The sequence below is a fragment of the Lithobates pipiens genome, unplaced genomic scaffold (genome assembly GCF_037356315.1).
Source record: "Lithobates pipiens isolate NorthernLeopardFrog02 unplaced genomic scaffold, aLitPip1_a1.2 Scaffold_13, whole genome shotgun sequence".
In the NCBI taxonomy this organism is placed as follows: Eukaryota; Metazoa; Chordata; class Amphibia; order Anura; family Ranidae; genus Lithobates; species Lithobates pipiens.
Window position 1 is genome coordinate 247,481,540 of NW_027507718.1, and position 72,089 is coordinate 247,553,628.

The window sequence follows — 72,089 nt, forward strand, 5'->3', positions numbered from 1 at the left end:
ATGCCTAGCATGATGTCTTCTTTTTTCTATACACGTTTAAAAGAAATTATAAGAAAATAAAGAAACAAATAAGTGTTAGTTGTGAAAAAGTGCTTCCTTAAAATAGTTCTGGGGGGAATGTTAGATGAAAGGCTTTTCAGTGCATTCTGCTATACTCTGCAACATCATTATATGTTGGCATGAGTGACCAAACCCTTCCAGTAAACTTAGACCTTCAATTATAGTCGGCGAAACAAACATGTTGGCATTGCAGGGACATTTTTGTAAACTGTGTGGCCATAGTAAGTGTTGACATTACAGGTTCTTATGGTGAGAATACGCTTAGTGATGTCACCCATGTGGTCTGATTGGCTGGAGAAGAACAAGGAGGGAGTTTATATTGCAACATTTTTCACAAATTGAGTAGACTAAATCTGTGCTCTTCACTCTAAACTTGAGAACTCACTGAAAAAAGGTAAGAAGAGCCTTGATTCTGTTACACTGTGCTTTTTGCGCTTTTCTATCTCCTTCCATTTAGTGTTTTATTGGGCTATGGTCAATAAAAGTTATGTATGGCCTAAGAATATAAAATTCAGATTTGAAAAGATATTGCAAGGACTGTGGAGATGAGTTTCTTATGCAGTGATTTTAATTTTGTGCTTGTCTCAAACAACCTGACTCGGATTGAATAACTGAAGTAATACAGGCCACGAAACTAAATCAAAACTGCTCCCTTGGTAAAGCAGCTCTGGAAGGTACCTATGCACAATTAATTTAGGTGTAGTTTTACAAATGATTTAACCCATCAAATATTTATTTTTTTACTAGACTATAACTGTAAGCATTTGCTTTCTCTGGAGTCAGCATGTAGAACATCAAATAGGGGTTGATTTACTAAAGGCAAAAATACTGTGTACTTTGGAAAGTGCAGTTGCATTCTGCAAGAGCAGTTTCTCCAGAGATTATTAAATCAGCAGAAACTCTGCTGACTTTCATCAACCAATCATGTGCAAGAAAAAAATGCTGTTTTTTTTATTTTCCTTGCATGTGATTGGATGTTCTTTGCCAAGTGAAGCTTTACCTCACTTACTAAGCTCTGGAACAAATGCACTTGCAACTGCACGTTCCAAGGGGCACAGTCTATTAGACTTTAGTAAATCAACCCCACAACCTGCCAAAAACTTGTTAATTTGATTGGTCTGCCTGTTCAATTTGTTGCTTTGAGCTAAGATAATCTGGTTTATCACACTATTTATCAGGCAGGGCCTTATTTAATTAAGGGTTCTTATTGTTATTTCTTAAGTACTGTAACCCAGTGCAATCAGAATGATGAATCACTGCAGAAGATACACCAGTAGAAAGTAGATTCTGTTTGGTTGCTGTAAATTTAAGGACTTATAATTAGCACATGGGATTAAGAATTTTGTATTGAATAAGGCTGCTCATATAGTAAAGCAAGTTCTAACATGTATCTCAGTTGTTCATGTATGGGTACCCTTACACAGTCTATGGCTTGTAAAACTACAGTAAACTCTTTTGTTGGAAGTGCATAATGGGCTTGTAGTTCTTCAACAACCAGTAAGTCACCAGTCTTCCAAGCCTAATTGCATTCTTAGAAAAAGCATGGTCAAACGTAGTCAGATATGAAGTTCAGATTTACAATTCTTAAAAAAGGCATTGAGAGTACTTAAAGGTATTATGGGTATCAGTGAAATCAGTGGGCTTACATTTCATAAACAGGACTCATCAAATGCCAAAAGAAAATGTAATAAAATCATACTTAGATTGTTTAATATTGTTTGAACTGAATTCACTTAAAGGGATATTTTACTTTTACCTATGTTCACTTAAATATCCAATCAGGTTTAGGGTCATTTAAACAAAATATATGTTTTTTCCTGATTGGGCATTTGAAGTGTATGCACACAAAGATAAAAAATATTCCTTTATCAAATTATATGCTTTGGTGAACGGCTGTGAAATACTTAAACTTACAGGGAAAAAGCAAGTAAGACTTCATTTTTGACATGTGGACTAATGCAGATATAGTCCTGATCTAGAATGTTATATTTAATAAGCACTAATTACTAAGGCCCTAAGCTTGCTGACATTAGGCCATAAGCCCAACATTATTGTTTGATACAGCAGGCATAGCTTGCTAATGATTTGCTAAAACTAATTATAAGGTGAAAACAGTGGGCCATTTTAATTTTACGGTTAAATTTTTTTTTAGATAGCGTCAGGAGGGTATTCAACGCCTGTCAGGGGTTTTTATTGCTGTCTCTGTCCCCACTATGGAGAATCACTCTTTCAATTTGTCCTGGTCACCATTGCCAGCAGGACTGAAAGTTGGAAAAAAAAAATTTTGACACCAGAACAGGAATAAAAGGGAAATCTCCAATTAAGACACTTATTCTGGTGACAACTGTTCTAGAGGGACTTTCAATCATATTAAATAAATTTCTTCTCACTTCCTGTTGTATTTATGGGACAGGAAGTGAAAGGAAATCTCCCCAATGTAACAAAGCTAGCAACAAAGGACAAAAAAAAAACAGAAGAGGGTTTTACCTATACCATACTCTATCCAAAATAAAAAAAGTTTGGCTTTAGGTATACTACAAGTGAAATTGTTTTAAATGCTTAAGTTTATTGAAATATTGAAATTAATATTATTAGTACTATTTTTTTATGAAAATATACTGTAAATTTGTTGTTCAACATTGAAGAAAATTTTCTTCAGTCATAAGATTGACAATTTTGATTTTGATCTGATAGATAAAATCAGATTTTATTACAATCCATCCATACCAATGCTTTTATTATATTTCTATTTACCTTAAAACAATAAAAAAAAATTTTAATTTTCTTTGTTGTCAATTAGTCACTTGAAGCCCATTCCAAAGATCTTTAACTGTTGCTTGTGTATTTATCAAAAATACTCCTTAAATTGTATAATTTTATTGACAGTCTACATTAAATATATTTTTCAAATAAACCCAAATATTTGACTGTGTGCTTAAAAACTGTACTAAGTTTGGTTTACTGGGTATACAATGGACATGACCCTGGCAGAATCAAAGTAGTTGTAACCTCTCATGCCTCATACACACGGTCGGACATTCCAACCACAAAATCCATTGGATTTTTTCCGACGGATTTTGGCCAAAACTTGTGTTGCATACACACTGTTACACAAAGTTGTTGGAAAATCCAATCGTTCTGAACGAGGTGATGTCAAACTCGCACGTCGGGACTGTAAACGGGCCAGTAGCCAACAGCTTTTGTCTCTTAGTTTATTCTGAGCATGCGTGGCACTTTGTCCGTCTGAATTGTCTACACACGATCGGAATTTATGCAATCGGATTTTGTTGTCGGAAAATTTTAGATCCTGTCCTCAAACTTTATGCGTTGGAAAATCCGACGGAAAAAGTCCAATGGAGCCCACACATGGCCGGATTTTGCGACAACATGATCCGATCTCACATTTTCCGTTGGAAAATACGACCGTGTGTATGGGGCATTGTTTTGAATGGGCCCCGACAACTTCCTTGTATGCCCCAAAGGCTAAAAAAATCACAGTTTTTATTCCTTTTTTTGTAGTATTTCTCCCCATCACGAGACTGCAATGCCCCTGCACTGGGAAACAGAGGGCGGCCAGTGGGTGCATACATTCTCTTCTAGTGCTGCCATTCATGACGGAGCAGGGAGAACAGGGACCCTCGTTCATAAGAAAGCATGTGACATGCATGCATCACAAAAAAAGGGAAATGAGAGGCAGGGCTGAATGGGGAAGCGCATAGTTGACGGGATGGGTAGAACAGGGACATAGAACTGCCAGTGAACAGCCAAATTCAGCTGTGTAAATCATTCATCGTTGAGAGAGAAGGGCTCCTGAATGACTTTTCTAATAAGCTATTTATAAAACTAAAAAGTGGATAATACAAAAGTTGATGTCAGAAATCATAGAAATCTAAGGGAGATCATCATTTTTTTGCCTGGAATTCCACATTAACCCTAGGAAATAAATATATTATATAGCCAAATGTGATCTATAGTGAATATATTTTACACAGTAATGAACAAATTATGGTTTGTAATTCAAAGTGTTCCAAATATATTTTATATTTGACTTTGTATATTGCATCAGCCATGAACACTCTCCACAAACACAAATAGCAGGGGTGACATCTTGGAAAATATGTTTCTAAATCATTTACACTGAACCAGAAAAGGAAAACAAGCATTCTGTGTAATTATTATATCAAACACTTCTAAAACAGGCATACATGAATTAATTTATTAAAACTGGAGAGTGCAGAATCTGGTGCAGCTCTGCATAGAAACCAATCGGCTTCCAGGCTGTTTGCCAAAGCTTAGTTGAACAAGCTGAAGTTAGAAGCTGATTGGCTATCATGCACAGCTGCACCAGATTTAGCACTCTCCAGTTTTAGTAAATCAACCCCACTGTGTTAAAATTATTAGATTGCCGTTTCTGTTTGTTTTTTTTATACCAATGCATATCATAATTAAACACATGAGTGTAGGTTCTGATCCACCCTTTCAGAGTCAAGTCTAAGCTCCAACTAGTTAACTCTTAACCAAAACCTTGCTTTAATTTTACCTCTACTGTTTGTAACTAAAGTGAAGGGTGATGTAATATTTCAGCTATAGATGGAACCTGGTAAGCCAAGCCAGTCCCTTGCTTCATATATGTTTTAGACACTCCATCAGTGAGATATATATCATAATGGGGGTTATTTTTTAAGAAAGGCAAATCCACTTTGCACTGCAAGTTCACTTAAAAGTGCACTGAAAGTGCACTTGGAAGTGCAGTCACTCTAAATCTAAGGGGTAGATCTGAAATGAGGGGAAGCTCTGCTGATGTTATCATCCAATCACGTGCAAGCTAAAATGCTGGTTTTTATTTTCCTTGCATGTCTCCCTCGGATCTACAGCGACTTTACTTCCATGTGCACTTTCAGTGCGAAGTGGAGTTTCCTTTAGTAAATAACCCCCTATGTCTGCACTTTCCACTTGGGAGATTTGGGTGTTTGTGCCTACCTTTTGTTCAAGCTCCTCCAGCCACATTCTCCATATAAGATACATTTTAAAAAATCCACAAGAACAGGGAGAGTAGGAACCCCTCATAACCCACATGCATACATCTCAGCTAGAATACCAAAGAGATGTAAGAAATAGCCAGGGGATTTAGAATTTAGAATTTCCACAATTTACCAAAAACTGAAACATCAGTTTTGAGTGGATTGACCTTTTAACACATTAACCGCATCCCTTTAAAGTAAAAAAAAATAAAACCCTGTCAGTACATTTTCAGCTAAACTGACTGTTAAAGAGGAGGGTAAATACATACATTTTTGGCAGTCTATGTTGGTCACATTCCTGATCTTTAACTGTGGCAAGTATCTGACATATCCGGGTGTGTCAAATACCTGTTCCTCCACCGGACACTGTGGTTTCTTATACTGGCTCCTATGTCCTGTCCATAAGTGACATCTCCCTGTTGCATTTAGTCACTAGATGCTAAGCCTAACATTAACTCCTCATCTCTTTTGCTTAAACACCTTATCCTCACCCTTTGCATGCAGGTCCCAAACCAAAACCTCATTAACCCTCTACAGCCAGAACAAACTGACCCATTTTCCTTTTTCAAACAGCTTCTTTTAGTATATTTTAAGCAGAATGAGTTTAGCTGAGCTTGGTTGGTCCTTGTTTTAAATATGAACAATGGCCATTATAAGAACTGCCCATATGCACATACTCCTCAAACAGTATATCAAACTCTGCATGAAAGCTTCTTCCATCTAACAGGTATAACATAATGAGCTTTCTGTGGGTGCAACATAGGGGTAAGAATGTGTCACACAATCCTGGCACAGATACATATAGTTCGAAGACACACAATTTGAAGGCTATACCGTAATGACACCATTACTATCACAACAATACCAAAAAAGTTGTCTCCAAAAAGGATACATCAGTTACAAAGGTAATTCTATGAATATAAAATCAAAGAATGATATAAATTTAATTAGAAGTGTGTTGTGTGATTATGCCCATGTACAGTCCAATAAGCATACAGGTGACACAGGAAGATGCACATTTACGGCAAATAAACTAGTGTTGTCATCCTACTTGCTGTATCAGGAGTGTGTCTGGAAATCCACGTATAGATGTAACCCCATATTATATGCTCTCATTCTAGCATTTCTACTATTCTCTAGACATTTGTATATCTATAATGTGTTAAATAAAAACAAGAAAATGATTTATGATGCATTAAAAAAACAACCTAAACATTATTAAATTAATGACATTTTATTAATATACATTTTCATCAGGAAAATGAAGACAGCCCTTATATTCATCGTTCTTTGGAGTTTGAGCAGTGCATTTTATGTAAGTATGACATAAAATGTTATATTTGTAACATTTCACAATTTATTTATTTTTTGGACTTTCTCAGTTAATATTTTTATATATCATAATACCGCCTTTAGCAATTTTAATCTATGTGTCTTGGCAACCATTGTCACTGGAATGTAAAGTGAGGAAAAATACAAAATTTTGAGTTGTTACCAGAACAGGAATAAACTGGAATAAACTGGAAATATCCCCATTGGTATACACAGTGAAAACAGTGAAAGGCTGCATTCACACCTATGCATTTTTAGTGCTTTTTGTATTTTGCAGATTGCACTACAGAATGTGTTCCATAGGAAATCATGTTAAATGGCCTGTAGTGAAAATCTGAAAAATGCAAAAAAGCACTAAAAATGCATAGGTGTGAATCCAGCCTAAGGCCGCGTACACACGGGCGGATTGTCTGGCCAACTAAGTTCGTCAGACAATCCGACAGACAGTCCGTCCTACTTTTGAATGAACGGACTTGACCACACACGATGAACAGACAGTCCGTTGAAAGCTTGCGCGATGACGTGTACAGCACGTACGACGGGACTAGAAATACGAGGTCCAATACACTGCAATGCAACCTTCGGCCGTGTAAATCCTTTCTGAGCATGCGCCATACTTAGTCCGTCCAACTTGCCTACTCACAAGCGGACTGTCCACTGAAACCAAGTTTGGACGGACTGTATTACGGAAATTCCGAAAGACTTAGTCAGCCAGACTGTCCGCTGAAAAAGTCCGCTGAAGCCCACACACGAGCGGATTGTCCGCTGAAACACGGTTCAGCAGACTAAGTTGGACAGACAGTCCGCCCGTGTGTACGCGGCCTAAGAGGATTTGTCTTGCTTTGGAGAGATTTCTTGGCAATTCCTGTTGTGTCTAGAGAGACAGCAAGTAATGAGAAAACTTCTCAGTAGTACACAGACACAAAAAAAAGAAACATGCCTGGCATGGGTTTGAATTCTTATCCATTGTACCCAAAGCAATTCAATAAAATGTTGGCATTATTTATACATAAAAAACTTAAAATATGATAAGGCAGTTTAAATCTATTCAACTCAATCAAATAATAGTAATTGGCACTTGACATTGCAGTAGTTTTACAACCCAACTATAGAAAATATTATCACATCTATGTTGACCAAATTTTTTTTTTTTTTTTACAAAAAATGTTGTGTTGTGTATTGTGTATCTGTCTTGCTCCTTTTTAAAGTGTTCCACTGTTATATTTATAATTTGTGTTTGTCAGATCATAAATAGAATTTCTTAAAACATTGTAATTTTTCTTTATTCAATTTAGTTATAACAAGTTGTATATAAAATGTATAGCCAATGTTCAGATCCCTATATTATTTCTCATACTGTATATTTTTGTTTTATACTGTGTCTGTGTACTGTGTATATAAATATTTCATCCCTCCATTATCCAACATTGAGACATACTTATATAAATGGAATTAATGCTGTGGTCTTTTTATAAACCATATAGAAATTCATATTTTTTTCTATATACTTCTGGTAGCGAACACTTTAAAGTGGTTGTAAAGGCATTTTTTTTATTACATCAATAAACATGTTAAATACTTACCTGCTCTGTGCAATGCTACTGCACAGAGCAGCCCTGATCCTGTCTGCTTTTCCTATTCTCTGAATGCCCCTATAGTAAGCTGCTTGCTATGAAGGCTCTCAAGCAGGCTTGTTTCTGAGCAAGGCTATGCATGTCAATAGACACACAGAGCGGCTCAGCACCGCCCCCCCCCGAGCTCCCCCCTTACAGGATTTGATTGACAGCAGCGGCAGCCACTGGCTGCTTCTATGTCCTATGAATACAGGAAGAGAGAGCCGCACTACTACAGATGAGCATAGTGCTGGATCAAAGGATTAGCCAGGTAAGTAATTAAGAAAGGGGCTTAGGGGAGCTAATCCTGGAAGGTTTTTTTACCTTAATGCAGAGAATACATTAAAGTAAAAAAACGTATGTCTTTAGAACCACTTTAATCTCTAGTTGGATTAATCTAAAGCCATCAATACATATTTGCTCATTTAAGAAGAAACTCTGTGCTAACCCTAAAAACCCTTTAACCTCCCTAGCGGTAATCCCGAGTCTGGCTCGGGTTGGGATTTTACTAACACAAGCGTTAACCCCGAGCCAGACTCGGGATCGCATCGCTGGATGCAGGGAGGACACGGAGAAGTTACTTACCTTATCCCCTGGATCCAGCGATGTCCTCTGTGCTGTGTGATCGAGCTGTCCTCCGCTCAATTCACACAGTGCCGAATGCCGCCGAGCTCCGTTTCCTACGACGTTACGGCGCACGGGAGCGGAGATCGGCGCCAAATTCAAAAAAGTAAAAGTACACAAAACACACACAGCACTGTAATCTTACAGATTACAGTACTGTATAAAAAAATACACACCCCCCTTTGTCCCTAGTGGTCTGTGCAGTGCCCTGCATGCACTTTTATATTATAAATACAGTTTTTTCTGCCTGAAATTTGGAGATTGTCCATAGCAACCAGAACGTGTCCCTTTTTCAGTGTTTTAGGATTTGATTACATTATTGAATAATTTTTATTATTATTTATTATATTATAAACTTTATCATACCTGGGATGTCTGCTAGACTCTGGTTTGAACAGATTTAAGAGAGTTATTCCTAAGAATTACAGGACTACAATACAATACTACAATATAAAATATAAAAAATTTCCATGCAAAATAATAATGCTTTCAGCACCTAAAACCAGAATGAATCATACTGCCAGGGAGGTTAATGAACCCCTCTAAAACTGCTGAGATCATCTTTTGTAAACAGAAAAAGTGTTTCTCCTGCTCCTACTGTGCAGGCAGTATTATTGTAAAATAGTAGTGATTTCAAATGGTAAGTAGTATAGGACGATCAAGCGTGTCCCACTGCCTAAACTGACAAGGGGTGGTCCAAAAGAGGCTGAGTGGAAAAAAGGGGATGGAAGGCGCGTGATCTAACGCATGAATGAAAGTGATATAGTTTATTCATAAACAAAGTAGAAGAAATTACTACAAACGCGTAGTCATTTCTTTGTACTCATCTACTTTGTTTATGAATAAACTATATCACTTTGATTCATGCCTTAGATCACGCGCCTTCCATCCCTTTTTTCCACTGAGATCATCTTTTCCCTGGGATAATTAAATAATAACATACAAAAATAACTAGTGCTAATTAACAGTTGAATCCAAAGACAAATGTGCATTTACAATTTGGTAAAGACAAATGGTGATCAAACATGTGGCAGATACCAACCAGAAGCAATAACATAAAGTCCACACACAGCATATAGGAGAACTGTGAATGATCATGTAGAGGTACTCCATTGTAAGCTTAATTCTTCTTCAGTGCAGTACAGTACACTTTGATGCAAGTGCTTCAAACACAAACAGATTTCAATGACCTCATATTACTAAATAAGTCTAAATATGCTCCCTATAGATACATCTCTATATGTACTGTCCCAATTCTGATGTTCAGTTCCACTTTACAATCAAATACACAGCATGAGAAAAAAGTCCATAGTGTTTAAATATGATAAAAACTCTTGTATTAAACAAACTAAAACCATTCACATTTGCAGGTATACCACTCGAATTTACTGTTGTACCATGCTTGTAAAATGCTGCTGAGGAGTCCCAGCAGAGCAGCCTGGATTGCCTAGTAGTTTCTGCTGTAACACATGCCTGCCCAATCAATGCATTTCATCCAATGGACTTCCTCAGCAGTGCTCCTAAGGAAGACCATTGGACTTGGTACAGTGCAGGCAAATGGGAGTGTTTTTATTTTCTTTATTAAAAGAGTTTAACAGATTTATACTATGGGAATTTTTCTTCCGTATTTGGGTGTACAACGGAACTGGACATAATGAAACTGGGACAGTACATGTAGAGCTGTATCTATGGGGGAAAATGCACTTTGCACTGCAAGTGCACTTGGAAGTAAAGTTGCTGTAGATCCGAGGGGGACATGCAAGGAAAATAAAAAATAGCATTTTAGCTTGCACTAGATTGGATGATAAAATGAGCAGAGCTTCCACTCATCTCAGATCTACTCCTTAGATTTAGAGCGACTGCACTTCCAAGTGCACTTTCAGTGCAAAGTGGATTTTCCTTTTGTAAATAACCCCCTATATGAAGCATTTTTAGATCTGCTAAGCAATAAGTAATGTCAATCTGGTGAGTGAGCTGTGTTTCTGGCACTTGCATTGAGGTGTACTGCATTTTGACGAAGCACTGAGCACTTTTGACTGAGCACGCAACACAACTATTCATAGTAGAAATTCATTTTAGAGTGGGCTTTTTTTCACATGTAAGTAGTATGGAGCTTATGTTATAGTATCTGACATATATCACTCATTTGATTGCTATTTACAAAAGTATTAATACCGTAATTCACATTTGTCTTTGGAAGTCTAACTGTTAATTAGCACTGTATTTTTGGAGAAGTTATTACATTTATATTTGCTTCTACCCATGCTGAGCTTCTGAAAGCTGAATTTTGATTAGTATAAACAGCTCCTTCTGTAAAGCTTCTGTGCAGGAAAGTAACTGATGGGATGATGAAGTTCTCTAAAATCAACAAATATATATTTTTCCTGGATCGTTGTCCACGGCCTTTAATCATAGGCTTGTTTAAAAAATAGCTACAATTCCTACCTTCAATTCTTGAATATTCTACTAAAATGAGCAGAACTAGCAATGCAAGAAATAAGGAAAAGCCAATGTTTAGTCAAGTGAAGAAAACTTAGTAATAATATTTTAAAATCCTAAAATGTATGAACAGGGCAGCCTAAAATATATATAAAACCATGTATTTTTCCTTATTAAATTCTGTTATTTAGATTTATGCTAGTCAGGTAAGTTAAGAGATTTTTTTTTCTGAGTGGTTTATAGAAATTGATTTGCAATTATTGTTCAAATCTAACAGTTTAGTCACACTGAATGATCCATTGAATTATCATATTGAAATGTGTGTGGTCACAATAAAGATTGATATATGTTAAAACTGTTGTCAATAATTACTTGAAAGAGAACAAAGGACTGAAAAGGTTGCTTCTCTTTTTTTCTGAAGGCCTTACAGGTAAATGTCAGTTGAAATACAAGTTTTTCTTGCAAAAAATTAAGTATAGTTTCAACAAAAGACATCTAATTTCAAAAGAGAGGATATACCTACTTGTCCAACCGGGTTCACCTCTTATTTGTTGCTATTGATTACCGCACTTACTGTTCTATCAATTATATTACTAAATAAACTCAAAAATATAAGGTTGGCTGTTGGGGAGTGGGGGTAGCACTAAAGCTGGTTCCGTTTTTTTTTTCCTTCAGCCAGCAGGTGAACGGAAAAAAAAATGAACCGATTTCCTCACACATTTGAGATGGATACAGGAATCCTTCCTGCTATGTATTCCGATAGCAGGACTCCCCCAGCCACTTGAATAAACTGATCATCGCTGCAACCAATTGATCGAAGAAAAAATTTCCATCAAGCCCGTTCATGAAAAGTCAACCGTTAGATCAACTTAAAAAAGAGGGTAATATCCATGCTTGGTAAAAACCAGCATGCAGCAGCTGAACACTATAACCCATATATAAAGTATAAAATAAACATGTAAAGTGCAGCGCTAAAATATATGAAGAAAATGCTAAATACTGCCAAAAACTTTCATAAATCGCATCTAAAGTCGCATAAAAATCAAGAAAATGCTAAATATTGGCAATAAATAAAACTTGCATAAATCAAGCAAAAACTGAGGAATATACAAGACCAAAAGATCATATATATATATGGAAAGTGCTACAATAAAGTGCAAAAAATTGTGAAAAAAATATATATAGTTAATATAAAAAAAGGTGTTAGATCAACTTGCCAGGAACGGCCATAGATGGATCGAAATTCAGCCAGGTTTTGCTGACCAATGATATTGTAAAAAACTGATGGAAAATAATTGTATAGTTGATCGTTTCCTATAGATGCCACTCTCCCCTTTCCTCATATTTTTTATAAAAAAAAAAAAAAAAGAAATTATAAAGGGCAAAGAAAAATAAATTATAAGAACAAAATCAGATCAATCTTTTAACAAATATTATCTTTGTTTTTACTTTCTCAATTTTTAATATCTACCAGATAAATAATACACTGATTTTTTTTTTTTCTCAAGATTAATCATTTTCGTAAGTGGAAAAGAGATGATTCAGATGAAAAAGGGGTAAGTAACATATTCTAGTGGTAGCTGTAAACATTTGTTTAGGCTATATGCACATGTAGGCATGCTGTAGGTTGCGGTATGTCAGACATGGCTCTCTACAACACAGATACAGCATCCAGTTTACTTTTCTGTACAGGCTGCAGGGATTAGGAGAAAAAGGATCTGTAATGAAACTGCAATAATTTAACCCTTTAACATTAACCAGTTTAGTAAAAGTGTGCCCTGTTTTCACTTGCATTGTTGGTGTTTTAACCTATTTATTTTGAAGAGGCTGCTTCATGCAATGCAATGGGCAAACACATGTGACAATGTGTTTATTGCAGCTTACAGCATGTGTTGTGAAGGGGCCATAAATATTGTAAGCTTCAAATTAATTGTTAAGTAGAAGTTCAGCTCCTCATAGTATAAAGAGATGCTTAACCTTGATTCTTTTTCGGCACTTTAAACATATTGCCACTTTGCCAGTTGTATATAAATGCAATTTCCGAATAAATAAAAACACATCTCAAGAAAAATCTGCAAAAAGTACTTGGCTGGTAAGTATATTCTGAGTTATTTTAACTCATGTGGAAAATATGCTGTAAATGTGTGGGATCATGTTTGTGTGTTTTGGCAGCATGCAACTACAATTACATAATTATAGAGGAGCACCATACACACCTCCTGTACTTTGGAAGAAGGATAAAAATGAATAACAGTCATTAGAATGAAAATGCTGCCCAGTAAAAACGTGATGGTGCTTATTTTACTGACATGTGCTATTCATTTTCAAAGTTTGGTTGTTGGATATGAATGAGACCTTTCCTTGAACTTGTGCTATAGATGGATCTGTCGCCAGGCCACCACTTTGGCTATTATATAACTTGTGTATGATGAAATGTGGTCAGATAAATGCTCCTTTCTCTCCACTGTCCACATGTCCTTGGTTTCTTTATAGTTATCTCATGGTTGAGGTTAAGAAAAATATTTTTTTTAAATAGATACAAAAGGTATCAAATTAAATTAAAACAATAAAATGTGTGGTCTTTTACATATGCCTGCCTCCAGAAGAAAAGCACTGAAAGTCTGCAGGTGAGCTGTATTGGCTTTTGCAGTGGAAATGCGCACGCAGTAGAAGATATTTTGCAGGCTTTGTTCCTCTGCATAAACTAAAGCTGGGTATACACGTGCCAAAAGAAGCCAGTCTAACACCCGGTCCTTAAAGATTCTAAAAGCTTTCACTCAAATACATTGTTTAGTGGAATCTTCATTTACTTCCTAAAGGAGACCTGTAACTGAAACATTCCAAACATTCCAAACTAAGCTCTGGAGCAACTGCACCTGCAGAGTGCAACTGCATTTTGCCAAGTGCACTGTCTATTTGCCTCTAATAAATCAACCCCTAGATGTCACATAAGGGGAATAAAAGATTTTGCAAAATTTTTCAAGATCTCACAGTGTATACACAAGCTGGAAGGCACTGGTGACATAACCTTCCCAGGAGGCAGCTGTGAGTCGTTGGCTACCTCCCTAGTGCCTAGAAAGACTTTATTTTCACCATACACACTAAGATTGTTAAATATTACCTACAGAGCTGGATTCAAGAAGGGGAAGGTTTAGACAAATCCTCTTCTAAATGTTTTCTTACGATTATATTTTATTATAATGGAACCATTTCTGTTAAACCGTGGTATGGTCTTGGCCACCATTCTGCAGCTCAGTTTCAGGGTCTTGGTAATCTTCTTATAGCCTAGGCCATGTTTATGTTATATAGAGCAACAATTCTTTTTTTCAGATCCTCAGATAGTTTGTTTGCCATGAGGTGCATTGTTGAACTTCTAGTGACCAGTATGAGAGAGTGATAACATCAAATTTAACACACCTGCTCCCCATTCACACCTGAGACCTTGTAACACTAACGAGTCACATGACATCGGGGAGGGAAAATGGCTAATTGGGCCCAATTTGGACACCTTCACTTAGGAGTGTACTCACTTTTGTTGCCAGAGGTTTAGACATTAATGGCTGTGTGTTGAGTTATTTTGAGGGTACAGCAAATTTACACTGTTATACAAGCTGTATTCCATGTGGTAGGAAGTAGAAAGGAGACATTGTTGGAAGTGGCAGCAGAGGAGGAGTTACATGAATGGAAGGTTAACACATGGATAGCATGGATGTGTTCGCATTTCCAATCCTGTAAAGTTGGATTCGCACACTTCTTTTTTTTTCAACTCAGCGGGCTAAACGAAAAGAAAAATGGACAGATTGCTGGACCACAACAAGCAATGTTGGTGCAGCAATCTCTATTCTGTGCCTATGTGTTCTTCCCTTGCTAGAACACACTGATCAGCGCTCTCAGCATTTGTTTGCAAGTGCTGATCTTTGCTGGACTTACGAACAAGTCGAACTTACAAACAAGCTCCTGGGACAGAACTTGTTTGTAAGTAGGGTACTTATTGTATCCACTTACTACTCTATACAAAACATGACCTTTTAATAGGCTGCTAAGAACATTGGTTGCACTGTTTCAATTTTAACCTAAAAGATGTTTATACTGTTTTATCAAGCTTTGTACACTGTACTCTGAACTGAGTCTTTTTTTCTTTGCCTCGACTAGTTTTAATCCTGGTCAGACGATTTGCTATGATATATATATATATATATATATATATATATATATATATACTCTTTTCACTCCTTTCATGCTCTCACATAAACCCACCCTCAACCACTCAACCTTTCAAATGTCTCTGTTGTCCCCTTTCTACATCCAATCTAGATTTTAAAAATGATTCACACACTTAGAGGCTGAACTAAGCAAGTTGAGAATCTTTACACAATATGTGAATGTGAATTTTTACTCTAATTATCCAATTGTGTAAATTGCAAATTTCCCTCTCTTCTTCTCACACAATTGGGTATTCAAAGTGACTTGAAACTTTCCTTTTACATGACTGGATAATACAGCATACGTACTGTACTTACAAGTGACAGTACACATGTCCATCAAGCTCAACCAGATAAAAAGGTTCCTCAGAAGCCTAAACCTACAGTTGATCAAGATCATAAAAAGAAAAACCTAAACGCCAAAGAAAAACAGATATCGTCTTGGATTATAATGCAATGTTTCTTCTTATAAATATTATTCAGCAAGAAGCAGTTCTTTGGGAAGAATAGACTATGATAAATTTTTACAGCTCTTACAGTCAAGAACTCATTCTGTATACAGAGATTACACCCTCAGATGTTCTAGCTCTATTCTATTGTCCATATATCGCGTTATATTATATTTTGTTTAAATCTACAGGTGTGTTCTTGTTTTTACTCTTATTTTTCTTTCACACTTCTAGGCATTGAGGAATAGATATGGCTATTTTTTCAGACGCGTGCATGACCAGACACCTCCTAAATACATAACTTATGCCAGAGTAAGTAACTGCACAGTTAATTTGAATAGATACAGATGTATTTATTAAAGGTTCTTATGCAGAGCTAATTTACACAGGCTTTACACAAATATATTGTACATTCATCTATCACTCTATGGTCCCTAACTCACATTTATACATATACATAGTAGAGCCAATTAACCTACCAGTGTGTCTTTGAAAAATAGGAGGAAACCAGAATACCTGGAGGAAACCCATGCAGGTGTAGGGAGAACATGCAAACTCAAGGCAGGTAGTGCTGTGGTTGGGATTTGAACCAACAACCCTAGTGCTGCTGGGCAGAAGTGCTAATCACTTATCCACTGTGCTGAGTGTTAAATGGTTGATTGAAATATAAAATTTCATTGTGTTTTCATCCATTGCATCAAATGCCTTTTAAGGAAAATTGTACCCAGAAAATTATCACTAAAAGCATGTATATCGTATTGTATACACCTAACATGTCTGCTAATATTATTTAAAAAAAATTTAGATTAGGCTTTTTTTTCATAGTTTGCACCAATAGAATGTTTTATTTTTTTAGCATATGTTATAGTTTGTTCCAGTTTTATGAGGAAGTTTAAAGAGGAAGTAAACTCTGATGAGTTTACTTCCTCTTTCATTCCCTGCAAAGGTAAAGCATAATGGACTACTATGCATCGCATAGTAGTCCATTATGTGTCACTTACCTGACACAGGAGCCAGCAAAGTCACCGCTGTCCCCTGTAGTCCGGCGCATCCATCTTCTCGGTGGGTCTCGCTGCTCCGCCGCTGTCATTCGGCGAAACCGCGATGACGTCACTCCCGCGCATGCGCATGGGAGCTGAGATGCGCGGCATATCGCCGTTGATGGCGGCGTGCTCAGTGCGTCTGTGCGCCGCTGTCTACAGCGCATGCGCCGTAGACAGCTGTGCCTGTCTTTCGGCAAATATCTCCTAAACTCCTTAATCTAGGCTTACCTGTAGGTCAAAGTGTGTTGTAAGGGTTTACAATCACTTTAAATCTACGGTTAAAATGCTACTGATATAATAAATCCTAGGACAATGAGTATACAAACAGTAGTAGTAATAAGTAGTTGAATCCCAACTGACACAGACAAGTTGTGAGAGAGATATACTAGGCTTTTATAGGCTGCACTTGTGATAGAATGGCGCTTTTTCTGACAAAATAGTAAATGCCTTAACAGAATGAAAAATATAATAACCGTAGGCAAATATTCACATGGATAACTGCATTTTGTGTTTTGAATTTAGAATGAGCCATGCAGTTCAAATATTCATGAGAAACATGACCAAGTCAGCATGAATTAAGTCTATAATCACCTGTGGCCTGTTGACATTTCTAGATAAATATAGAGGTTTGCTTTACTACTTTTAGGAGCTGTTTCCTGTTTGCGGAACACAGTGCTCCAAATGCACGTTTTTACTCTAGAGCAAAATTATAATTTTACTGTAAATTCACACCTTTGTTCTAGCAAATGTGTCATGCATATTAAACTTGTTAACCCACAATGGATTTATCTTACATTAAGATTTTTTGATATCATAGAAAACACAAACATACCTTGTTACAATTTCAGCTATATCTTTGTGTACTTGGAAGGATGAGATTTGTAATTTTTTAATAATCCTAATTTGTTGCAAATACAAAATTATCCATAATCAAAAACAGTTGTTACAGTACCCTAACCAAGGTCAGGGGCAGGACCAAATCATTCTGCCTTTGGGTCTCATTGACCTCTGAGATGTCTTCTCCTGTTTTTAACACCATGCTGTGACTCGGCCCTTTTCACTTCAGTATAATTCTTGCTGCACTGCAGCAATTATACACCCAGCCCAGCTCCCTTTGCAGCTTAAAGGGGGGGAGGGTTCAGAGGGGGTCAGTAAACATGCGTTTCAACCTCCTGTTTTTAATATATTTGAGTATATTCACCTGGCCCATACATGGTTTAAAACTCTAAAATTCAAACCATCAATGGTTAGCACTCTAACCTAGCAGTAAGAAGCATCGCTGGTTCACATCCCAACCACAATGCTACCCGCCTGGAGTTTGCATGTTCTCCCTGTGCCTGCGTGGGTTTCCTCCGGGTACTCCGGCTTCCTCCCACACTCCAAAGACATGCAGGTAGGTTAATTGGCTTCTGTCCAAAAATTGGCCCTAGTATATGAATGGGGACTTTGGATTGTGGGCTCCTTGAGGGTAGGGACCAATGTGAGTGTGCAATGTACAGGGATAGGGGTAGACACTCACTCAGGTTGAACTGGATGGACTAGTGTCTTTATTCAACCTTACTAACTATGAAACTATCAACAACCGAGCTTTTAATTTTCTCTTATGTTATCCTGATAGAGCCTTTGTTATGACAGTTGACTGTTATCAGCACTGAACACAGGAGACAGAATTGCTTTATAACCTCATACTCAGCCTGACATTTTTGTTCATAAAGGGAAGAACTGTATTGTCAAAAATACCTTATTTACAGCGCCGCTGGGCGCTCACTTGACCTGCTGGAAATTTTCCCCTCTCCTCCCAGCTGATGTCATCGGCCCTGCTCTTGGCAGTGCTTGGAGCCGGACTGACTTCAGCAGGCATCTGGGCCCTTTCCTCAACAATGCTCAGAGTGGGAGGAATAAAATATTGTCAGCGGGCATCTCAGCCCCTCCCATGGCAGTCCTCGGAGCGGGGAAGAAGAAAGAAAGAGCATTGGCGTATCACGTGAGCACCCAGCGTCGCTTTAAATAAGGTATTAATAAAGTTACAAAGGGAGACTCACTGGACATTATATAATATTTTTACAAAACAGATTACATATTTTTGGGATTAAATATGTCATAATGATGATTCCTGAGCTGATAGGGATAGAGGGGGAGAGAAGACAGGGACATAGATAAGACATCCCTTTAGTGTGTTCTTTGTAGCAGAAATTAATATAAGACTTATTTTCGGAGAAACACAGTAATCCAAGAGAGCAAAATCTGCAGATCAAAAGTCTACATTACTTTAGCAACTAAAAGTGGGAATTTAATTTATTGGAGATAATCATTGGTGATTGTCTCTCTTTGCAGCCAGCTAGATGTCAGTGAACATTTTACTTTGTGACTATTTGTGCTAAAATGTCGTAATTCTTTATTTGTTTCATTATGTAGGCTGGAGGTTCTTCAGAAGAAGAAGATAGCTCTGATGAGGTACTCAAAAAATTGAGAACATATATATATATATATATATATATATATCTTTATTTTTTATGTAGTTCCTAGATACAAATTAACATGTGTAATCATATATACTGTTTTTAAATTGTGTGGCTTCTTGACATATTATATTTCTTTATTCTCCAATGATTACTTCTTCAAAACCACAATGAAGGTTAACCTCAGATTTAACAGACAATAATACAAAATCATATGTATACAGATTCCAGATAATATTAATGGTAGATCATAAAACATCAAATTTAGTCAAATATAATTTACACTATAATTCACCTCTGATATATTACCTTGCAAAATACGTCTATTATTTTAATTAAGTCTTATAGTGTATCTACTGACAGGGGATACAAGTAATGGTTAAAACCTATCCTGTCTTCACTTCCTGTTCCAGAGTTTTGGGGTTGTGCTCAATATGTGCAAAGAGAGATCACACAAATATTTACAAGTATAACATTTATTAAAAATAATGACAGATACAGATAAAGATAAAGAAAATATGACAAGAATACTTAACTAAAGATGCTGTTTAGCCATGGATTCCCCCTGCTCATGCAGCATGGCCAGGAGATCAGATCAGACGCTTGCAATAGTTGCAAGCTCTGGTGCAAGTCTAACTCTACAAGTTTTATTTATGGTATATAGGTCTTATATGTAAGAAATGGTCAAGCCCACCTTCAGAGAAAAATGATCTTCTAAATAAAATGGCAAATTCCTGAAGGAGAGGGGGCAGGCTTGTCCATATAGGTAGTTCTCACTCTAATAAGATGAGTCATCAAAGGTAACCAGAATAACAAGGATATTAGATTCTATATTAGATATTTGTGGCCAACCTTAATAAGTAGACATGTGCGGTTCGTTTCGTTCCGAATTAATATTTGGCCGAATTTTTCGTTATTTGGAGATTCGGATATTACAGTATACACAAAGTTTACAGAATGCTCCAAATATCGAAACGAAATTCTTCAGAATTTCAGAAATTCAAATTGAATTTTACATAGAATTCTATTTGAATTCGAACTGTAAACATATTTCTAAAATCAAAGACTGTGTGTGCTATTAGTGTACCGTTTTGAAATAAAGCTGTTTTTGTTACTCCAGAGGTGATTTAAAGAGTCATCATAATCATTTGAAGAAGATTTTTCTTTTGTTTGTTAACTTTGCCGCATTTTAATTGAAACAAATATAACATTTTTGTTTCAACCGATTTGAAATTTATTGACTTGAATGTTTCAAATCTAAAAAAATCGTCAAATTAGAAGAAAATGCAAATTTTGAATATGAATCCCAAATACGAATTGAACAAATCAACTGAATTTAACTAAACAAAATAACTAGATTAACAGATCAAAACGAAACTAAATGAAACAAATTTTTCATCATGTCTATTAATAATATGACATTTCCTTATCACAGAGACACAATAAGAAATAAAAAGAGACATCTTCTTTTAGACACAAAATAGATTTCCACTTACCTTTAAATAAATCGGCAGCAGTAAAATTTGTGATTTTCTTTGCTTTGCCTTTTAGACCTGGATAAACAGAAAGAAGTGTAAACCTAACTTGAGTCCCAACCCATCTCTAATCTATTAACAAAAAAATAAGTGGTATATTTATAAAAAAAAAATTCCCAGAAGATTCACCAACTTTCCCCCAGAATTTACATATGTTCCCTATTAGAAATTATGTGAGCCTTGAGTGAAAGCTGTGTGAATCTTGGGTAGAAATTTTTGGGTAGAAATGGAGAAAAATTGAATGGAGAAAATGGAGAAATGGAGAAAAAATAGAAAAATTGGGTAGAAATGAAGCACAGAATTTTATATTTACTCTCTGGGCTACCACATTTTCAGCAAGGACTCATCTATTACCATTGAATTGGGCTGGGACCAATGTAACTAAGTTTATACCAAGCCTGGCCAATAGGGATGGGCCGAGCAGACCCCCGTTCGGTTCGCACCAGAACTTCCGAATACCGCAAAAGTTCAGACCCGAATAACGAGCACCATTAAAGTCAATGGGACTCGAACATTAAAAATCAAAAGTGCCCAATTTGAAACTTATATGCAAGTAATTGGGCATACAATGGTTATAGGGGTCTGGGTCCTGTTCTGGGTACAGTTTGTGAAAAACATCATTTTTAAATGAGCAGTGATTTTTTGATTTTTAAAGTGAAAGCCTAAAAATGAAAATTTCCTTCCTTCCTTCCTACCTGGGGTGTCCCCTTAGTCTACCTGTAAAGTGGCAGATCTGTACCATGTCTAGAATTCACTGCAGCAATAATTGTATTTATAAAGCCAAAAAAATGACATTTTGCCTTCAAGCTGCCTTTATTTTTCTCAGCAACAGCTGGGGAGCCAGTGTGTATAATGAGGCCACAATGTAGTGCACTGGGATCAAGATTAGAGATTTTTTGGATACATTCTGGTGTCACTTTGACTTTGTATATAAGTAACGAGTGCGTAAAAATTGGTCTTTGAGTGTCGTGGCGCCTTCCCACCGTAACCCTATAGAGGTAATCTTGATGAAAGCAGGAATTGGCCTTGCTGTAAAAAATTGCAATGATATGCACCTGTCAAACACATTCTTCCAGATGAAATGATTGAACACCCTAAAAGCTAGGCAGCCTCGAAGTCCTGCAGAGATTCCACATCCAAAAAGACTTAATCAGTGACATCAGCATCATGGGGCTTCATAGCTGGTAATCCAGAACTGATTAATTTTTTTTAAAAAATCAAGTGGTCCATGGAGTCTGTGGACAGACGCAATCTATGATCAGTAACGAAACCTCCTCCAGCACTGAATGGCCATTCTGAAAGCATGCTGGATGCAGGGCAGCCCAACAAATCAATAGCACAGTGGGCAAGTTCTGGCCAGTGGTCTATTCTCATGACCCAGTAAGACAGTGGATCGTCAGCTGGAAAGCTCTCCATCTCTGTTTTGGCCCTAAGGTAATCATCCACCATGTGATGCAGACATGGGATGTGGAAGCTGACAGTCCTGGGCGGCGAGGACTAAAAAAAATCCGAAATGCCTCACTTAGGCAGACGTCTTCTCCAACGCACCTCTCTTGACCAGCAGAAGACTCAAAACGCTGTTTTCCACGACACTGTAACCTACTGGACTCAGGAAAAACGTTCAATAAAATACTCTAATGTGTCCTCAAGAGATTTTATCTTCTACACTCTCTGTGGGGACGGGATGAGTTCTGAGACCTTCCCCTTATAATGGTGGTCAAGGAGGGTTGCCAACCAGTAATCATCCTTCTCTTTTATGCCACGTATTCTTGGGTCCTTTCACGGGCTTTAAAGCATGAGGTTGCCCATGCGCCTCAAATTTGCCGAGGCTTGAGAACCAGACTTCTTGGGGTCACTAAGGATGACAGCATCTGGAACTTCCTCCCCAGCCATGTACAGGCAAACCCCACATTTAAGTACACAATGAGGTTTATTTACTAAAGCTGGAAAGTGCAAAATCAGGCTCACTTCTGCATAGCAACCAATCAGCTTCCAGGTTTTATTTCTAAAGCTAAATTGAACACGCTGGGGTTAGAAGCTCTTTGGTTTCTATGCAGAAGTAAGCCTGGTTTTGCACTTTCCAGCTATGGTAAATAAACTCTATTGCATACTTAAAAGTGGGGTATGCCTGTACTAATCCCATGGGTCTTGGGGTTGGAAAGCCATCGCTTACAAATTGACGCATGTTTTCCTCTTCTTCGAAGCCTATGAAAGTGCGAGAATCCTCCTCCTCATCCACCCCCCCCTCCCCCTGTGTGCTCTGTGACATAGGAATGATGGTGTCTGGATAAAGTGGGCCTTGAGAGGAAAGGAAGCCCTCCTCTTCCTCCTGCTGCTCTACCTCCGGTGCACTGTCTATAATGCCATGCAGAGTCTGCTCCAGCAGGAAAACAACAGGCATTGTGTCACTGATGCATTCACTGTCACGGCTCACCATCCTTATGGCCTCCTCAAATGGTGACAATACAGTGCTTGCATCCTTAATGAGCAGCCACTGGCATGGGGAAAAAAAGCAGAGGCGGCCTGAGCCTGTTTTGCCATATTTGCACAGGTATGCATTGACGGCCCTCTGCTGCATGTATAGCCTCTGCAGCAGTGACAAAGTCATGTTCCACCTGGTGGGCATGTCACAAATCCAGAGGTTTATAGGCAGGTGGGTTAACCGCTGAATTACAGCCAACCAAGCAATAGCTGTGTATGACCGCCTAAAATGGCTACAGACTCTTCTGGCCAGCTTTAGCACATTTTGCAACCCTGGTTATGTATTTAGGAAACGCTGCACCACCAAATTGAGGACATGTGCCAGGCAAAGCACATGTGTCAACATTACCTCTCTAAGGGTGGACAGGAGGTTTGAGCCATTATCTCACAACACCATTCCTAGCTCCAGCTGGCATGGTGTGAACCACCTCTGCACAGCTGCAAGAATCTCTGCTCTGGTGTGGCATGGCACCTTTTAGCCTGACTCTAGGAATAGCCCTTTGAACGCTTATGCTTTGAACCTGATGTTCATAGGACAATTCTGCAGAGGAGGGCATGGAGTTGGCGGAGGAGGAGGAGGGGGTAGAGCTCACAGGTCTATTATCCTCACCACCAGCTGTATGGAGATGTGGGGGCACAACAAGCTGCAGCACTGAGCCCTGTCCTGCATCTTTTCGAGTTGCAAGCAGCATTATCCAGTGTACTGTGAACAAAATATATGGTCCCTGTCCATGCTTTCTGGACCACGTGTCAGCAGTAAGGTGGATTTTACAGCTGACTGCCTTGCCCAATGATGCCAGAACATTCCCTTCCATGTGATGTTTTTTATACGGTGGGGTGGGAATGAGCCATGATTGGATAAAGTCATGATGACAGTGTCCAATCACGATTCTGACAGTGCTCTGTGCCCTGATTGGCTGAAGCTTTCACTGCTTCAGCCAGTCAGGGCTTGGAATGCACTGTTCAGTCCCATAATGCATTGCGGTTGATTCGGAGGGCCATACAAACGGTCTGAACTTATGCTCGGGCCAAACCATTCGCCCATCCCTACTGGCCAATGCCAAGCTGAAAATTACAGAAGTAGGCACCGCACCTCCAGTTATCTACACTAGCTTCTGGGTCCTGTGCTGAGCTGCTTCCCTGCTGCATTCTGAACCCAGGAGGTCAGCCTCTTGGCATGGGTGCCATTCAGAGAATGCTTTGTGGTTTCTGAAAGAATGACAAGTATTCTGTGATTGGATGAAGTGGAGAGATGGGGAGGTAATGTCGCTCTCTCCACCTTGTCCAGTCAGAGGACACCTTCCATTCATTCAGAAACCACAAAGTATTCTCTGAATCACGCCTTTGCTTAGGGCCAGTAAGGTAGCTACTTGGCATGGAACCTGAATGCAAGTGAATATCACTGGAGTAGAAGTGTCTACTTCAATAATTTGAATTTGCAGGTTCCAGGGGTATCAGCCAGGTATGTTGTATGCATAGTTACATTGGAGCAAATAATATTCACACCTGGAATTCAACCTTAAAGTTGTGGTCTTTGAAATATTTATTTATTTGTCATCTATGTGATTTAGTATTTATGATTGTACTGTTTAGTGCATTATACAAATTTGGACTAATTGGATTGTATGTATTCAGCAAGAGGATTCAGTGGACGCTGGTAAAAATGGAAAGAATGCTACGTCAGAAGAAGCAGGAACAGAGGGCAAAGGAGCTGAGGAGGAAGAGGCAGATTCTGAAGGCGGTGAGGAAGAAAATGGAGGAACTTCTGCTCCAGAGGTGAGAAAGTACTAACATGAAAACTAATAGATCATCAATGAAAATTAACCTAAGTAGAGCAGATTACAATATGTTTCCCACTATATATATAGATAGATATATCTATCTATATATATGAATCGGATTAAGCTCCGATTTAATATTGCCACTTGCTACAGATCGCAACATCGAACATCATGCCTTTTGAGCGCTGTGCGGGAAACGTGCACCGAACCTGGGTTTTCCACACCACGTTCTGGTATTAACTGACCCTTAGATATACATATAAAATAGTACAGCTTGATAATCTTATTAATGTGGACTAAGGCTTTCAAATGCTTCTTTCTATGCATCATATGCAACTATGTACGTATGCTGAAGCGGCTATTTTTTATTTTTTTGCAAATATCTTTTTATTGTTTTATGCATAACAAAAGCAACAAAATGCCTCACAACGCAAAGTGGGATTTAACAACAGAAAAGCCATCCAAACACCCCCCCCCCCCCCCAATCCAGGCTCACCACCCTACAGACAACTTCATGTTTACAGATGTAAGGCCCCTGGCAATTAATATAATATAATTAAATACAGCGATTAATCACATCTTTGTGTATCTGTTAGACAGTAATCAGGCCCAAATCAAATCCTAGTGTTAAGACAAGAATTCCAGAGGAAGGTGTACTCATATCCTTCACCCCCAACCAGCCTCCGCCTGAGCATTAATACTCTGATAATCTTTAGGTGACAGAAACAGGACTATCTAACCAGATCTTCCAGACTTTGTCAAACTTCTTAGGGCAGCCCCTGCTCAAGTATGTAGCTTTATAGAATGGAATCACTATATTCACAAACCCTTTCCAGTAAGTCAAGGAGGGTGTCATGGGTTTTCCAATAGTGGATCAACACTTTGCAAGCATTATATAGTAACAGGCTGAGCAAAGTGTGCTGAGACCTAGTAGGCACCAGACACTCCACTAAGCCAAGTAAGCAGGCCGCCACTGTCATAGGCACAGCCACAGAGGTAATCTCAGTGATACAGTGCACAATGGCAGACCAATACTCCTGAATCACTGGGCAATGCCAAAAGACATGACCAAAGGTGGCCAGAGAATGTGAGCAGCGCTAACACTCTGCTGAGGTCCCGGGTAAATTTTAGATAACTTTGTTGGAGTATAATATTTCCCATGTAGGGAATTAAAGGGAATTAATCGGTTTCTTGTTGATACTAAGTGAAATGGAAGCTCCACATATTATCCCAGTCTTCTCCTCCCAAATCTGGAACCTTCTCAACTCAGTGCTCCCTACACCTTATTACCGAGGGGGGAGAGACAGGGAAAAGTTCTTTATACAATTCTGATAATGGCTTTTTCATGGACTCGTCCCGTAGGACATTTTTCAAACTTGAGGACCTAATCTCACTATGAGCAGAGCTAAGTTGGGAGATAAATGTGTGTCGCAATTGGAGGTAGCGAGAAAGATAGGAGTTAGGCAGGTTAAGCTTCTGTTTTATGTCTGCTGCCTGAGATAATTTGCCCCCTCTAAAGTGGCCATATTTGTACGTTCCTGTTCCATGAGAGAGATTTAAGCCATCAAGACTCCCTTCTCGTGCTTGAGTACAGGGCCTCGACATCATCTATAGCCACGTGGAGGGAGTCTCGAGGGACCTGAATACCCACAATGTGTCTCAGAAGGTCTGTTGTGTCACGAGTATAGGATGGTAGACTCAATGCATGTGGCATCAAAAAGCTGTCGACAAATTTACTGGATTTATGGATTTTGGCCCAAACTTGTTTTGCATACACACAGTCGCACAAAGTTGTTGGAAAATCTGATCGTTCAGAACGAGGTGATGTAAATCACGTACGATGGGACTATAAAGAGGCCAGTAGCCAATAGCTTTCATTTCGTAATTTATTCTGAGCATGCATGGCACTTGCGTTGGAATTGTATACACACGATCAGAATTCAAACAATTGGATTTTGTTGTCTGAAAATTTTAGATCCAGATCTCAAACTTTGTGTCAGAAATTCCAACAGAAATAAGTCAGATGAAGCCCACACACGATCGGAATTTTGGACAACGCAGACCAATCACACATTTTCCGTCGGAAAGTCCGACCGTGTGTACAGGGCATAAATCTGTGAAGATGGCACAAATGCAAGATTTTCTTATTTACCGTGCTCTCCTCTTGCCATGTATGAAATAATAAATAATAACCCTATAAGGAAAAAAATATATATTAAATATACTTATCTTTCCACCAGCTTCCTAGGCAAGGGTGACGTCACGCTCCTTCTGGCGAGATCCTGCACTATTTTTGAGTGCCATTTTGCAAACTTTTGCCTACTCAGCATTTCCCGAAATCCTGCCAGAAGCAGTGTGACACACTTTGCAATAATCAAGGTGGGTGAAAGGAAAGTATACATTTATTAACTTTATTACCCACATATTTTTGTTTTTTATTTTTTTGAAGTGTGGGCAATGCTAATAAGCAGACCTTGCCTGTAGAGCAAGTTCTGCTTTAAAATCCCAGGTCTAGCATGTTATTGTAATTTCACAAAAAAGTTTCAATATTTTTAAATTGCCAGCTGTTATTACATAATATCTGATGCCTTGTTCAGAAACTTCCTGCTTTAGGGTGCCAACACTTTGAGTCCTAATTGTTCTCATACATGGTCTCCCATTCTTCCAAACAGAATGGCCTTGCTGTCACACATTGCAAGGGTATAATCCACTGTAGTCACCAAAATGAAACTCACCTTGAGAAAAGATGTGCAGCAGTTGCAGGAGTGCGCATAAACATACTGGGGTTGATTTAGTAAAAGAAGCAGAAGGGAAGCGTGGGGTGGCCTGAGGAGGAGAGTGGAGCCTTGGGGTGGTCTGAGGAAAAAAAGAGAGATGTGGGGTGGTCTGAGGAGAGGGGAGGTATGGGGTGGTCTAAGGTGGTCTGAGGAGAAAAAGGGAGGTGTGAGGTTGTGAGGTTGTCTGAGGAGAAAAAGGAAGGCATGGAGTGGTCTGAGGAGGAGAGATGAAGTGTGTGTGTGTGTGTGGGGGGGGGGGGGGTCTGAGGAGGAGAAGGGAGGTGTGGGTTGGTTTGAAGAGGAGAGGGGAGGTGTAGGGTGGTCTGAGGTGGAAAGGGAAATGTGGGGTGGTCTGAGGAGGAGAAGGGAGGTGTGGGGTGGCCTGAGGAGAGGTGTGTGCGTGTGTGTGTGTGGGGGGGGGGGGGGGGTTGGTGCCCACAGCTGGAAGGAGAGAAGTAAATCCAAAATTCTCATCTCTTCTCAGGAGAAGCTGATGGCTCTCCTTGTGACAGGAGTAAATCACTTCTGTCAGTATGGAGAGGCACAAGCAGCTTCACACACAGACTTCCCAGGCTACAATCCTACAGCCGAGCCGCAGATGACAGGTGCCTCGCTGTTGCCTGCACATTCTGAAAGCAGACAGAGGTGGCAGAAGAGCAGCAATGAATCTGCCCTTGGTCACATAAGTCGATCATGGAAAGTGGCCTTTGTATTTACAATATATGAGCAGGGAGAGCCCAGTGAGGAGTATAAAGTGGGGAGGGAGCCGCAAACAAGAAGCGATGGCTGGTGGAGTGGGGGTGAAGTCAGGATTCAGTTCACAAGTGTCTGCAGCCTTGTGCCCCCCCCCCACAGTGGCGGAACCCCAGGGTCTGTTTCCGGAAGTGCAACCTTTGCAACCCTTGTAGTTCCGCCACTGCTAAAACTGTAGAGTGCAAAATCTAGTGCAGCTCTGCATAGAAACCAATCAGCTTCTAGTTTTTATTGTTAAAGTTTAACCACTTCAATATCAGGCACTTTTACCCCCTTCCTGCCCTGGAGAATTTTCAGCTTTCACTGCTGTTCCACTTTGAATGACAACTGTGTGGTCATGCAACACTGTACCCAAACTACATTTTTATAATTTTGTTCACACAACTAGAGCTTTCTTTTGGTGGTATTTAATCACCACTGAGTTTTTTATTTTTTGATAAACGAAAAAAGACTGAAAATTTTGAAAAAAAAAAAGTGTTTTTCTTCATTTCTGTTATAAAATTTTGCTAATAAATAATTGTTTTTCATAAATTTAGCCCAAAATGTATTCTCTATACATTTATTTGGTGAAAATAACTCAAATCAGTGTATATTATTTAGTCTGTAGGAAAGTTATAGAGGAAACAAATTATGGCATACATCTGAAAATGGATCAATCCTGATGTACTGACAGCCTATGTAATTTCTTCAGGCCCTAAAATGCCAGGACAGTACAAATACTCCCCAAATTATCCCTTTTTGGAAAGTGGACAGTCCAAGGTATTTAGTAGGAGGCATGGCAGATTTTTTGAAGTTGTCATTTTTGTCATCATTTTGGGGAAAATTAAGAAATTAAAAAAAAAAATCACACTTTTATTTTTACATACCTGTCACCAGTGCAGTACAGCATCTTCATATAACTGGTGTGGCAGTGATTAAGGACACTAACTGGAGACAGTACATAAAAAAACAAAAAAAACAAAAAATAAATATATATATATATATATATATATATATATATATATATATATATATATATATATAAATTCAAGATTTGTTTTTTTTTTCTTTTTTGCCCATTATGTTTGCTTATAGCAGTGAATTACATTGCTATAAGCAAGCATTTTACTGGATGAAACCGATTCATTCCATTTGTTTTGTTGTGATTAGCTGTGATTGGCATCCACTCAGAATGGTAAAGCCATCGCCTAGCCGCCATTCCACTATAGGCCGGGCGGGAAGGTGTTAATTGACCCAGCTGAAGTTAGAAGCTGTTTGGCTACCATGCGCAGCTGCACCAAATTTCACACTCTCTAGTTTCAGTAAATCAACCCCAAAGTGGCTGCAAAGAAGCTGCAGGAAATCAGCAATGCTGATATTAAACTATAGATAGTCAAATCAGCATTTTATTTTTAACTCCTTTTCCAAAAACACAGCTGGGCCCTTTAGGGGGATCTGAATGCTGAGAGGTGGAGGTGGGCTTCCTCATCATCTGACTTTCACAGTGGTTACATATTCGGAATCTTCCAATCATAAACAATGATCATGAGCGGTCTGTGACAACCTAGTCACTCTGCTGGGACACAGGATAGAAAAGCCATTCCTAGTGGACACATACAGTATATGTGTCAGCTCGGCATTAAGGACCACCAGGCTGTCTCATATATGCATACAGGTAGCAGTTGGTGATATAGCAAACGAAATGTCATTCAACTACGGTTTACATCTACTACCTGCTTGGCTTACAGAGTCATACAGAGCTCTCTCTAGTGTTCAATCTACAAATCTCTATAGAGCCGCTATAAGCAGCTATTTCAGAACTGCTCAGCACTAACAGATGTTTCCGATCAAAAAAAAATGCTTCTATAACAAAAGTTTTTTTTTTTAAATTAATTCCTGGATAACCCCTTGTTAACCCTAACAAGCCATAATTGTCTCCTTCTATCCCTGCCCTCCTTAGCTTTTAGCTTTTTTTTTTATTAAAAGAAAGTGTTTGTGTTTTTATTTATTCCAAGTGTTGTAGCAGAAGAATTAAGAAAAAAACACATCCACAACATATTTCAATAAATGCTTAATTTGTGAAAACCATTTTACTGACTTTTGTTGCAGAAACAAAAATGTTGTCTCATTAAAATGGAATGGAACGATATGCAGAAATCAGTAAACTTCTTTATATATAATAACACTTATTGTTTTAAATTTATTATGTGTGGAAAAAAAAATCTAAATTTTTAGTACTTTTTGCTTTTAATATAATAATAATATATATATATTATATATATATATATAGTTATAGATTATAATATATAGACAGTTAAATAACCCTTGAAAGTCAATACCAGCAAAAGACTGCCATGTTTCCCGAAAGAACTATATATGCTTCACATCACAGGTCCATAGCTGAAATACTAAAATAGCTTTAAAGCTGAAGAAAAGCCTAATGCCGCGTACACACGACTGGACTTTCCGGCAGACTAGGTCCGACGGTCTTCCCGACTGACTTTCGGCGGCGTTCCAACAGACTTTCCGAATGAATGGACTTGGCCAAACACGAAGTCCATCCAAAAGTCCGTTCGTTTTGAATGTGATGACGTAAACGGGAATAAACAAGGAAGTTCAATAGCCAGTAGCCAATAGCTGCCCTTGCATCATATTTGGTCCATCGGACTAGCACACAGACGAACGGTTTTCCCGATTTTTAGTCTGTCTAAATTGAGTCCGTCAGATAGATTTGAAACATGTTCTATTTCTAGGTCCATCAGATTTTTTTCCGGAAAAATGATCAGACCAGTCCACACATGATCGGATTGTCCAACAGACTGATCCCGTCGGACCTAGTCTGCCAAAAAGTCCGGTCGTGTGTAGGCGGCATTACTATATCTATTCTTAAAAGTGCATTTAGATATTTAGATCACACCTGTGCTTTGGACCCAGCAGGTCTTCCCACTACAGGCTGTCTGCAGAAAATTATAGGACCAGTCACCCTGCACAGAGAAAGAGAGTAGTAGTGACTGGTCTTTATTACAGGCAACTCCTGAACAGAGGCAACGTGAAAGAGTTTTTTTCATGCTTGCACAACATTGTTATTATTTTTATTAATATTATTTTTTTACAGGATCTATATAGCGCCAACAGGTTGTTCAGTGCTTTACAGCATGAAGACAGATAGTACAGTTACAATACAATTCAGTACACTGGGAATTGGAGGGCCCCAGTTCATTAGAGCTTACAATCTAAAAGGGTCAAGTGATAAAAAAGGTGTTAACTGTGAGGGGTGGGCTCATGGAGAAGAACAGTTGTTAGGTGGAGGCAGGGTAGTTTTCTCTGAAGATAAGAATTTTCAGGTGGACTGAGTAGGAGATAATCAGACTGGGATAAGAATTTTCAGAGGATGGGAGAAGCTTGGGAGAAGTCCTGGAGGTCAGTATGGAAAGAGGTGACAAATGAGCTAGGGAGCTTGAGTCTTGGAAGAAACAGAGAGAATGGTTTGGTTGGTGTTTTGGGACTAGGTAAGTGATGTAGCTGATGGCAGAGTTGTGGATGAGCCAGGGAGGAAGTGTAGATTGAGAACAGGAGAGATCCAAGAACAGAACCTTGAAGTACGGTGATGGAAAAAGGAAAATGAAAGGAGGATGCAGAATTGTAATGGCGCGTACAAACGATCAGATTATCCGCCTGTGTGTGGGCTCTGGCAGACTTTTTCTTCCCAAAAGTCCGGCGGACTTAGAAAGAAGCCTTGACTCTGCCCATCTGTGTGCTAGTCCGCCGGACTTTTAAAATGAACGGACTTGCCCACACATGGAGTAAAGTCCGTTCATTTTGACCGTGGCTCCAGGTAGATTGAACTAACGAAGGAAGTCAATTTCGCAGCTTCCATTGGCGAGAATGACACCTCGCTAGCCCCGTCACCTGGTATGGATTTAAAGAGGAACCCCTATGCCGAAAAAACGGTGTGGGGGTCCCCCCAAACTCCATACCAGACCCTTATCTGAGCACACAGCCCGGCCGGTCAGGAAAGGGGGTGGGGACGAGCGAGTGCACCCCCTCCTGAGCCGTGCCAGGTCGCATGCCCTCAACATGGGGGGGTGCTTTGGGGGCCCCCAGATTCCGGCCCCTACCCTATGTGAATGAGTATGGGGTACGATGTACCCCTACCCATTCACCTGGGGGAAAAAGTGTAAATAAAAAAACACAACACAGGTTTTTAAAATACTTTATCAGACAGCTCTGGGGGTCTTCTTCCGTCTTCGGGGGTCTTCTCGCTGAACTCCTCCGTTATCTTCTGCTCTTTTGCTAGCTTCTTTACTAGCAGAGGGGTCCAGCTTTCTCCTTCGTCGTCGCCGCCATCCGGGGGTCTTCTTCTGACTTCAGGGGTCTTCTTCTGACTTCGGGGGTCTTGTCCCGCTCTTCGGTTCTTCTTGCTTCCGCTCTCTTCTTCCAGCTCTTTTACTAGCGTTGGTCCGGTCTTCTGCTTCTTCTGCTTCTTCTTCCTTCTTCCGATGTTGTCACGATGCTCTCTCTGGCCGTAATGGCAGGGATGCATTGCGTGGTGACTTATAGAGGGATAAGGGGCGTGGTTACCGGTGATGTCACATGGTGACCCCACCCATTATGGTGTCACATTCCCAGAGGATGCTGGGACTGTGACATCATAAGGGGTGGTGTCACCATGTGCCGTCACCCGGTGACCCCGCCCCTTATCCCTATATAAGTCTCCGCACAACACGTCCCTGCCATTACGGCCAGAGAGAGCGTTGTGTCAATATCGGAAGAAGGAAGAACAAGGAAGAAGAAGAAGCAGAAGGCGGCGACGACAGCGACAGAAGACTGGGCCAACGCTAGTAAAAGAGCTGGAAGAAGAAAGTGGAGGCCCGGCAAGAAGAACCGAAAAGCGGGACAAGACCCCCAAAGTCAGAAGAAGACCACCAAAGTCAGAAGAAGACCCCCGGACGGTGGCTCCTCCGCTAGTAAAAGAGCTAGCAAAAGAGGAGAAGATAGCGGAGGAGAAGATAGCGGAGGAGTCTGGCGAGAAGACCCCCGAAGATGGAAGAAGACCCCCGGAGCTGTCTAATAAAGTATTTTAAAAACCTGTGTTGTGTTTTTTTTTATGTACACTTTTTTCCCCAAGTGAATGGGTAGGAGTACCCCATACTCATTCACATAGGGTAGGGGGCCAGAATCTGGGGCCCCCTTATTAAAGGGGCTCCCCGGATTCTGATAAGCCCCCCGCCTGCAGACACTGACAACCAACGGCCAGGGTTGTCGGGAAGATACCCTTGTCCTCATCAATGGGGACAAGGTGCTTTGGGATGGGAGGGCTGCAGGGCCACCCCTTCCCCAAAGCACCCCCCCATGTTGAGGGGTACGGCTCAGGAGGGGGGGGGGCGCTCGCTCATCCCCACCACCTTTCCTGACCAGCCGGGCTGTGTGCTCGGATAAGGGTCTGGTATGGACTTCGGGGGGGCGTAGGGGTTCCCCTTTAAATCTATACCAGGTGATGGGGCTAGCGAGGTGTCAATCTCGCCGATGGAGGCGGCAACATTGACTTCCTTTGCTAGTTCCGTCTACCTGGAGCCACGTTCAAAATGAACGGATTAACTCCATGTGTGGGCAAGTCCATTCATTTCAAAAGTCCGGTGGACCCCCGCCATGGTCCAGTGGCTTGTCCGTCGGACCTAGTCCACCAGAAAGGTCTAGTTGTGTGTGGGCATGTGTGGGCAGGTCCGCTCCTTTGGAAAGTCCGGCGGACCTCCGCTGCAAAGTCCGGTGGATAGTCTGATCGTGTGTACTCGGCATAAGTGTCACTGGTGGGATAGGTAGGATGTGAACCAACAAAGAGTACAGTCACAAAGACCAAATGAGTGGAGTTTTTTTGAGGAGAAGAGGTGGTCAACCCTATCAAAAACAGCAGCAGAGAGGTCCAGGAGTAGGAGTACAGAATAGTGACCATCTATTTTAAAGGTTAGTAAATCATTTGTGAATTCTAGGAGAATAAATTCTGTGGAGTGTTGAGGCCAAAATCAAGATTGAAGGGAATCAAGAAGGTTATTCTCAAGGAGATGGTAGCTCAGTCAGTTGTAGACCAGGCGTTCAAGCAGCTTGGAGGAACAGGGAAGCTGTATGTAGGTTGTTATGATTGGTGGGATCCAGTAAGGGCTTTTTAAGTATGGGGGTGACTAGTGCATACTTTAGAGAGTTGGGAAGGATGCCAAAAGAGACTGAGAAATTCATAATGTGAGTTAGAGCGTGTAGGATGGAGCCGGACGGTGACCATAGTATTTGTGAATGAGCAAGGTTGTGAATGAGCAAGGTTGTAGCAAGGTTGTCTATAGTAATGGAGTTGAATGAGGTAAGTGTTGAGTGTACCTGTGGACATAGAGTGTTAAGTGGGGGAGATTTCTGTACAGTGGAGATATCATCACAAATTATATCAATCTATTTTATATCAATCTAAGTGATTGGCAATCTCCTGGGCAGTAAGCGAGCTAGTAGGTGGAGGAAGTGGAGGAAGAAGTGTATTAAAGAGTATTAAAGGTAGAGAGGTGCTGACAGAAACTGAGAGTGATAAAATAGGTCTGATTGGCAATGTGGAGGCAGGGATTGTATTTTTTGGAGGGAAGATTTATATCGGTCTTTCTGAGACTTAGTATTACGCCACAGATGCTCAAGAGCATGACTAGGTTTTTTGAGACTTCTGGTATCATCTGTTTGCCAAGGTTGTAGGGGTCAGGGCCTGGTTTTGTGTGTAGTGAGGGGGCAGATATGTCTAGGGAGGATGACAGTGAGCTGTTGTAGACAGAAGTGGCTAGCTTGGGGCAGGACAAGGGTGAGATTTTGTCATATAGGTGGTCAGGAGCAGAATAGAGAAGGGAAGGGTCTGGAAGAAATGCAAAAAGGTACTAAGATTTAAGTAAGAATTCACAGGCCTCTTGTATTTAAACAATATTTATTTAACCCAGATCTCAGCTTTATCTGATTAAAACAGTAATAAGAATATGGAATCGCAAGCATGTACAATTGTGAAAGTAATAATAAATGACCCTAATGTAAATACAGTTCATTGAACATATAGTACACTTTCCCTCTAAGACGCCAAACTGTAATATGTACAGTGCACTAATTACTAGAGTACTTTAACTGTACTATATAAAAGAGCTTTCAGTTCATCTCACTTACACATCTTACCATGTGATTAGGTTGAAGAAAGCACTGCGAGCATGAATGAGACAGGCACTGAACAGACGAGTTCTGCGAGCGAGAGCAGCACAGACGTGCAGCCTACACAAGTCGGCACCATAGAGCCTGCCACTACACAACTTGAGGAGAATGCTGGTGTGCCCACTGAGCTTCCTAGGAGCAGTGACTATGAACATGTAGGCACTGAAGAAGGAAGCAATGGAGGTGTTGCAAGCACCACTGCTCCATATGATCCAGAGTATAATGAGTACCAATATGAAAATGGTTACTATGACCATGAAAATGAAGTTGACCCTAGGAGAGTGAGAGGTGATAATTATGTTAGATACGAGGATGAGTATGATCCTTATGCACACCAGTATTAACATTATCAATAAAGAAAAAAGCTGAAAGGTTGCGCATATATTTTAATGTATTATGTTACTCTGTACTACTTTTTATTTAAATTGGTATAGGATTAAAGCTTTTGTCAGATATTAAAAAGTGAGAATATGCACATCCTCTACTATTCAAAGTTCACTATACACACTCCTCTAATCTGACAAGTTAACTCAGGTATTCACATAATTTAAAGGAGTTATCCACTTTTTAGAGTTTGACCCTGGATTTATGGTGCCTAAAGTAACAGAGAGGGACTTATTCACATGATATTCCTGCTAATGATTGCAATGGCACGACTGACCAAATTTGTCCATACCATTGTACTAGTGTCATTTTATTCATATAGAGTGTCTGCCATGCCAAGTTTGGATTATAGCGGATATCAGACACAAGATGGGGTTCTTAATGCAAACCAAGGCAGTTCATTTCTAAAAAGTGGAAAGGTCTTTTAACAAATACTGCAAGTTATTATAGCACTGAAAGAACATGCTGAAATACCGTGTTAGTGTAATTTCTTTAGAGAAATATAGAGACTTTTTATTGCAGACCTCATCCTGAAACTGCAATCTCCCTAGCTTCATTCTGACCCTTTGGTTTTAATTCTTTCTCATTGACTGAAACAAGTAAGCATAGCGGAGAAATCGGGGTAAAGTAAGATGTACTTAAAGCAGAAGTATCTCAATCAACATTAACTATTTTTAATCCTTATATAGTTACATAGTTAGTAAGGTTGAATAAAGACACCAGTCCATCCAATTCAACCTAAGTGAGTGTGCATGTTTACAATTATCCCTATCCCTGTACATTGCATCTCATGAAGGTACCCATATAGCACCATCAATTTACACATACATTGCACACTCACATTGGTCCCTACCCTCAAGGAGCCCAAAATCCAAGGTTGCCAACCCACATTCATACACTAGGGCCAATTTATGGACAGAAGCCAATTAACCTACCAGCATGTCTTTGGAGTACCCAGAGAAAACCCACGCGGGAACAGGGAGAACATGCAAACTCCAGGCAGGTAGTGTCATGGTTGGGCTTCGAACCAGGCAACCTCTTTTTACTGCTAGGTGAGAGTGCTAACCACTGCACCATTGTGCCGTCCTAACATTCAATGCTCCTAGCTAGTAAAAAAAGAAAGGTATATTATATTTACTTGTTTTAAACTTTTTTTTACATTTCTTCAGTTGATTCTTGGTTTATGGCCTTGGCCAAAATGATGTCATACATCCCAGGAGTCTTCTTGGCCTTTTTTTTTCTTTCTGGAGGGAGGAGGAAAGGATGTTTCCTTTTTTTTCAGCTAAGCACACTCTCCTGCCCTGCATGCCTGAGCTAAGAGTAGATGGATTCTGGGAAGTAAATGCTACATAAATCATCTGCCCTTACTCAAGATGGTTGCCGCTATCAGTGATGTTTTTCAAAGTGATTTCCCAACAAAATAAAGCATGGAGGCATGGATGGATGAGTGAATTTGCTTTGAATATTAAAAATGAATTAATAGTGTTTTCAGTTCGTGGTGCTCAGATAAAGTTTAGTTCTGCTTGAAATACATACTTGTTTTAGGTTAGTGACTCAATGTATTGAAGCCAAAGGGTCAGCATAACTGCCAGTCAAAAGCATTTTCAAAAAGAAAAGGCAACAATGACAGTCACCATGTTCCTCTCTCCATTTGACAGCAACAGATTTAGACATTCAGCCCGGGATGATCCAAAGCAGCAGACATAACAATGTCTTTTTGTATGGCCCATGATATGAATATGAGTATAAACTTACATTTTCAGAATGGGTACTCAGCACGCTCTTTAAATATTTCTCTTACACTGTTTTACAAATACAGTATATACTTATCCGAGGTGCTTTTTTAATGTATCAATATTTATGAAAAAAATCTGGCACTGACATTTCACACAGTTTACAGCTCAATATTGGCATTTTCAGTATCTGTAATGAAAGTAATATCATCTAACATAGCTCTGAAATAAGGCAAATCACCTTTTTTTTTTTTACATGAAACTATAACTTTGTCTGACATGTGAAGTAGCAATTGCATAGTTTTCAGTTCTCTACAAATAACTATATAAACTGCTTTTAACTGCGTTCTGTCACAAAATGTGTTAAAATGTAAAATAAAAAACTAAATGTTTGCTATAGTCTAAGAGTCTTGTGCTTTAATCTATACAGACTAATTTGTTGTCGGATAAATATGTATTGGGTTGTGTTTGTTACAGGGGATTTATTTAAAAAAATGAACATTTGCTGTTAGATTTTGAACCCTCATAGGTCATGGAATACTCCCTAATTCCCACAACATCCTAGCAAACAACAGATGAACAAAGGAGGAGTCCTTCTAAAGTTCAGTGCAGGGGTATCAACAGAAGAAAAATTGTCCAAGAATCCAAGAGAGAATCATGCCACCTGGGTGCAACAAGCAGGAAGCCTACCAGAAATATGTGACCGCTAATGGATAATGGTCAACACACATTTCTCATTTATAATGAAATCCTCCAGACCTTTCTACCATATACGCCAAAGATCAGTCATACAGCCTTGGAAGTATCTCCTAGACTTCTGTTTAACCAAACAGGGCACGGTTCCCAGCCAGGCTAATTGGTCTCTTCAATCATCAGACATATAAATAAAAAACGCTAACCATAGTGAACGCCCATTTTCCCAAATAAAACTTTTATTAAAAGTATTACACTTACAAATATCCAGCAGATATGAAGCATATACAATGCATTAGAGGAAAGCTCTGATCTGCATTTTTCAAAATGGCCATGAGTACATCGCTCATACATAGTGCAACGTATGTACTAGCTCCGCCTTAAGTATTTTGCCACATATGACGTCACCAGGAGCTATGGAAGCACGGCGCCACAACACTGTTTAAATAGGGCAAACCCACAGGGAGGATCTGAAGATCATAGGACAACTCATGTAAACTAGGTGGACCCTGTACACAGCCATAATGTGTTATCACACCATTACGGCACCTTTTAGAAAAACAAGCAGCCAATCTTGTAAGTCTTTTCTAAATCACAATAAAAAGATTATATATATATATATATATATATATATATATATATATATATATATATATATATAATGATAATTTAAAATGTCCATGCGCGATATACTTTTGGAGACTGGCGATCAGAGCTTTTCTCTAGTGCTCTGTAAATGCTTCATATTTGCTGGATATTTGTAAGCGTTATTGTACAAATGGGACTTCACTATGGTTAGAATTTTTGTTCCATTTCTATGTCTGATAATTGCAATAAATGTAGAGCCTAAATAGGTTCCTGTACCTGCGCAAATTAATAATTTGATGATGATGATGATTGATGAGACCGATTAGCCTGGCTGGGAACAGCTGTCCTGTTTGGTTAAACATCCTAAGGCTGTATAATTGATGTTTAGAGGATATGGATCTGGAGGATTGTATTATCAATTAATAACGTGTGTTGACCATTGTTCATTCGCAGTCACATATTTCCATATTTCACATATTTCCAGGAGATACATCCTAAAGCTGTATGACTGATGTTTGAAGTATAGCGGGAGGATCTGGAGGATTGCATTATAAATGGAAAACGTGTGTTGACCACCATTCATTAGTGGTCACATATTTCTGGTAAGCCTCCTGCTTGTTACACCCAGGTGGCGTGATCTTTCTTGGATTCTTGGACAATTTTCTTCTGTTGACCCCCCCTGCACTAAACTTTAGAAGGACTCCTCTTTTGTTACTGTGAACCAATTTCATTCTCTATTTGAAACTGACACACATATCCTACTTTGGTTTCAAGTTTTTATGTACTATAGTTTAACCATTTATATGTATATAATTTTTTAGGTTTATTGCACATGATTTGATGTTTTTGTATGAAGTTCATTTTACACATGCCTATCTTTGGAATACATTTTTTTTATTCACTGTGATACAATTTGCAACGCTGCAAATTGGCCATAGCGCAAAAGATTCACTTACTTTCTATAGTTACAGCACAACTTCAGTTTCTGTCACCCTTTTTCCTCTCACCTTTCTCTCTGAACACCCTAGTTACATGAACTGAAAAAAAAAAATACTGTATACATACCTCAAATCATGCAGTCTATGGTCTGGTCAATTGACATCATTAGTCCTCTTTCTCTAGCGGGCAGTTCCTAAATGCTGCAGACAACAGTGCCATTGTTCTCTGCAGAATTCTCTTGTGATTCCAGGGTGACCTGATGACATGTTCCAGAGTTTAGGTCCTTGACACCCTTTGCTCACAGGAAGCGAGGTAAATGAAGTTGAGTGTTATTCAACCCAGAAGAGAACCAGCACTGGATAGCAGAAAGGCAAGTTTGCAAGTGATAGTAAAAGAGAGAACTGCCGAGAGAGGCCTTTTTTATGGATCTGGCAAACAATATTTATATACAGGACCGCTGCCAGCGGGGTACCGCCGGCCCTCCTGTAGAGGGCCTGACACAAGAGGGCCAGGACAGGGAGGGGGATCGGTGTGGCGGGGGAGGGGTTGTTTACAGAACAATGCCCTGTGCGGTTCTCTGTATCAGCTGAAAACCGGTTTCTCCACCTCTCCCTCCTGCCGGCTTTCAGCTGCTGGGAGGAGAGTCCCCGAGGGCATCGTTCCTGTAATTGCCCTTCTACTGTCTGCAGTGTACCGATAGTTCATGTACAAATTGCGCCAACATTTATATAGAAACCGGGTCGACATTCATATGCAAATCATTCACTATTTATATGTAAATTGCTAGGGAATTTGTATGTAATTTGGGTTGGTATTTAAAAACCTGATGGGATTCATATGCAAGTCACGCCCCCTTCTCTGCATGCTTCCCACCTTTTGGCTGCTACAGGGAGATGGAGAGCATGGGAGGGGTCGGTAAATATTTACCGGACCCTTCCTTTTCTTAATGGACACAGTAGGTGTACCAATCACTCCTGTATCCATTTATAACTAAAGCATTGTAAACTGTGTTTACAATGCTTCCGTTTATGAATGAACAGGAGCTTCTGTCTGTCTTAGTACAGCTGTTGCATCCCCATAGCATAACATAGGCTGCCTGCACACAGTAATAGTCACATAAAAAAAAAACACAAAAAAAAACATTTACACTGTACAGGCCACAGCAGCAATGTGAATGAACCCCAATACCTCATTTACACAGAGAGCTTTATTTATTACCTCAATACAGATTTACAGACTTAAATTTAGCAAGAATGTTATATAAGTTATGTTGTGTTTGTGTCTACTAATAGTGACTTTATTGTATTTTTATTTTTACTGAAAATATGGTTTGATATTTTCTGGGTTGCCCTGTCAGATAAGCTGTACATGGCCCCATGAATTGAGCTCAGACTCAGATTAACATGTCTGCTGAGCTGAGGTCTCCTCCTCTGTGTCTTCATCTCCCCCTCCCTCATCCTGTCAATACAACTAGAAAAAGGATCTCCTACACTCCCCGCCTCACCCCGTCCCTCCCCTCTCTTCCCTCCCGCCCCCCTCTCCACTATGTACACACCTCATTGATTACGGTCAATCACCAGTAACTCCACTCCACCCACAAAATTAGTATTACAGGAATCAAATTATTGTTTTTACAAGACAGATATCATTTGTGCACTATCTGTAATGTTTCTGGTGCATTTAAACATGATTTTGATTTAGTGTTCTGTTTTTAATTATTTATTTTGTCTCAGTCATGTGACCATCGTGGCGCCAATTGGCACTGCAGGGCCACAGGGTGTAAGATCACAGATTCCTCTTCTGATGTATCTTGCATACGTCAAAATCTGTGTCCCTCCTACTCGGCTCCCTTGGCTCGGGAAAAGAGGTTATAGGACACAGGACGGAGCTAAAAAAAGGCTAAAAAATAAGTATTTAGACAAAAAATATTTTTTTATAAAAAGTTGCAGAACCATGTAATGTATCCCTGATTAATTGGGGGAAATTGGGTCAATGACCACTTTAAGCCCTAGGTTTGAAAACATTCTTTATAATTGTTTTTTTTTAACTATCCTCCCAGAGACACAACACATAATAATGGAAATAGATTGTCCCTACCATGTCAAATCTGAGTTCAAATAATTCCCAAAATAGTTTCAAATCAATCTAACTTCTGACTTGTATGTTTAGGCCTATTTTTGATGTAGTTTTATTTTTTTCTGCATACCTAACAGTTAAATTATTAAAATGAAGGCTAAGAAAAATTCCCATTGCAAGTTGTGGATTCTGTACTCAGATTGAAATGTGTTTGTTGTGTTTGTATAGGCAACAGCATAAAATGGAACTACATTGCATCTGAGCAACACAAAACAGAAACGCTATGATATTCATTTTTAATAATCAAAGCAAACTCACCCATCCATGCATGTCTCCATGCTTTATTTTGAGAAATTACTTTGAAAAACACTCCCCTAGCATTTCTGGCCATGGCCATCTTAAATATGGGCAGATGATTTATGTAGCATTTACTTTGTGGAATCCTCTTGTCCTTAGCTCAGGCATGCTGGCAGGAGGATGTGCTTAGCTGAGTAAACCCCTCCTCCCCTCCTGAACTATCCTGACATGTATGACATAATTTGCCTAGGCAAGAAACCAGGAAGTAACTTAGTGTAATGTAAAAAAACAAAAACAGGTAAATATAAAAAATATCAATGTTCATTGAGAGAGGAGTTTTAATTTTGTTTGTGTGATTTTGTATGAACACATTTGTATAAATCGGCTACTTAACCTAAATTAGAAGGTTGTACCTCAAAGCAGGTATCATGCTATCCTGCTTAAAATAAATTGAAAAAAAAAAATTATTAACAGATTTATTAAAACAGCAGCTTTAATAAGATAAAAAAATATACTGGCCCTTCATAGCTATCTCTAAACATGATGCTTGGATAATTGGGAAATACATCAAAATATGGGGGTTTTTTTTCAGGATTTTTATTAGCAAACTCCTTTATCGTATTTTTGTGCAAGGTTTCAAAAAACACAATCTATAAAAAAAAAAAAAACGAAAACTTAAAAAAAACCATTATAGCTTAAATTAAAGTATATGTCCAGGTATTACTCCAAAATTACACTCAACTCTCTTTAACTCCTTTAAAGCATATCCCTGCATTTTGCTTTCCCAGTATCTATGATTTTTCCATCTTGTATACATTTATAAGGACAATGACAGTGGCTTATTGCATTTCATGAATTCTACAATGTTACTTCCCTATAAACAACTTTCTAAATTATGTTAACAAATATTGAAACGCAAGATATTCTAATTTGTTTGAAAACTAGTCAATCCAAAACTGTTTAGTGGATAGTGAAAAGTCCCACTACCTAACAGTGTTGTATATCTTTTTGAAATTCAAGTGAATGAATCTGAGTCTGCACAACAACCATGGTCAGCTTAAGTGGTTCCTCACATGCCTGCTGATTTTTTTAAATTCTATTATGGCTAATGCAGCAGGATAAGTGGGGACAACCAAGATGGATATGAACGGTGAAGACTTCATGGTGAGCAGGAACAGAGCTAGGAACTAAGGCAGACAGGTTTTGCCACCAGAATCTCCAAGATAAATAAAAGCTAGCTGGTTATTCAGCCTACCAGACCTATAACTGAAGTATTACATTGGGGTGCATGGAATTGGCAAGATACTAATTGAAAAAAATAGTTATTGACATAGTTCTTCTTTTAAACAGTTTGATAACAGATATCTAAAAAAAAAATTTCATTGTGAGATCTACTATGGTAAATATATATATACAATGCATAGCCATGTGGTGATTGAAATTCTGTAGGTATAATTAGTTCACCTTACTTGTATTTTTCAACATCATTAGGTTGAAGACAGCACTGCAAGTCAGAATGAGACAGATACTGAGCAGCCAAGCACAGCCAGCGAGAGCAGCACTGAACTTCAGCCAACCCAAGCTGCCACCATTGCTTCTACCACTGAGACACATTATAATAATGGTGGAAACAATGAAATCTTAGGTAATGAGGAGGGAAGCAATGCGGGTGCTGAAAACGTTGCTGCTCCATATTATCCTGATAACAGGTACAATGAGCATTATGACCCTCATGACCCTTATGGAAATGATAAAGGTGACTATTACAGAAGATATGAAGAATACTACAGACAGCAACTCTATGCTCACCACTATCATTACTATCAATAAAAACACCACCAGACCAAGAGAAAAACAAGAAATGTTAAAGGTTAACCCATAATTTATAGATTATTTAACATTCACTCTGGATATTACAATCCTGAGAATGACAATGGAATTACAATAATGCATTCCTGAATTCCCAGGAACTACATTTTAAGTATTAATATAAGAAAAGGTTCCATAACTGTCCTATACATTTACTAAACCAGCTCAGGTATCTTACTACTCCTTGTTAACAAACCTACATCAACAAAGGAGCCTGTAATTAGGTAAAATAAAGCTCCCATTTTGTCACATTTCTGGCACGTTTTTCTGTAAGTACTTTAGAAATTATATCTTACCTAGGCTTTTGAAGTATACATTGCGTCCAGTAGAAGATGTTGAAATGTTCATTGGGAACTATAGAAACAGAAAAACAACTTTATACACTATTGTAGATAACTGTTAAAGTAATGCATGGTAACACAACATAAAAACATTTCCCTCTGGGCATACATTATAATTTTTCTTATTCAGTATGTTTATTGGAACCTTAAAGCTTGAAGATACAGAGGCACATAAACATCATGGTCATTTGACTGCTTACAATATTCAAATTGGGTATAATAATGATTCATGAATGCACACATCAGGTACTGATCAATGCAAAAGGGAAATATTACTATAGTTTGCTGCCTTACACTATTTTTTAAAGGTCGGAATTTTTTTTTACTTTTTTGAGGTTGTCTTTTTCAATTGTCCCTGAAAAAAAGGCCAATGCTACATCCTCTATTAACCATTTTGCTGCTTCATATTAATGTATTTCTTTAAAACATTTGTTCTATTTCTGAAATGTTTGTTGTTTCTGAGTCAAGCTTCACAGGCCAAAATGTATTATTTACAAAGGAAGGATGACAAAGATGCAACTTTCTCAGGATAGCATAATTGTGTTTTTTAATATTTTCAGGCAATTTTTGACTTTTTTTAATGTATTAAATAATGCTTTTTTTGCTCCTTTTTTCTGCTCTTTATGCAATTTTTTTTTTACTTATCATTCTACATTTATATATTAGTAAAAAAAGCCTACAGTAGCAAACGGCAAGTAAATAGTAAATTCAGGCTGGATTAAATGCCAGTTTTGACAGTTTTCTATACATCTAACTTTTTTGTCGCAAATGTTGAATACCATTACAATTTTTAAAGGATATACCGCATGTTAGTATTGCACATGCAGTCTTCATACAGTGCATTTATAGAACAGGCATACTTACCACTGAAAGTGAAAATTTTAATGTGAAAAGTTCACATTTATTGCAAGGATTTTAGCGAAAATCATTGCAGACTTTTACCTCTTCCTGTCCTGTGAATGCCAGCGATCTTCTAAATGCGAGGGTCTAAACAAGTGCAAATGGTATAGAGCAGTTATATTGTTTTGGAGAAGTGGAAAAATTGGAAGGTTAGTTTACTACAATTACATGATTAGTTGCAGTGTTGTTATGGGGATGCTCAGAAGAACACAAACTGCTGTGTATATGAAAGTGACAGATTACAGCATAGAAATTATCTTTTAATTTACTCAGAGTTACATTTTAAATTACAAAATGGTATATGACCTATATATCTTGCATCATATTTTATGTTATTAATGTGGCGGAGAGATTCTACCAGCAATCCATTTGGGTCTACAATGAATCATTTTTTCTTAACTAAAATTAAATTTAATGTGCGGTAAGCAGGTTTTTACTCAAACAGCCTGGAATGACAGCCTTGGATTCTTTGCAGGCAATATGCATTTTTAATGTTTAATTATTGTTGCTTCTCAAAAAATTGTATTAAAATATAGAATAAACTATCTGCTGTATACTTAAGAGTCTGGTGTTCCCATCAATACTTTAAATAAATATATGAAGTTATTAAAACAGAACTATGACCTTTAAAAAAAAAAAACTTTTATACTTACCTAGGTGGATGCAGCATGGATCTACGCTTCATCTTTCCCCCATCAACTCTGCACTGATCGACCAATCACTGCTGATTGCTCAGTTCTCCTCCGCTTTGAGTAGAGAGCTGTGACTGTCAGTCACCAGCTCTCTGCTTTGCCCCTCCAGTGCTCACTGGAGCATTGTGTTGTGGAGGTGGTGGGAGTGGCTAGCTCTTAGTGGATCACTGAAAGTCTGAGCCAGGTGCTGATCCAGGCTTCTGGATGAATCTTAACCATATGGTCCAGATCTTTTCACAGCCTGGACCAGGTCTATGACATCAGTCGACAGTGGGATTTAGCCAAGGAATACAGAACAAACTGAACTTCTGTGATCCCCAGGAGGAGTATAGTCAAAATAGCTTTAGCTATACTTTTCCTTTAAACTACTTCATTCACTTTTTTAAAGTCCAACCAAAACTGACAATAGCATTCAGATTCCTAAATCCTGGACAAGTTAAGAGTTATTGTCATTACTCCATCCCACTATGCTTTGGAGCAATAGATACAAACACAGTTTCTTTCAATTATAGCACTTTAAAGGTACCAAAAATTGTATAAAAATATGTGCTGAATTGTTAAAATTCAACTTTTATTATAAAACAATTAAAACAAATGCAATTTAAACTTAGTACCATACAATTTACACGTATATTACATAATATGGATCCCAAAAAATCGATTTCCAAGTGTTTTACAGTCATTTGCAATGTATTCCCCTCCATTCGGCAGTGAGGCTCCCGGATGGATATTTGGCTCCACTCAGGGGGGGGGGGGGGGGGGAGGAGGAAGTAATACAATTATTATTTGTGGGTATTCATTCCCACTTCTTCAGGTTCTGTAAATTAGTTTTAACTAATTTCTAACTATATAAATAGAAATAGATAATTGTTCTATTACATAGGAATATTCTCAAAGTTGGTATATGGCAGAGCCAATTTTTTGTATTCTACAGATTCAGATTACCTATTACCTAGCAAGTATTTCTACAGTGGATATAAAAAGTCTACACACCCCTGTTGAAATGTGAGGTTTATTTGATGTAAAAAAAATGAGACAAAGATAAATAATTTCAGAACTTTTTCCACCTTTAATGGGACCAATGGCAGCTGGTGCTCAAAATTTTTGGTGGGGTGCATACAAACTGAAAATTTCTGACAAAAAAACCCATCAATTGCAGTATCACTGTACCAAACGCAGCCGCTGTTCCATCAAACTTTGCCACTGTGCCATCAAACGCAGCCATTGTGCCCTTAAAACGTTGCCACAATGCCCATCAAATGCTGCCACTGTGCTATCAAACATAACCACTGTGCCCATCAAACACTGCCACTGTGCCCATCAAACGCTGCCACTGTGCCCCAAATGCTGCCATAGTGCCCCAAATGTTGCCACCATGCCCCAAGTGCTGCCACCGTGCCCCAAGTGCTCCCACCATGCCCCAAATGCTGCCACTGTGCCCCAAATGTTGCCACCGTGCCCCAAGTGCTGCCACCATGCCCCAAGTTCTCCCACCGTGCCCCAAATATTGCCACTGTGCCCCAAATGCTGCCAGTGTGCCCATCAAATGCTACCACTGTGCCCCAAATGTTGTCCCTGTGCCCATTAAATGCTGCCACTGTGCCCCAAATGCTGCAATTGTGCCCCAAATGTTGCCACCAAGCCCCAAGTGCTGCCACCGTGCCCCAAATGTTGCCACTGTGCCCCAAATGTTGTCACTGTGCCCATTAAATGCTACCACTGTGCCCATTAAATGCTGCCACTGTGCCCCAAATGTTGCCACTGTGCCCCAAATATTGCCACTGTGCCCATTAAATGCTGCCACTGTGCCCATTAAATGCTGCCACCATTCCCAAAATGTTGCCACCGTGCCCCAAGTGCTGCCACAGTGCCCCAAGTTCTCCCACCGTGCCCCAAATATTGCCACTGTGCCCGCTTCTCACATTTTTGGGCGCCTATTACAGCCTATGGCTCTAATCAGGTGCTTAAAAAAAACACCCCCGCCAGTGTAATTCAGATCCCCGGTGCCCGAAAATGGGCCAGGCACCTGAATAGGGGGTGTCAGTAGCGACCATAGATAGATTCATGCAATGCATGAATCTATTTATGGTGATTAGAGCGGTGCAGGAGAGGGGGGAGGGAGTAAAAATAAAAAATAAAAATATTGTGATCGCATAAGTGTGCACACCCTCTTATAACTGAGGATGTAGCTGTGTTCAGAATTAAGGAATTACATTCAAAATCATGTTGAATAGGAGTCAGTACACCCCTGCCATCATTTAAAGTGTCTCTGATTAACCCCAAATAAAGTTCAGCTGTTCTAGTTGGTCTTTCCTGACAATTTCTTAGTTGCATCAGCAAAAGCCATGGTCCGCAGAGAGCTTCCAAAGCATCAAAGGGGTCTCATTGTTAAAAGCTATCAGTCAGGAGAAGGGTAGAAAAGAATTTCCAAGGCATTATTATATCATGGAACATAGTGAAGACAGCCATCATCATGCAGAGAAAATATGGCACAACAGTGACATTACCAAGAACTGGACATCCCTCCAAAATTGATGAAAAGACAAGAAGAAGACTGGTCAGGGAGGCACAAAGCCATTAGGCTTCTGTTAGAAAACTGAACAAGAAGAGGAATTTCATCTTTCTGCATGGCAACGACCCAAAGCAAACATCCAAATAAACAAAGGAATGGCTTTACAAGAAGAAGATTAAAGTTTTGGAATGGCCCAGCCAGAGCCCAGACCTGAATCCGATTGAAAATATGTGGGGTGATCTGAAGAGGGCTGTGCACAAGAGATGCCCTTACAATTTGACAGATTTGGAGTGATTTTGCAAAAGAAGAGTGGGAAAATATCACCAATAGGGATGAGCTTCGTGTTCGAGTCGAACATACGTTCGACTCGAACATCGGCTGTTCGCCCGTTTGGCGAATTCCGAACGTTATGGGCCGTTCGCGCCAAATTCGTGTGGCGCTCACGGCCCACAATGCACTGCGTCATCGCAGTGCATTGCTGGCTCATGATTGGCCAAGCATGCACTGTGACCCCGCATGCTTGGCCAATCACAGCGACAGCAGCGAGGAGAGCCACGATTGGCCACAGGCAGGATGCCTGTGGCCAATCATAGCTCAGGCTGTGTAGTACACGCCCCACACTGTATAAGGCCGCCAGCGAGGCAGCCTAGTGTAGTGTGTTGGCGTCTGAAGCAGTTAGTGGGTGTTCTGTGTACCTTCAACACAGTACACACCGATCGTTATCGGATGATTTTCGATCTTGCTCTTCTGTAGTGGTTGTTGTCTGCTTGCCCTGACCGCAGTATACACCGCTATATTCACCTCACCTATATAGTTAGTGATCTATCTTTTATAATAGAGCTTGCAGTCAGTAGTGTTAGGAGCTTGTGCGTGCTGTCTGCGTGCTCTGTACCCAGTACACACCGCTATATCCACCTACATAGCTCTTCTCTATTTGAGCCCACTTGCCATCTGCAGGAGTTATTGGAAGTTGTGTGTGCCTCCAGCACAGCACAGTATACATCTGTATATACCCCTTTATCTCTGGTGTTCTATAAAAAAGGCATCTGCAGGAGTTAGTGGGGTTTTTGTGCCTCCAGCACAATATACACCTGCATCTACCCTTTATTGCTGTTCTCTAATAGAGGCATCTGCAGGGCTTAGTGGGTGTTGTGTGACTCAATTACAGTATACCCCTTTATCTCTGGTGTTCTATAATAAAGGCATCTGCAGGAGTTAGTGGGTGTTGTGTGACTCCAGCACAATATACACCTGTATCTACCGTTTACTGCTGTTCTCTAATAGAGCCATCTGCAGGGCTTAGTGGGTGTTGTGTGACTCCATTACTCTGCTGTTTTACCCAACTCCCTTCAGGCCATTACCATGTCTGGAAGGCCAGCAAGGAGAGGCAGACAGGCGCGAGCCGATAAAAGAGGGCAAGCAGGCTCTGTGTCTAGAGACAACAGTGCTGGTCGTGGACGCTTGTCCTTCTTTTCGGCAGCTGGACATGTTGAACCGCAACATGCCAACGACTTGGTAGAGTGGATGACCAAGCCCTCTTCATCCTCCTCATCCTCTCTCACCCAGTCTCAGGGTACTAGCAAAGCAGCTGCCAACGCATCGTCTTCTCTCCTCTCAATGTCATCATCAGTGACTCCTTCCCTAGACCCACCACGTCCTCCTGAGGAGTCTCCTGAACTCTTTGAGCACAGTGTTGGGTACATGCTCCAGGAGGATGCCCAGTGTTTTGTAGGCTCTGATGATGACACTCAGCCAGAGGAAGGCAGTAGCGTGAGCGCAGAGAGAGGGGATGCTCAAGAAGGACAACAATCTGGCAGTCATGTTCCACAAGCTGCAGCATACTGCCAGGTTTGCTACAGCGATGAAGAGGGAGGGGATGATGAGGGCACTGACTCCACGTGGGTGCCTGGTAGGAGAGAGGAGGAGGAGGAGGAGGAGGCACATGTCCAACGAGGCAGGATGCCCTCCGGGGGCCAGCTTAGGGGCAGCACACCGACTGAATCACACCGCAGAGCTCCGCCTGTTCAGGGCGCTGCCTCTGCGCGTTATTCTAAAAGTTCTTTGGTGTGGGCCTTTATTGAGATGAGTGCATCAGATCGCACCGCTGCTATTTGCAACATATGTCTCAAGCGTATCTCGCGTGGCCAAAATATCAGCCGCTTGGGCACCACATGCTTGACCAGACATATGTTGACCTGCCATGCAGCTCGTTGGCAAGCGTACCTCAAAGACCCACACCAAAGAACAAAGCGGACCTCTCCTTGCTCCTCATCAGCTGGCATCTCCAACCCCACTAGACCTTCAGTCCTCTCTGAAACCTGCTCTGAGAGGAATGAAGGTGTAGAATTAGGTGTGTCACAGCCAAGTGCTTCCGGGCACTCTGCTAGCAGTACACCCACGTCCGATTATAGCAGGCAATGCAAAAGTTCACTCCCAGCCATCCACATGCCCAGCGGTTGAATGCTAGCTTGGCTAAATTGCTAGCAATTCAACTGCTGCCTTTTCAGTTGGTAGAATCGGCCCCCTTCCGTGAGTTTGTAAAATGTGCGGTTCCTCAGTGGCAGGTCCCCAAACGCCACTTTTTCTCACGGAAGGCGATTCCGGCTCTCTACCGGCATGTGGAAGGCAATGTCCTTGCCTCGCTGGACAGGGCGGTCAGCGGTAAGGTGCATATTACCGCTGACTCATGGTCCAGCAGGCATGGACAGGGACGTTACCTGTCTTTCACGACCCATTGGGTCACTCTTCTGGCAGCTGGGAAGGATGCAGGACAAGGTGCAGTAGTGTTGGAGGTTGTTCCGCCACCACGCCTCCAAAATGCTACTATTGGTTGTGACACACCTCTCTCCTCCACCCCCTCCTCTTCTTCTTCCTCCATGGCCACTTCCAGTGCTCTGTCCTCAGAACCAGCGGTGCTCCGTAGGCTTTCCAGGGGCTACGCAAGTACGCAGGCAAAACGATGTCATGCCGTGCTTGCGCTGGTTTGTTTGGGGGGCAGGAGCCACACTGGGGCGGATGTTTTGTCAGCTCTGCAGGGGCAGGCCGAGAGGTGGTTGACGCCACACCAGCTTAAGCCAGGAATGGTGGTTTGTGACAATGGCACCAACCTCCTCTCCGCCCTCCGACAGGGACAACTGACCCATGTGCCCTGTGTAGCTCACGTCCTTAACCTAGTGGTGCAGCGGTTCTTGGGCAGGTACCCCGGCTTACAGGATGTCCTGAAGCAGGCCAGGAAAGTCTGTGTGCATTTCCGTCGATCATTTAATGCCTGTGATCAGCTGGCTGAGCTCCAAAAGGAGTTGAACCTGCCCAAGAACCGCCTTATATGTGACATGCCCACCAGGTGGAACTCAACGTTGGCCATGCTGCAGCGGCTGCACACGCAGCAGAGGGCCATCAATAAGTACCTGTGCGACTACGGCACCAGGACAGGGTCAAGGGAGCTCGGTTTTTTCTCACCACGCCAGTGGGGCATGATCAGGGATGCATGCACTGTCCTGTCACCGTTTGAGAAGGCCACAAGGATGGTGAGCAGTGACAGTGCATGCATCAGTGACACTGTACCTCTTGTCCACCTCTTGGAGCATACGCTGCGTGGAATAATGGACAGGGCACTTGAGGCAGAACAGAGGCAGGAAGAGGAGGACTTCCTTGCCTCTCAAGGCCCCCTTTAGCCAGACAGTGTTCCTGCTGTGCCACCCATCACACAGGAAGAGGATGAGGAGGAGGAAGAGGAGGAGGAGGATGATTGTGTCAGCATGGAGGTGGAGGCTGGCACTCAGCATCAGCAGCAGCAGTCTTGTAGGGATGATTTACACTCCCAAGAAACACGTGGACTTGTACGTGGCTGGGAGGAGGTAGCTGCGGATCATGTTGCCCTTAGTGACCCAGAGGACTCCGGACCGAATGCCTCAGCTAACCTACGCTGCATGGCCTCCCTGATCCTGCAAAGCCTGCAGAAGGATCCTCGTATTCTTCGGATCAAGGAGAGGGACCATTACTGGCTGGCCACTCTCCTTGATCCACGGTACAAGGGTAAGGTTGCCGACCTTATCTTGCCATCGCAGAGGGAGCAGAGGATGAGACATCTCCGGGAGGCCTTGCAGAAAGGTCTGTGCAACGCGTTTCCAGAGACTGGGAGGTTACAAACTCCTGGTCCTGGACAACGTGTTGCTGAGGCATCGGTCAGAAGGAGCGGTGGAGAAGGTGGCCGTCTGACTGATGCTTTCAGACAATTTTTTAGTCCGCAGTCCCAAGGTATGATCGGTTCCAGCAACCATCGCCAGCGTCTGATTTACATGGTGCAGGAATACCTAGGGGCAAGGTCAGACTTGGACACCTTTCCCACCGAAAATCCTCTGGCTTACTGGGTCTTGAGGATGGATCACTGGCCAGAGCTTGCACAGTATGCAATTGAGCTACTGGCCTGTCCTGCATCCAGCGTTCTTTCGGAACGCACCTTCAGTGCTGCTGGTGGCTTTGTTACCGATCACAGGGTGCGCCTGTCCACCGAATCAGTTGATCAACTGACCTTCATCAAGATGAATCAGTCTTGGATCACCCACAGCTACCAAGCACCTGAAGCTGATGTAACCGAATAATTTTTTTGGAAATATCACATCCCTTCAAGACTGTCTATGCTGAGTGACTGTCCTGTTATGTTGATTGTCTATCCTCTTCCTCCTCCGCTGATATGTTGGAAGAACATTTCTGGTTTTGGGTGATGCCATCAGCCCAATTTTTCTGCCCCTGTTTAACAGGGGCGTTTAATTACAATTTTTGATGCAATGCTTTGCAGCAGGGCTAATTCCTGCAATAAAACTAGAGTATATGGGAGAGGTTGCAGTGTGGTGGCACCAGCACCAGTGCCTAAGGCCCAATTTTCTGCCCTTGTTTAACAGGGGCGTTTAATTACAATTTTTGATGCAATGCTTTGCAGCAGGGCTAATTCCTGCAATAAAACTAGAGTATATGGAAGAGGTTGCAGTGTGGTGGCACCAGCACCAGTGCCTAAGGCCCAATTTTTCTGCCCCTGTTTAACAGGGGCATTTAATTACCATTTTTGATGCAATGCTTTGCAGCAGGGCTAATTCCTGCAATAAAACTAGAGTATATGGAAGAGGTTGCAGTGTGGTGGCACCAGCTACAGTGCCGAAGGCCCAATTTTTCTGCCCCTGTTTAACAGGGGCGTTTAATTACAATTTTTGATGCAATGTTTTGCAGCAGGGCTAATTCCTGCAATAAAAGTAGAGTATATGGAAGAGGTTGCAGTGTGGTGGCACCAGCACCAGTGCCTAAGGCCCAATTTTTCTGCCCCTGTTTAACAGGGGCGTTTAATTAAAATTTTTGATGCAATGCTTTGCAGCAGGGCTAATTCCTGCAATAAAACTAGAGTATATGGAAGAGGTTGCAGTGTGGTGGCACCAGCACCAGTGCCTAAGGCCCAATTTTTCTGCCCCTGTTTAACAGGGGCGTTTAATTAAAATTTTTGATGCAATGCTTTGCAGCAGGGCTAATTCCTGCAATAAAACTAGAGTATATGGGAGAGGTTGCAGTGTCGTGGCACCAGCACCAGTGCCTAAGGCCCAATTTTTCTGCCCCTGTTTAACAGGGACTAGTAATTACAATTCTTGATATAATATTTCACAGGAGGGCCCGTTCCTGTGCCCACCCAGAGTAACTGTGAGGACTTATAGTGTTGTGGCACCAGCACCACAACCACCAAAGGTCAATTTTTCTACCACTGTTCAACAATGGCATGTAATTACAATTCTTGATATAATCGTTCACAGCAGGGCACTCCAGCGCCCACCAAGAGTCACTTTGAGGGCTTACAATGTTGTGGCAAAACCAACACCTTGTTCCGCCATTTCTGCAGAGCATATAGGGCAGGCCCCTACTTTCAAACATCCAACTTACAAACATCTCCTACTTGCAAATGGAAGGAGACAACAGCAAGTGAGATGAAAAAAGATGGACGACAAAACAAATTATACAGGGGTGATAACCCTTCCCTATGTTTTCCAAAAAGCTTAAAAATAGTTTTTTTGACTGGAGCTACACTTTAAAAATGTACCAGTTGAAAATTACAAACAGATTCAACTTAACACAATAAACGTACACAGTCCCTGTCTTGTTTGTACCGCCTGTATACTGCTGTTCTGAGTATATAGGGCCTGGGGGCCACACGCATTTCCTTTTTTTATTATGGGTACAGGGTTGCCCTTAATATGCGTACAAGACCCAAATAGGCTGGTAATGGGCAGGGAGGGCTACCCATGCCATTTTTCTCAATGATTTTCAACCATATTGCAGGAACCAGATATAACATTAAAACCGCAAGCAGTTTTAAATGGTGTTATTTCCATTTAATGTCATTTTGTGCAGGGACTGTTCTAAACACGGGAAACACGTGGCACTTCACAGGCATACTACAGACACCCCCCAGGCACCATATTTAAAGGAATATTTCTTTTTTTTCACTTTAATCGTCATTAAAATCAGTGCTCCCGCCAAAACGGCCATTTTTAAAAATATTTTAGGCATTGACCCATGTCCCCTGGGGCAGGAGCCAGGTCCCCAAACCCTTTTTAGGACAGTATCTTGCATATTAGCCGTTAAAATTAGCACTTTTAATTTCGAACGTTCGAGTCCCATAGACTTCAATGGGGTTCTAAAGTTCGTTCGAATTTGGGGTCCGTTCGAAAGTTCTGGTGCGAACCGAACCGGGGGGTGTTCGGCTCATCCCTAATCACCAAGTCAAGATGTGCCATGCTGATAGACTCATACCCAAAAAGACTGGGTTGCTGTAATAAAATTAAAAGGTGCTTCAACAAAGTATTATGCCCCGTACACACGAGCGGACTTTTCGACATCCAAACTCCGACGGACTGAGTCCGGCGGACTATCCGCTCGTGTGTGGGCTGCAACGGACTTTAGCTTCGCAAAAGTCTGACGGACTTTAGAAATGAAGCATGCTTCAAATTTTCCCGACGGAACTCCGCCGGACCCAGGTCCGATGTAGAAGTCCGCTCGTCTGTATGCTGTTCCGACAGTCCTAAAACGACGCATGCTCTGAAGCAAGTACGAGACGGAAGTGCTCGGTCTTGTAAAACTCCAGTTCGTATTGGAAGTAGCACATTCGTCATGCTGCAAATTCTGTGCTCGTTTAAATGTATAGCGCATCTTCTTTATAATGCTAGAAGAACGAAGCCTTTTGATTTATAATGCTAGAAGAACGAAGTTGCTTTGCTGCTCATATTCACTCACAGAGTTCTCACCAAACACATTTCTGTTTTATTTCTCCTCATCTCATGAATGATCTTGTTTTTATTTTAAAGCCCCATCTGAATTTTTTTTTTTTTTTTTTTTTTTTTTTACTAATTTTTTTTACTCCATATTTTTGGTACAATTCTTTACCATGTTTTTCTTGTGATCTCCATATTTAATTATTCTGTCAATTAAAACCCCCCCAAAAAAAAAAGTTGTTAACTTGACCGAATAATTAAATATGGAGATCACAAGAATAAAAATGTTAATGATTTCACCCAAAAATATTGATCAAAAAATTACTCCAAAAAAAAATAAAAAAAAATGAAAAAATGTTGGTGACTAATTTTTGGCCTACATATTTTTGGTACAATTCTTGACCATTTATTTTTTATTGTGATCTCCATATTTAATTGTTCCGTCAAGTTAAAACCAAAAACGTTATTTTTTTTTTTTTTTTTTCATTACCACAATAACCTTTTTATTTTTATTCTGGTGACAAGTTACCACAATAACATTTTTATTTTGTTTATAACCTCAAGGAGGTTAGTGTCCCTTGTTAATTTCACATTGTCTTTTATAGAAAGGTATTTGACCAAAAAACACATAGGCAATTATATTTTCAAACAAAAATATCCATTTATTCTGGTTCTACAAACAAAAAAATGAAGGCAACACTGGAGAAAATTGTGACATTTCTGTAGCCTTTTGGCCCCAGGGCAAACGTGAAACTATGTGGACAAGAAAATTCAAATTTTACAAAATCAAATATGGTCCCAGAATCCCAGACATCAAGAGCAGCATCAGATGGTATATATGTCCCCAGGCTGTGGTTGGTCGGACCAGAGTGAAGCCAGGTCATCACCTTCTTCTCTTCGCTCCACCCTTCACTGCACCCTTCCCTGCAGACTTCCCTGTAGCCTTCCTGGGAGGCTGTGTCTCCGATGGTGGACTCGTGGCAGGAGGAGGAGGAGGAGGAGGAACAGGAGGAATTTGCTCCACAATAGTACTGTTGGCTGATAAATCTCCACTGAACCCCTTCTGTAAGGACAGGAAAATCAGCCTTTCGCAGTGGAGACGTTGGCCCATCTCTAGTTGCTGGAGCCGGCTGGCAATGTAGCAGCCGTAGGCCTCTTCTGCGTCAGGGGGGCTGTTTAAAACATTAGTCGCCTCTCTAATGAGTCGCAGGGATTCCTCCTGTGCCTGTGTATTTTTTTTGGCCCTTTTGGATGGAAGACGGAGGGGAGGCACTTGAGAAGTCGTCATCCTTCTACTAGGCCCGGCCACCTCCTGCCTGACAGAGGGCATGGACTCCTCCTGGCTGAGAGTGGGCATAGCCTCCTCCTGCCTGCCACTTTCCTCACCTTCCTCCTGGCTGAGCTCCTCCTGTGTATAAAAAAGGGACATTGTTTTAGTTTTTTGTTCATCAATCCTAAACATTTTTCAGCTCCTGACTTCAAAATTCGGTTAATACATATAAAAGAGTATCATTATGACACCACTATTTCTTGTTTCTGCTGGTGACAAACATTTGTGGCCACTACTGTAAATTGATATGTCCAAATTTTAACTATTTTTTAACATCAATAATAGCGTACAAATTCGAATAACATCTAGTTAACATCATTAATATTCTGAATCTCACTATTTTTGATAAAAAAATACCTGGCTCCAGCTGGGTGCATCCGCTTCCTCCAGGATGGAAGGCTCATCAGCCTCTGCTGAGGTGGAGGGAATGCTGCAGGGAAGGGTGGAGGGAAGGGTGGAGGGAAGAGTAGAAAGCGACTCCCTGGGTTTATATCGGTCGTCCAGGAACCGTAGCTTTTCAAAGTACCACAGCCTGGGAACATACACATCACCTGGTGCTGCTCCTGATGTTTTGGATTGTTGTATTTTCCTCTTTTCCTTTCGGAACATATTTTGCAATATTTGAATTTTCTTATCCACAAAGTCCACGTCTGCCTCTGGGATCCAAGGCTGCACAAATGTCACAAATCTCTCCAGTGTTGCCCTCCTTACTTGTTTATTAAAATAATCCTTGTTCTTGGTATGCCACAGATTAGACATTTCTTTATACTTGTCTATAAAGAGACTTAAAAATTCTGGATCCCGGAATTTTTGATTCATTTTTCTGCAAGACAATACACAAGCCAAAAAACATAATGTTAGCTCAGACTCTCCTAATCTTAGCCCAAGATAGACTCCAGGATCTGCCACTTATTTGGGGAAATGGTTTAAACTTACCTTCGTTTTTCTTGCTCCCAACTCCTGTTCCTATTTTCGCAAACGAACATACGACATGTGATTTTTGTCGTTATATACAGTGCGTCCGCGTAGAACTACGCCTGCGTTGCCCGCCCCTGACGTTCTTTTAGTCAAGTTCATGGTTTCCCGCCCTTTCTGCGCACTTAACGTCCGTACGACATGTGCATTTTGGCGTAAGACCCAGTGCGTCCGCGTAGAACTACGCCTGCGTTGCCCGCCCCTGACGTTCTTTTAGTCAAGTTCATGGTTTCCCGCCCTTTCTGCGCACTTATTAACGTACGTGTGATTTTGGCGTAAGACCCAGTGCGTCCGCGTAGAACTACGCCTGCGTTGCCCGCCCCTGACGTTCTTTTAGTCAAGTTCATGGTTTCCCGCCCTTTCTGCGCACTTAACGTCCGTACGACATGTGCATTTTGGCGTAAGACCCAGTGCGTCCGCGTAGAACTACGCCTGCGTTGCCCGCCCCTGACGTTCTTTTAGTCAAGTTCATGGTTTCCCGCCCTTTCTGCGCACTTATTAACGTACGTACGACGTGTGATTTTGGCGTAAGACCCAGTGCGTCCGCGTAGAACTACGCCTGCGTTGCCCGCCCATGACGTTCTTTTACAAGAATATTTCCCGCCCCCTTTTCTCAACGGTGCGCAGTAGGAGAAACATGGCGGAAACACAACAGGTGCTTCATATGAACGACTCCAGTAGTCTGGAATCCCCGGAGCCACAAACGTCCCGATCCGGAAAGAGGAGATTTAAGGCCTCAAATATGGCATTTCAAGAAATGGTGGAGATGGTGGGAATCTTGCGAAGTAGGGATTATGATGGCAAGCATGGACCATACACCCATCCGAACTTGCGCAAGGCCAGAATCATGGCCAAAGTAGTAAAGACCCTGCATAAACGTTTTGGGGTACGACGGTCAAAAGACCAATTGAGGAAACGGTGGTCCGACCTGAAATTAAGGGAGCCGGATCAATACAGAAGGATCAAGAAAGTTCTGAAAAAAAGTAAGTACTTGTCGTGTGTTCCTATTTTATGATTATTGCATACAGATCCATATGCTTTACCTTTGTACAATGTAAAAAATTGCTGCTTTCATGTTGGTTACAGTAAAGAATCGTATCGTTTTAACAAACCCTCGTAAATTGTTCGTGGCAAACCTCGTTTATGATACAGGGTTTGAACAGCATTTTTTGGGTGTGTAATTTTTAGGACACAACAAATGATTAGGACATTGTGGTTTAGATGTGTTTCAAAATACAATGACTAGAAAAGAACATTCAGTGTAATTGAAGGAGAGGACACTTGGCAGCTGGGTAAAAACACATCTGCACTCATGAGCAAAGGTGTGGGACACCAGAGAACATTTATTAGGGTAAACCACACGCCACACAGGGTTCCCTGGTATACTTGGGGGGGGTTGGGCATGTGTGAACCTTGGCACAAAAACCTACTTATTAGCTTTTTTGGCAAAGTGAATTGATTTCTCATGTCTTCACATTTTGCATCTCTTCATAAACCGACAATTGTACAACACTTCTAATCAAGGTTTCATCTTCCTAGTTCTGGCCTTAAATATCTGTGTGCTAAAGTATACCTTTTGGTTTGTTAATTTCTCATAGGGGAGAAAAGCCTCACAAAGCAAGATCCCAGGGACCGCCATCCTTGCCAGGAGGAATGTGAGGTTAGCCCCATCCCCCCCGTGGATGTGCATGTGGAGGAAGGAGAGGTGGAAGAAGGAGAGGAGATGGGCACCCCACCAGGTGAGTGTCTGACACCACAGCTTCAGGTAATCGATGTATACCTGCATATTTCCAAACACATGTTTTTACATCTATTTTAGGTGATGTTGTGGTTGTGGAAAGCGACACATTTCCAAGCACCAGTGCCCCCCCCGAGGATGTCGAGGAAGGAGAGGTTGAGGAAGGAGAGGTGGAGGAAGTAGGGGAGCTGGGCACCCCACCAGGTGAGTGTCTGACACCCCAGCTTGTTGAAATCCATGTATGACTGCCTAATTTTTGACCCAATTTTTCACATCTATTGTAGGTGATGTTCTGTTTGTGGAAAGGGCCCCATTTTCCAGTGACAGCGCACAAAGGCTGATTGGCCAGATAATGGGCTGGAATGGGGAACTAGATGACATGCGAACTAGCCTGGATCTCATGAAGACTCAGATTGACAATATGCAGCTGGAAATGAAGAACATGATCGATATTTTGGGGAGAATATAATCCGTTTCTCCAGAATATCGATCATGTTCTTCATTTCCCTTGTTTTAAAGCAAAGATTGTTTTACTTCACCAATTTTTACGATTGTGGCTGATTGTTGTTTTATACATTTTTCATATTTTTACTAGAAAAATAAAAACCACCAAAAAAATAAAAAAAATATTTAAAAAATTGAAAAAAAAGGAAACCAAAAAATGTTTGGCAAAGAAAGTTAAATAAACCCCCCAAAAATTTTACATCACTAAATATTCAATGGCACATGTGAATGTGGCCAAATTAAAATTTTGAAGAATCAAGAATGTGTGGCGTATTCTTTCAATGCTTAATACCAGTTTGGGAAAAGGGATTTTGTGTATACAGTGACAATGGGCCTTATTGAATTTAATGAAAATACACTTGGCACTACAAGTACACTAGGATAACATAGGAGACAGCACAAACCAAAAGCAAGCAAGAAAACACATTTCAGATTTGAGGTTATTTTATTATTTTCCTCTTTTTTAAAATTAAATATTGGGGGGCATTGCAATGGCCCCCCTACCATTAAAATAAGTGACATATCTCTCACGCACTTCCCGTGCACTTTGGGGGGCCAAGCCAGTACGGCCAGTATCCAGGCCTGTCATAGATTCTGGCCCAACTCCAGCCTCCGGCATTATTCCTGAGAAATATGTCGTTGAATTTTTGTGCAAAAAGTTGTGCAAAATGCAGCACGTAAGGATGACATGGTTCAGTTTGTATTCCGCTAGGTTGATATCCGTCAGAAATACACGGAACCGGCTGGCCATTATGCCAAAAGCATTTTCCACCACTCTTCTTGCTCTGGCCAGCCGGTAGTTGTAAACCCTCCTCTCCGGGGTGAGGGCTCTTTGGGGGAATGGCCGCATTATGTGGTTGTGCAGAGCAAAAGCCTCATCCGCAATGAATACAAAGGGTAGTTCCTCCACATTCTCCGAATCAGGTGGCAAGCCCAGGCCACCTGTCTGTAGACGGCGGTAGAACTCCGTCTCGGCGAAGACTCCTCCATCCGACATGCGGCCATTCTTCCCCACGTCCACATAGAGAAATTCATACTGTGCCGACACCACCGCCATTAACACAATACTGTGAAACCCCTTGTAATTAAAAAAGTATGACCCCGAATGGGGTGGTGGCACAATGTGGACGTGCTTCCCATCTATGGCACCACCGCAGTTAGGAAAGTCCCACCGGGTGGCAAAATGGGATGCCACAGTCTGCCATTCCTGTGGCGATGAAGGAAACTGGGGAGGCAAAAAGCAGAAAAAAAACAAAATAAGTACTTTGGCACATTAAACATTGTACATTACAACACAAACTTTATTTCACGCTTCTGCCTAGTCACATGACACCGATCGTCTGCTCCCTGTCATTGGGAGCAGTGATCAGGGTCATGTCACTGCTAGCCCATCCCCCAGACAGTTAAGAAAAACACTCACCCAGAACACACTTTAAACCATTCCTTGGCCCCCTTGTGCTTAATAAAACACCTTCACTGCATGTGACATTTTTACAGTAATCAAGACAATTTTTGACAGCATTGATCACTGTATTAATGACAATGGTCACAAAAATGTATGGAAATTGGCCAATGTGTCCGCCATAATGTGGCAGTCACCAGAAAAAAAAAAAAAACCAACAAAAAAAAAAAACGTTATCAACGCCATTACTATTTTCAAAAATGGCAACATTTTAAAAATGCCAGCAAAATAGACCATATTTACTAAACGATAGAACTTGAAAAAAAAAAAAAACAAGAAACACTTAAGTTGAGTTTCATTTTAACACATTTTTGTGTACTAAAAGACTACGTATCAGCATCAAATGAGGTCCCCAAAAATCATGGTGAGATATTTTAGTGACTATCTTTCTTTAGAGCGAAAAGAGAGAAAAAAAAGCATATTTAGAAAAATGCATTTTGTGTTTGTTGGTGGTTAATCACCAAAACTAAAAAAGCAGAGGTGATCAAAGACAACCAAATACAAAATCGCTTTGTGCTAATAAAATGAAGATAATTTACTAGGAGGAGCCATGTTACAAGGACGCACAATTGTCAATTCAAACAACGCACTGCCAAATCACCCAAAAAAGTGATGAAGGTCAGGAAGGGGGGGAAAATCATTCCAGGGTTGAAGTGTGTTAAAAATACAAGATATAATTCAACATTAATTTAAGGACACACAGACTCGTTGGAATTATATTAAGTGTGTGTGTGGGGGGGATCCAGTTAAAGGACACACAGACCATTTGGGATACTATTAAATTAAGGGGGGGGGGGGGGGATTCAGTTAAGGGGACACAGACCATTTGGAATAAGCTTTAAAATGTTTGGTTTTAGGATAAAGCAATAGAATGGAGCTGACAAAAGACATTTTAAGTGACTAGACTAGGTGGATATGGGCCTACCATAGCATGTTGGTGAGGTTTAATGAAGGCAAATATGCATGAAAAAGAAAAAAGGAGCATTAAAAGATTGCAGCATGCATGAGGACAAAGGGGACATTCACAGCATATTGCAATCATGGTAATTAGAGATTGAGGAAAGAAATACAAGGCATTAGCAAACATTAAAGACAATAAAATGTGATGTTAACTGCGAAATCTTACCTTAATATAGTCCTCCTGCAGGACCTGTATAATGGCAGAACAGGTCTCTGGGATAATGATCCCCAGAGCCTGGGGGGAGATGCCTGTCGAGAACTTCAAGTCCTGAAGGCTTCTCCCTGTCGCCAAGTAGCGCAACGTGGCGACGAGCCTCTGCTCCGGAGTGATGGCTTGCCGCATGCAGGTATCCTGCCTGCTGATATAAGGGGTCAGCAAAGCCAGCAGACGGTGAAAAACGGGGTCCGTCATCCGGAGATAATTCCTGAAATCATCAGGATTATTCTCCCGGATCTCACGAAGCAAAGGCATGTGCGAGAACTGGTCACGCTGGAGCAACCAATTCTTCGTCCATGAACTCCTCAACACCCCGTCCAAGGACTGCTCTTGGGTTGCAGAATGAACTACAACACCAAGCGCAAGCAAAGCACGAACTCGACGACGAGTACGTACACGCAACATGGCTTCAAAACGGTCGGATTGTCAGAGCGAACTTAACAGACGTCACTGAAGAACAGCAAGGCCTGTGAAGAGCGACCTGAAAGTCAGCGAGCGCAGTTAGATCGCACTGCAAAATACAGACACGAACTGACTACACGCACTAAAAAACAGATACAAACCTCACAAGCACAAACTGAAAAGCAGTGAAAAACGTTCTGAAAAATACGAGTCTGAAAACCGCGAATCGTCTCTCACCAAACTTCTACTAACACGAGATAAACACGAAATTAGCAGAAGGAGCCCAAAGGGTGGCGCACTTGCTATTGAACTTCCGTTTTATAGTCTCGTCGGACCTGGTGTACGTCACAGCGGACCAGACGGGCGGACTTTAGTGTGATCGTGTGTAGGCAAGTCCGTTGCGTCGGAACTCTGTCGGAACTCCGGCGGAACTCCGGCGGAACTCCGTTGGGAACTCCTTCGGAATTAAGTCCGCTCGTGTGTACGGGGCATTAGTTTAAGGGCGTGCACACTTATCCAAACATATCATTTTATCTTTTTATTTTTACTTCCCTCCACCTAAAAGATTTCAGTTTCTTTTTCAACTGAGTTGTACAGTTTATAGGTCACATTGAAGGTGAAAAAAGTTCTGAAATGATTTATCTTTGTCTCATTTTTTTACACCACGGAAACCTGACATTTTAACAGGGGCATGTAGACTTTATATATCCACAGTATATGTAGCAGCCTGCTAATAACTTCATGGGGATTCACATTATATCACAGCCAAGGTATTCACTGGACATTTATCCAGAAGAGAAAACAACAAAAAAACAAGGTAAGGGGGGGGGGGGGGGGATGGGTGTTCCAAGGCTGTGATATATTTTGACCTCACATGGTCCCTGTGTGAGTCCAACTAGCTTTAGCTTAGTCTGAGTGCATAACGCATTGGCTAGGCCATATTTGGTCAATTATGTCAGACAGCTTCTAGGTTCTTTGGTTATATTTATCTGGGAGCTATCAGTTGCAACTTGAAGTCCACCACATTCCTTCAATCATGTTGAAGAGGTCTCTTCTGTATAACCCTGGCCCTGTGGTTGCGGGAGTCTACTGGTGGTGAGCTTATCGAAATCTGGAAATAAATGGGGGTTCCCATGTACCATCCACCCATGGAAATAAATAAGAGGTACCCCTTACTTATTACCCTTGATTATGTATTCACAAAAAACTGTAAGTTAAATATAGACATCACACACCTTTGACAAGTTCACATTGAGAATATAAGAACTGGCATGGTTCAAGAGGGGGGAAAATGCTCACTGCCCCCTTTTCCTAGGTCAATAGGATCCACACAATAGTTTATCTTTACCAGGTTTGGGTAAAACAACAATGAGAGCTTTGTTCATAGAAGGAAACCATCCCTGATCCAAGGATTTACCAAAAGTATCTAGTAATCTGAGGGCTAAATCTTCTATATAAGTCGGATACCATTCTGAGGGGAGACCATCCAACCCTGGAGTCTTATTTGCAGGGAAGGAGCTTATGGGAGCAACCACCTCCTCAACTGTCAGGTGTTTATCTAAAAGAAGTTGCTGAGGGTAGAAAAAGTCAGGGAAGAAAAAAAACTGTGAAAGTGGTCTCAGAGGGAGGTATAAAATCCTCATATAGATGACTATAAAAGGATGCAAAGGTTTGGTTAATTATTAAGGGGTCAGAAGCAACTGTCTCATCAGGTAATTTAATTTCAGGAACTGAGCTATCCAAAAAGTCTGTACGAGCAAGATAAACAAGTAGTTTACCATTTTTTTTTTCATGCTCATGCTACTGAGCTGACGTGTTCTGTTGTCATTTACTGGTCAAGTCAACCATGTGGAGTTGGGCTTCAGCTAAAGTACCACAGGATTCTACAGAGGGGTTAGCAGTGCCGAGATTGAGCAGCATCTAAAGAGGCCTCAAGTGCTGCTCATATGGCTCGACCTGCGGTCTAATAATGTTTGTGACGCTTAAGTGTTTAAACAACTGTAGCCCTTCTGAACTTGGAATTAAGTCTGTGCACATTCCATGAAAAGATGGTCAGTGTGGACATATATTAAGTTTTACTGGACATAGGACAGGATGGAAGGCCAGCCAAGGCCTTACAGAAGTATCTTCAGCTCCGGTTACACCTGCAGCAGTAAATGGGAGACATAGAGGTGCAGACACACACATACATCATGCACACTGAAATAAAACTATATAAAGAGAAATTCAACCTATCAAACAGAGGTAGCAACACCCCTGCCCAACTCCAAAACGCAAGAGCGGGCTTAATCCCTAAGCTTAAGTCATGTATGAGGAACACCATGTCCAACATAAATGAACAGGTAACAAAACATGTCAGCAGTTTAACAATTAAGAGATAACATTTGTACCCTTTGGCAGCTGCAGCCAGCTAAAAAAAAAAGGAAAAAAAAAAAAGAGGAGGATCATCACAGGTTCCACCCAGGAGAGACATCGGTCACGAAAGAACTTAATGAAAGCTGCATTTCTGTTATTAAACAGAAAAGGCACTTGTAAGGCCATTTGCATAGGCCATAATGTCTCAAGCAGGTGCTCGGGCTGGTTGTGGCAGTGATTCAAACCAGAACAAAGCGTTGTCAGGAGATTGAAAGAAAAAGACCCTTCCTTGGTGGGTGACATGGATGGTGGCAGGGAAAAGCATTAAGTATTGTATGGCATGCTCCCGCAGCTTTTGCTTGACCTGCTGCCATTTTGCTCTGAGGTTGGGAACATTAATAGGTTAATCTGGGAACAGTGATATCACGGCGTTGTTGATCCAAACAATTCCCTTCTGGCGAGCAGCATGGAGAGTGCTGATCCCTATAGTTGAGCAAGTGTATCACCATCGTGTGGGGAGGATTACCTTCCCGAGATGGGTCTCCCAGGGACTTGATGCGCCCTCTCGATCACAAAGCAGGGAGAGAGCTTATCCTGGCCGAATTCCTGCTCGAGACAGCTTTCACCGAAGGCTACAGGGTCTGCCCCCTCCACCCTCTTAGGGAGACCAGCCAGTCGCAGGTTGCTTCTATGCAGGCAGTTTTCAAGATCATCCACCATGTCTTCTAATGTTTTGATCTTCCCGCCACAGGTGTTAACTTAAGGAAGGAGAGGGTTATGGGTGTCTTCTATGTGGCTTATGCGCTGTCCCATTTCATTGACCCGGCCTCTTAGCTTTTGCATACCTTACCGCATTATTACCAAATCATTCTTAAGCTCACCCACCTTCCCCATTAAATCATAATGATTTACCATGATAATAGCAAGGACATTGTTCAGCATGGGTTCTGCCCCTGCATCCGCACCCTCCCCAGCCAGCGAGGCCTGGGAGTTTAGGGTCGGTGTATCCAGTTCACCCAGGGAAGGTGGTGGGGAGGCATCTGTGGCTTCCCCAAAGACATCCGGAGGAAATTGCTGAGCCTGCAGATTATTGCTTGATGATTGTGAGAGTTTAAAGAGAAAATTCACGAGCCTGCAGAATGTTGACCCCTGAGGGGAATGCGCTGCTTGCTGGTTTATAATATTATTTTAGCACATCTAGTTTTGGAATTTTTTTTTGTGGTGAGGTGTAATGGAAGACAGAAGATTTTTTAAAAGAAGAAACATTTTTTACTGGAATTTAATCAATAATTTTTTTTATAATATATAAGAATTATATGGACTGTTTCACCTGTATTTAGAGTATTTAATGTATTGCATGAATTGTTTGCATTGATTATTCATTTGAATGTTTTACACAATGGAATTTTAACATATGTACCGTGCCTTGAAAAAGTATTCACACCCCTTGACATTTTCCACATTTTGTCATGTTACACAGGGGTCAAGTCCTGGGGAAAATGGTGTGGGAACTCCCACCCAAAATCCACTCCCACACCAAAAAAAAAAAAGATGAGACACTATTCCTCCCACTGCCACTCTATACACCTAAGCTAGCTGTGGGATCTATCTTACCAAAGAAACACGTGTGTATGTGTGTCACTCCACTCAGCAGGGCCACCAGGTACTCACAAGTCTGCCGTTCCTGGCCGCCATAGTTGCCACCGCATCAGTATATGCTGGAGCAACTTCCAATCCAGTCCTCACGTCGGCACCTGGCCCTCTCTCTTCTCAGCTCTGCCCTTGCAATTTGTAGAGTACGCCAATGCTGGGACAAGATCATCCAGTGCCCAGGGCAAACTCCTTACCCCCATATGCCCCCTTCTAGCACAAATACCCCCCTCAGTACAAATCCTCACTCCCCACATCCCCCCTACAACATAAATCCACAAATTCTCTTACCCCCAATCCCCCCTCTCAGCGCAGACCCCTGTCCCCTCCATCTCCCCTAGCAGCAAAACACCCACCTTTCTGCACAAATTCTTACCCTCATATAACCCCTTCCAGTACTAATCCCCCTTCTCAGCACAAACCCTTGCCTTCACCTTCTTTCCTAGCACACATCCTCCCTCATCTCTCCCTCCCTGCACAAATCCTCCCCCATCTCCCCATCCCAGCATAAATTCTCCCTTTCATCACAAATCCTCTCATCTCCCACTCTCGGCATAAATTTTCTCTCTCATCGCAAATTCTCTCTCATCTCCCCCTCCCAGCATAAATCCCCCCTCTTAGCAAAAATCCCCCCCATCTCAAACCTGTGCCTCCTTCTCTTCCCTCCCAGTACAAATCCTCCCCCATCTCCCCCTCCTAGCATATATTACCCCTCTTAGAAAAAACCTCCCCATATCCCCCTCCCAGCAACAATCCCCCCTCTCATCACAAATCCTCCCCCATCTCAAACCGCCTCCTTCTCTCCCCTTCCAGTACAAATCCCCCTCCCAGCTCCTTCTCCTGTTCTGTAAGAGCAGCCTGATATACTGGGACTTGTAGTGCCCTAGTTTATAGGGGACTGAAGAATGGCAGCCTACTCTGCTGGGACTTTTAGTGCCCTCTGTGGGGGACTGAAGATTCCTCAGTCCACCCACAGTCTAGGGCACTACAAGTCCCAACCTAGGAAGCTGCCATATCTCAGCCCCCAACAGAGGGCACTACAAGTCCCAGGAGAGTGGGCTGCCACCAGTCCTCCAAACACAGCATGAGGAGACTGCACAGCCTTTCACCCCCATACACTTCTCCCCACTCTCCCCTTACAATAGTGTCCTCAGCTCCTGGCCGTCCCTCTCCAGAGTCTGGGCGGCATGTCACACTGCATGGTGGGGCAGTGGGCAGGATTTCCCTTTGTTAGACATGTCCCCCCTCCCAGACTCCGGTGCAGCACACAAGGCTGGAGATCACTCCGGCACCACTCAGACACCTCAGTAGCTGTGGGCAGGATTTCCCTTTGTTAGACATGTCCCCCCTCCCAGACTCCGGTGCAGCACACAAGGCTGGAGATCACTCCGGCACCACTCAGACACCTCAGTAGCTGTGGGCAGCTGCTGACTTCCTTCCTTCACTGTGTCCTTCAGTCTTTCACTAGGCAGCGATGCTGTTCATCGGTGCTTAGTAAGGGATCGGTTCGGGCGGCTCTAGTCTGCAAAGGGAACGGCATTCCTGTTGTGAAAAAAGTTGAGCCCTGATGTTACAGCCAAAAACTTAAATGTATTTAATTGTGATTTTATTTGATAGACACGACAAAGTGGCACATAATTGTGAAGTGAAAGAAAAATGATAAATGGTTTTCAAAATGTTTTACAAATAAATATGTGAAAAGTGTGGCGTGCATTTGTATTCAGCCCCCTTTACTCTGATACTCTTAACTAAAATCTAGTGGAAGCAATTGCCTTCAGATGTCACCTAAATAGTAAATAGCGTCCACCTGTGGGTAATTTAATCTCAGTATAAATACGGCTGTTCTGCGAAGACGCCAGAGGTTTGTTAGAGAACCTTAGTGAATAAATAGCATCATGAAGGCCAAGGAACCCACCAGACAGGTTAAGGGATAAAGCTGTGGAGAAGTTTAACCACTTGAGACCCGCGCTATAGCCGAATGACGGCTACAGCGCGGATCTCCTTTTCCGGGACTACGTCTATTGACGTAGTCCCGTGCACGAGCGGCCTGCGCGCCCCCTGAGGGGCGCGCGCGGCGCGCTCTGTGATCGGCGAGTCTACGAGACTCGCCTGATCACTGATCCGTGCAAGGGGTCGATCCCGACCCCTTATCACGTGATCAGCTGCCAGCCAATGACAGCTGATCATGTGATATAACGGAGCCGGTAATCGGCTATTATTCCTCCTCGCGCTGACAGCGCGAGGAGAAAAAAAAAGATCCGATCACCGGCGGCCATGATCGGGACATCAGTCCCGATCACGGCCAGCCCTGCCAGTGCCCACCTGCCCCCTGCCAGTGCCCACCTGCCCCCTGCTTTGCCTGCCTGAATAAAAAATGTGTCCCCCCTGTCAGTGCCACCCAGCAGTGCCCATAGTGCCACCCAGCAGTGCCCACAGTGCCACCCAGCAGTGCCCACAGTGCCACCCAGCAGTGCCACCCAGCAGTGCCACCCAGCAGTGCCCACAGTGCCACCCAGCAGTGCCCACAGTCTGCCTCAACAAAGGTGCTGCACCCCAGTGCCACATATCCGTGCCCAGTAGTGCCGCCCATCAGTGCCCAGCAGTGCCGCCCATCAGTGCCCAGCAGTGCCACCTATCAGAGCCACCTATCAGTGCCACCTATCAGTGCCCATCTATCAGTGGTACCTATCAGTGCCCCTTAGTGCCACCCATCCGTGCCACCCATCTGTGCCACCCATCCGTGCCATCTTATCTGTGCCCGTCTTTGCCCATCAGTGACGCCTTATCTGTGCCCGTCGGTGCCGCCTTATCTGTGCCTATTAGTGCCGCCTTAACTATGCCCATCAGTGCCCACCAGTGCAGCCTATCAGTGACCACCAATGCAGCCTATCAGTGCCCACCAGTGCAGCCTATCAGTGCCCACCAGTGCAGCCTATCAGTGCCGCCTCATCAGCGCACTTCAATGAAGGAGAAAAATTACCTGTTTGCAAAATTTTATAACAAACTATTAAACATGATTTTTATTTTTTTTTGCATCTTTTTTTGTTTGTTTAGCAAAAAATAAAACTCCCAGCTGTGATTAAATACCACCAAAAGAAAGCTCTATTTGTGGGGAAAAAATGCTAAAAATTTCATTTGGGTACAGTGTTGTATGCCCGCGCAATTGTCATTCAAAGTGCATCAGCGCTGAAAGCTGAAAATTGGTCTGGGACTGAGGGGGGTTTAAGTGCCCAGTAAGCAAGTGGTTAAAGCAGGGTTAAGTTATATAAAAATATCCTAAGCTTTGAACATCTCATGGAGCACTGTTCAATCCATCATCCAAAAATGGAGAGTATGGAACAACTGCAAATCTACCAAGACATGGCTGTCCACCTAAACTGACAGGCTGGGCAAGGAGAGCATTAATCAGAGAAGCAGCCAAGAGGTCCATGGTAATTCTGGAGGGGCTGCAAAGATCCACAGGTGGGAGAATCTGTCCACAGGACAACTATTAGTCGTGCACTCCACAAATCTGGCCTTTATGGAACACTGGCACACTGAGGCTACATTGATGGGCACATTGGCACAGTGAGGCTGTAATTCATGGGCACAGTGAGGCTGTATTAATGGGTACAGTGGCACAGTGAGGATGCAATTCGTGGACACAGTAAGGCTACATTGATGGGCACAGTGAGGCTGAAATTGATTGGCACAGTGAGGCTGTATATGATGTGCAAAGTGAGGCTGCAATTCATGGGCACAGTAAGGCTGCAACTGAGGGGCACTGGGAGGCTTCATTTGATGGACACAGTGAGGCTGCATTTGGCAGGCACAGTGAGGCTGCAATTGATGGGCACAGTAAGGCTGCAATTAATGGGAACAGTGAGGCTGCGTTTGACAGGCACAGTGAGGCTGCAATTGATGTACACAGTGAAGCTGCAATTAAAGAGGAAGTAAAGCCTCTGAAAACAAAAATACACCCTGCAAGACAAAGGCATAATGAGCTGGTATGCATAGCATACTAGCTCATTAAGAATTACTTACCTAAGATCGAAGCCCCTGCATTGGTCCTCGTTCGCCTCCTCCGACGTCGCCATCTATCTCGGAGTGACTTCTGGGTATCACGGCTCCTGCGATGTGACTGGCCGGAGGTACGATAACGTCACTCCCACAGAAGCTCAGTGCGCCTGCGCCCAATGCCTACGGCGCATGTGCCGTAGACATCGGTGATGCTATTTCTGCAAACACCTCCTAAACCTTTTAGGTTTGCAAGATATTTCTTGCATCTACAGGTAAGCCTTAATCTAGGCTTACCTGTAGGTTAAAGTGGTTGTAATGGGTTTACAACCACTGTAATGGGCACAGTGAAGCTGCAATTAATGAGCACAGTGAGGCTGCATATGATGTGCACAGTGAGGCTATATATGTTGTGCACAGTGAGGCCACGTACACACGGGCGGATTGTCTGCCCAACTAAGTT

At 41.5% G+C, this 72,089-nt stretch overlaps 2 protein-coding genes across 3 annotated transcripts; one reads left to right on the forward strand and one right to left on the reverse strand.

Moving 5' to 3' along the window:
- The first annotated feature begins 358 nt into the window (after positions 1–358).
- Positions 359–46,094, forward strand: IBSP (integrin binding sialoprotein). 2 transcript variants are annotated; one of them, XM_077476479.1, is made up of 7 exons: positions 359–454; positions 6,339–6,396; positions 12,598–12,645; positions 15,975–16,052; positions 19,199–19,237; positions 24,894–25,034; positions 43,968–46,094. In XM_077476479.1, exons 2-7 carry the CDS (start codon positions 6,343–6,345, stop codon positions 44,304–44,306), a joined length of 699 nt encoding a protein of 232 aa, XP_077332605.1. In that variant the 5' UTR covers positions 359–454; positions 6,339–6,342; the 3' UTR covers positions 44,307–46,094. The 2 variants fall into 2 exon arrangements, with proteins under 2 accessions (XP_077332605.1, XP_077332604.1); XM_077476478.1 differs by lacking the exon at positions 43,968–46,094 and adding an exon at positions 35,745–38,248.
- A 10,526-nt stretch (positions 46,095–56,620) lies between these two features.
- On the reverse strand, positions 56,621–58,292 carry LOC143976093 (uncharacterized). Its single transcript, XM_077478561.1, has 2 exons — positions 57,725–58,292; positions 56,621–57,445 (listed from the first exon to the last, which is right to left on the reverse strand). The coding sequence occupies exons 1-2, from the start codon at positions 58,184–58,186 to the stop codon at positions 56,921–56,923; spliced, it is 987 nt and encodes a 328-aa protein (XP_077334687.1). The 5' UTR covers positions 58,187–58,292; the 3' UTR covers positions 56,621–56,920.
- Between the last annotated feature and the right edge of the window lie 13,797 nt (positions 58,293–72,089).

What these genes read in the sequence shown, in the direction of transcription:
- IBSP (XM_077476478.1), top strand. Translation starts at nt 6,343, where the DNA reads ATGAAGACAGCCCTTATATTCATCGTTCTTTGGAGTTTGAGCAGTGCA. An exon ending in GTTTGAGCAGTGCATTTTAT is followed by an intron (nt 6,397 to 12,597) that starts GTAAGTATGACA and finishes TTTTTTCTCAAG; the next exon opens with ATTAATCATTTTCGTAAGTG. An exon ending in ATGATTCAGATGAAAAAGGG is followed by an intron (nt 12,646 to 15,974) that starts GTAAGTAACATA and finishes TCACACTTCTAG; the next exon opens with GCATTGAGGAATAGATATGG.
- LOC143976093 (XM_077478561.1), bottom strand. Translation starts at nt 58,186, where the DNA reads ATGAATCAAAAATTCCGGGATCCAGAATTTTTAAGTCTCTTTATAGAC. An exon ending in ATGCACCCAGCTGGAGCCAG is followed by an intron (nt 57,446 to 57,724) that starts GTATTTTTTTAT and finishes TTTTATACACAG; the next exon opens with GAGGAGCTCAGCCAGGAGGA.